General features: G+C 43.6%; 3 non-coding genes across 3 annotated transcripts; 2 read left to right on the forward strand and 1 right to left on the reverse strand.

The window, feature by feature from the left end:
• Positions 1 to 14658: 14658 nt before the first annotated feature.
• On the reverse strand, positions 14659 to 14731 carry Trnar-acg. The gene has a single exon. It is a non-coding gene; the product is annotated as a tRNA-Arg (tRNA).
• A 19363-nt stretch (positions 14732 to 34094) lies between these two features.
• Trnap-cgg lies at positions 34095 to 34166 on the forward strand. Its single transcript has one exon. It is a non-coding gene; the product is annotated as a tRNA-Pro (tRNA).
• Positions 34167 to 41757: 7591 nt separating this feature from the next.
• On the forward strand, positions 41758 to 41847 carry Trnay-gua. Its single transcript is given in 2 exon segments — positions 41758 to 41794; positions 41812 to 41847. It is a non-coding gene; the product is annotated as a tRNA-Tyr (tRNA).
• Positions 41848 to 72089: the final 30242 nt, after the last annotated feature.

A 72089-nucleotide genomic window follows, 5' to 3' on the forward strand; every position in this document is an offset into this window, starting at 1 on the left:
AGTGTTAACTCAGGTTTCGGCGTAGATAATTACACCTTCTTCAGAACAACAAGCGTACACAATTAAGTTAAGTAGTGGTTTTGACTGTACATATGTACTGTTTGTGTTTTCCTTTTCTTTTTCGTTTATAAATGTATAGCTATGGTGTTTAATCATTGACAAAGGTCTTCTTAGGCACTTGAGGGTTTTATTGTTGTTCTGAAGAAGGTGTAGTTATCTACGCCGAAAGCCGGGTTAACGCTTAACACTAGGTGCTTTTTTCGCAATCGAGGCTGGTTTTTAGTTTTTTAATAGTAGAGGGACCTCTTGTACTATTTGCAGTACTTGGATCGTTACTGTGTCTGCTCCATCTGTTAGCAGCAAGCGACACAACCAAGTAGGGTTTTTAAAATATGAAATTTCCTCCCCTCTTTGGAGTGCATTATGATAACATCACTTAGCGGTCGATTTGAACAGTGTCCTACGTCCCAAAGATCAGGGCCCCCCTCCCCTCTAAGGAGGCCCAAAGCTCTTTTATGGGTACGTGTGTGGCGAGCACAGAGCCCCGAGCTATTGCAGCCTCTCTTCTCTCCCACGCTGCATAACCTTCTCCATATCCCTGCATTCCTATCCTACCTCCTCCACATCTTGTCTACCTTGGTGTGTCCCTTTACGACGACCTGGCTATTCCTTCGGTTCCAATATTTCTCATGATTGTCTCACTTTTCCACTCTCCCCTCTTTTCTGCCTTTTTTTGGTCCTCCCTTTCTAAATTGCTTCCTTAGTGTGAGCGATTTGGGGAAGAACGCACTCCCTAGTGCCTCTGACGTGGGCTCCATTCCGTCCACCTCCTTCCCACCTTCCTTTCCTGTAGTGTCCCCCCTCTCTCCCTCACTATGTCACCAGCATGATATCCAGTCCGTGTGGTGGGACTGTTATGTATCCATCTGATGAGGCTCCTGACAACACAGGGATCATCTTATGTATGCCTAGGAGTGGTTGCTCATCTTTTTGGGGCGTCAGAACTCCTGCCAACGACCACTGTGCTGGGCACCCTTGCTGTGGTGGGGTAGCAGCTACTGGTCGAGTCCCTGATCGGAGTGGGTGGTACCAGTGCGAATGCTCTGGACATGAAGCCTGCTAAGCTCCATATTTCTGGCCACTCTTCTGCGGCTGTCGCTTCAGACAGGAATGGTTCTCTCTCTTCGTTCCTACTTTTGTTTCTTCGACCTACCCTTCCCTGGCCACCTTTGGGAGAAGGAACAGGCTCACTGGCTTGGAATGAAACTCTTTCCCCATTACTTGATTTGTTTCAGGACAGTTGGGGAGATCGTTGCCATTACCAAACCGCTCTTTTTTGTAGAACGTAATGAAGATAAGTTTGGTGAGGCTGACTCCCTTAGTAACATGCGATCTGATTCCCTACTGATAAAAACTCTTTTTGGCAGTATGTCAGCTTCCCTGTGTGATTGTGAGCATTATTCATTACTCGTCACCAGTCCTTAAATTTAACCAAGGGCATTATTTTCCGCAGCGATCTTCTTCTTAAATCTGATGAGAAACTCAAGACTTACTTGGCATGGCGTGGTGTTCATTTCGTCCAGTGAGTTCAGAGAGGTCCTAAGAACTGTCACGTTGATACTGGTATCTTCATCCTGGCTTTTGAGGGGATACCCTTCTGGAAAAAATCAAAGCTATGGTTTACCATTGCTCTATATCCCGCCCCCCATGTGTTGTTACTGGTGTCTTCATTTTGGTCACATGTCTTTACAGTGTGAGGCGACTCCTGTTTGCAGTGACTGCAGCCATGCACCCACCCTCTCCATGTAGGGAGTCCTTCCACTCCATCAAGCAAATGTGTGAAGTGTTCCAGATTGTCCGATCTATAAAAAGGAAAGGAAGATTCAGCAATTCAAAACAAAGCTCTCAGACTCTATGAGTCCCCCTCCCTGACATCTTCACGACAAGAAGCCTGTTACTTCGAGTTGGATTTGGGACACATGCTCTGTGAGCCTCAAGGCTGCTTGTTCTCTTTTGGATCCTGGCATTGCTGCAACTTACTCTCTTCCTGACCACATCTCGTCTCACCCTCCAGAGGAGACGAAGAAGATGCATAAGTCTTGTGAGGAGCCGCCTCTCGCACCCAACATCCTACAGAGTGTCACCACCTCCTTTACAGTCAGGGTCTGATCTTACGTTCAAGGATGTCACTCAATTCTTACTGGTAGCGAAATCTGACTCTCCACAATAATCTATCCTGCCCCACTTTATGTCCGCCCAGCTAGTTCTACTCCCCTCCAGTGGAACTGTAATAGATACTATCGTCACCTTCCAGAATTGGCAGTCTCTTCTTTCTCTCTATCCTGTAACTTGTATTGTATTGCAGGAATCTCGCTTCACTGATTCTCATTCGTGGTGCCCAAGTCTTCTGCTGTAACTGGGTTAGCTCTTTGTGAGCCTCCAGTGATGTCTGTACATTGGACCTCATGGACATTGTTAGTTCCTGTGTTCTTCTTCATACTGTGCTGGAAGCAGTGGCCATTTGGGTCCATTTAGAGTCTGCAGTAATGATATGCAATCTTTATCTTTCCTCAGACCAGTCTCCTAAGCTTCCTGTTCTTATACACCAGTTCCTTCCTCCCTTTCTTCTCCTAGGCGATTTTAACATACATAAACATCTTTGGGGTGGCACTGTGACCACTGTCTGGGGCAGGATTGTTGAAGACCTGCTGTCTGGGCTTGAACTCTGCCTCCTCAACACTGGAGCTCCATTGCACTTCAGTGTGGCATGCAGCACTTTCTCAGTCATTGAGCTTTCCATCTGTAGCCCTGGATTCCTCACTTCTGTTCAATGGGGAGTGTGACAGTAACCATTCTCCAATTGTTTTATCTTTTATCAGTATCACACAAATGGACACACTCCCAGATGAGCATTTACTAATGCCTACTGGGATGCTTTTTCCTCAGCTGTGATCCCAGTCACTCCTCCACACAATGGCATTGATGAGTCCATATGAAGTTTGACTGATGCTATCCTCTTGGCAGTGCTTCAGTAAATCCATCTTCTTTGGGTTCTCTCTGGTGGAAGATGGTCCCTTCAAAGACCCCTGAAAGTCTATTAAAGGTTGCTATCATGCCCTCCAATGCTACAAATGGCATCCATCTCTGAACCACTTCCTGGTGTTTAAATGGCTTCATGCCTGCACCTGTTATCTTCTTAAACACCAGAAATGGATATGTTGGGAACAATATGTCCCACTGTAGGGCCACACACTCCCACTTTGCAGGTATGGGCGATGATCAGGAGGATTTTTGGCCACATCTATCCTGGCAATTTCCATAAATGGTGCTATGCTGACTAGCTTGGATTCCATCACTGAGCGTTTTACTTGGCATTTCACCCAGGCCTCGGCATTAGTCTGTGTCCCATCTTCTCAAACACCGTCTAGAACGATTCCCTTTATCTTTCGTTCCCAGTCGCCTAGTCTTATAACACTCTATTTAGTGAATGGCGATTCGCCAACGCCCTTGCTTTCTGCCCTGATATGGATCCTGGACCAGACTGGGTGCACACCCAAATGCTTCATCACTTTATGGTGATTTTCCAACGTCATATACTTCCTCTTTTTAACCACCTCTGGAGCGAGCAAGACAATCCTTCCCAATGGCGAGAAAGTGTTCGTATTCCGCTTTTGAAAATCGGGTAAACCACTTTTCAGGTTTTGAAATTGGGTAAACCTCCTTTTCAGATGAGCAGCTATTGTCTGATCAGTTTAACCAAAGTCCTCTGCAAGTTACTTGAATGTATGGTTAGTCGAAGGCTGTATTGGAACCTTGAATCCAGGGATCTTTTGTCTTTGACCCAGGGTGGTTTTCACTGAGGCTGTTCTACTCCCAATAATTTAGTCTACCTGGAGTCTACTTTTCACACAGCTTTTTTTCCAACATCAATACCTTGTTGCAGTCTTCTTCAATCTACATAAAGCTTATGATAACACAATGGCTCCACGACATCCTTGCCACATTACATGACTGGGGCCTCTGTGATCTGTTCCCAATTTTTATCCAGAACTTTCTTTCATGTCACTCATTTCAGGTACGGGGTGGTAGCTCCAAAAGCACCCCCATCTTCATGGGAAGGGGTTTCTGCAGTGATCTGTTTTGAGTGTCCCTTTCTTTTTAGTGGCGTCTGTGGGACCTGTGGTGTCCCCATCTGTGTGTGCTAATGACTTTAGAATTTATTTTTGTTTGTCCATGTTGTGCGTAGCTATATGCAGACTGTAGAGAGCAATACGACAAGTGCAGTTCTGGGATCTCAATGAAGGCTTCCAGTTTTTGGCTGCCAAGATGTGCGTTAGGCATTTCTGTCACCATTGTACAGCCAATCTCCATCTGTACTTTTAACTTGAAGACCTGTCCCTCAATGTGGTGGACTCGTAATTTTATGTGACTGGTCTTTGATGCCCAGTTGACATGGCTTCCCCATCTTCGCCAACTAAAGCAGACATGTTGGGCACACCTCAATGCTCTTTGATGCCTCAGCAATACCAAATGGAGTATGGACCACTCTACTCTGCAAAGCTTTGATCCAGCCCTGTCTACATTATGGTAGTCTCAGATACAGCTCAGTATCACCTTCAGCATTACAGATGCTGGACCTGATACACCTTTGTGGGGTCTGACTGGCTACTGGTGCCTTTTCGACTGGCTTGATGATCAGCTTTTAGTGTAGGCAAGGGTTCAACTGCTGCAGGTTCTGTGCCAACAACAGTTGATTGCTTGTGTGTTATGCATTTACTGCATCCTGGAGCACCTGAACAATCGTCTCCTGTTTCCAGATATGGAGATACATCTCCCACAACAGTGGCCCAGGTGAGTTTACGATAACCAGCCGTATCTGGTCCCTTTTTTCAGAACTCCAGCTTTCCCCTCTACCACCTCTTTTCCAGGCCAGCTCACACACACCTCCATGGTTTATCCCCCCGTGCACAGCTCTTCCTTGACCTATCACAAGGCCTGAGGCCTCCCACCGCCATTTCTTCTCCATTCTTGGCGCGTTTTGGGGTTCGGAACTAATTTATACAGATGGCTCAATGGTCGCTATTCACACTGGCTTCAGTTTCATTCATGTGGGATATAATGAATTCTGCCCATATCAGATGGCTGCAGTGTTTACACTGTGGATTTGGCAGCCATCTATTGTGCTCTTGAACATATCTGTTCCTGCACCACTCAGCTGTAGAGGTTCTTTGAGCGGTTTACAAGCTCTTGACCAGTGTTACCCTCATCATTTCTTAGTCCTGACAGGGATTCTCCTTTTGTCCTAAAACGCTGTGGGCACTTTGTGATTTTTGTCTGGCCACTGTGTCACGTTGGGATCCTGGGGAATGAACTCGATGACAGTCTCCAGACCGGCTACCACCAAGCTGCCCCTTGAGATCAGTATTCTGAAACAGGATCTTCCATCAGTATTTATGCCGTGAAGTTCTAAGGATTTGGAATACAGAATGGCATACTCTGACTTCGCTCAAGAAACCAAAGGCAATAGAGAAGACCACAAATTTGTGGAGGTCCTCCATGCTGGCTTCTCACAAGGGCTCCATCATTGTTTGCCAGCTCCTCGTCAGCATACTTGGCTGACTCATAGTCGTTTCCTCCATTGTGAGGATCCAACGCACTGTCACTGTGGTGACTGACGGGAGTCCACAGTTTGCTGGGCTGTCCTAACCTAGCCACCCTGCAGTGGACTCTTAATCTTCCTGACTCGCTATTGCTGGTGTTAGTGGATGATGCCTCAGCGGCTGACCTAGTTTTACCGTTTATTTGTGGAGGGGTTTTTTATCACTCCATCTATGGGAGGGAGCTCAGCCTTTCCGACCCATTGAGTGATTGGCAGGACACTCAAACCAACCGACCAACATAATTTTATATTATCTGCTGAATTAAAATACGTAATTAAAGAGTTCGATTTAACTGGCACATGGGAGCATAAAAATGATGTATGCTCATCATTAATTGCTCGGCAAGTCGCTTGAATAGGATATACCTATCAAACAACTTGAAGACTAATAGTCTGGTCACAGCAGCGTGGCCCACCAGATTTACTGACCAAGTTCCATTTATATGCACAATTAACCTAGAGAAACAGGACACCTACCGCGCTAGAAGTTACGGGAAACCAAACCTCGCACACTTGCAAGATGCCGAATGGCGAAAATGTTTCCACAAAACTTGGCAGGAATGCGAATGTAAGTTCACATCCTTCAATTCTTTTTTGACATGGTGACTAAAATGCGTGAAACCTCAATTAAGGAAAATGTTAATCGACGATTCACGAGAAGAAAGTTTTTGATAGAGGAAAAAGAACTGAGTTTTATTCCAATGCCTGTACAAATTGGACGCATCTGTCATTGAAAATTATATTGTGATCAAGAGAATCAAATCCAAAGTTTTGGCTCTGATGTGAAAACAGAGGAATACCAAGTACGTGAGAGAATGCAGGATGCTGTTTTCCGTGAAGAAACTTGGATAGTTCATGAAATACGCGACAAGAAGAGAGGACATCGAAAATTATCACAGAAATTAAAAGAACTGACGCGACTATTCTCAAAACACAGAACGACTTTAAAAAGGAAATCTGTGGCCATCTTTCTGACTTTATGTCCGACAGTGCTGTTAACTATGAAGCACAAGAACACCTGTTACAAAGTCTTCAGGGCAGACTTAACAGAGCGGCATCTCGGAGTCTTCTAGCAGAGGCGACGATGATGATCTGGTAACCGCAGTTGCAGAGAGTCCCGAAAACAAAGCGCTGGGGCCTGATGGCTTTGCAACAGAGTTGTACAAGGTTTTCCAGGTGCAAATGAAATCTAAATTACTCCTTGTATGTAATGAACTAATGAGTTCTGACAGGGAATCTCAAAGGAATTTCTAGAAGGAAATGTAGAGCTAATTCCGAAACACACACACAGCGTGTCAATAAATAGCCTAAGTCCAATTGCTCATCTGAATAGTGATTACAAAATTATGGCGCTCATTCTTGCCCTAAGACTAAAAACGATAATTCATGAGAAATCGGCCCATATGGGACTTATGTGGGGAAAGATCTAAGCTGTTTGCGAATGTAGGGACATTATAGCAACGGCAGACTTCTCAGACTTCAATGCGCTGTCTCGTGATCACCAGTGAGAGTGACGTGGAAAAAACGTTGCAGGTCATCGGAATTTGCGAACTTGCGTCAGGTGCGAAGCTAAGCAAAACTAAATCATGCATGTAGGGCATGGAATATCTGGGCGAAACACGGAAGAACTAAATGTGGTCATCCATATGCAAATTCTAGGTATCCAATGCATGTCTAATGTAAAGTATGCTACAGCCGCAGACTCTAGGAAAATCCTTGCAAGCGTGCGAGCCAGCGTCAAAGAACATAGCGTGAGAGGATTTGATGACATCCAAAAGACCACCTTTTCAAATATGTGCATTGCCTCTAAAGTAAACTATGTGGCATAAGTTTTACCCATACCACGTGAAACAGCAGCAAGAATTCTCTTAGCTTTGGGTCATGTTGTAGCTAACGGTAACATTTTCAAAATGAAGTTTAACACATTGACCCTCTCAGCCGAAAACGGGGGACCAAACCCCTCTGACTTCGGTGAAAGTCACAAGCTTTATTCGTGTGTTCCACCTACAAGCTGTGGAAGAAGACACCCACACTTCCTAGACGAAATTACTCCCACAGTCTTGAATCCACCCATGTACTTATACGTGCGGCACGTCCCCAAAGGCTTTTATCATTTCCAACTATTTTAACTTGAAATCAGTTATATCGAAACCAGAGTCCGTCCATCGACTATGATAAAACTTAAGGGCATATACATGAAATTAGTGGAAGACAAAAGGAGAAATGTGATTGAGCAAAAGTACCCAAAATACAATTGGAAGGTCACTCGAAAAAATTTCAGCAGCCATCACCTACCAAGGAATGTGTAAACTACTTGGTACAAGGTAGTAAACAGGAAAGTAGCATCCAAAGCGAAACTTCATGCCCTTCATCTGGGTGATTCGCCCACGTGTGAGAACTGCGGCCTAATAGACATCAAAGAACATACATAGGTTTGTGTGCACTAAAGTCAAAGACCTCTGGCAAATTATCATACAAATATTAGCCACCATAACACGAATATCTAGCCTGCCGATTGTTTGAATCCTAGTGATGTGCCATATCCACCCATAAAAAGAAGTGCTGTAAACTGGCTAAAAGGCCAAACATTACATCTCGTAACCGAAGAAAATAAAACCGAAGATGATTTTCGAATATATCTTTTCCTTCAGCATCATAACCTAATGAAGACAACATATTACAAGAAAAACTTCACAACATTTTTAGTAAATATAATTATGTGAATCTTTGTGTACGAAGTGAATAGAAAACGACTTAAACTCAAGAAAAAAATAACGAATTCTTGGTTTTGACTTCTTTTTTTCATACGGTGTATTTTTTGGGAAAGAAAACAAAGTTTACTGCGAAGGATACAGGTCAAAAGCACCTTATTTTGTGTTGAAGCAATGGCAGAGGAAAACTTTATCCTTACGACAGAAGACGTCGTAATTTTTATGTTATTTCATTCCGTGTGTCAAAACCTCTTTTAACCAAAAGAATACCTTAATTTCTTCTGTTCTGCGATAAAACCATCGTCAACTGTAACATCCAAGATGGCAGCTCGTAGCTTCCAGCTTGTGGTGTGCTCGCAGGCGAAAGAGGGAGCAGGTCGTGCGGTTGGCTCCCTGCGTCTTAGCAACAGGTACGAGATGCTACCCAGTGATGATGATAACCCTGAGCCAGCAGGGATACCTCTCCTGTTGAGCCTGCGGCCGATTTTTCTGCCCAGTCCGGACAAGTACAGAGGGTGGGTATGCCAGTCATTGGGAGCTCCAATGTTAGGCGTGCGATGGAACTCCTCAGGGAGATAGCAGGCAAGGCGGGAAGGAATTCCAGTGTGCATTCGGTATGTTTGCTGGGAGGTCTCATCCGTGATATGGAGGAGGCCCTACCGGCGGCTATCGGGCGCACTGGGTGCAACCTGCTGCATGTAGTGGCACATGTCGGCACGAATGACGCCTGCCGCTTGGGTTCTGAGGCCATTCTCGGCTCCTTTTGGCGGCTGGCTGATTTGGTGAAGGCAACTAGCAATGCACGCGGGATGCAGGCTAAGCTATTTGTAGCATCGTATCCAGGGTTGATCTCGGTCCTCTGGTTTGGAGCAGAGTGGAAGGTCTAAACCAGAGGCTCAGACTACTCTGCGACGGTATCGGATGCGAATTTCTCGACCTCCGCTATCGGGTTCAGAATTTCAGGGTTGCCCTTAATAGGTCAGTCGTGTACTACACACAGGAAGCGGCTATTAAGGTAGCGGAGTACGTGAGGTTAGAGAACCCCTCCCTTGGGATCAAAGATGATTTGCCTGTTAAATCAGACGCAGTGACCTCAGAAAATCTTGGTCCTCTCAGATCAGAGATAGAAAAGATTAATATGATTTTAGTAAACTGCAGGAGCATCCAAGGAACGGTCCCACAATTAGTAGCTCTTACTGAAGGTTATAATGCACAGCATTATTGGGAACAGAAAGCTGGTTGAAACCAGACGTCAACGACAACGAAATAAAGTTCAGATTGGAATGTTTATCGTAGGGATAGGTTAGTCGCCAATGGTGGCGCCGTGTTTATTGCAGTTAAAACTTCGATAAAATCTAGCGATGTTATGAAGGATTCCGAATGTGAATTAATCTGGGTGAAACTGAGTATCAAAGAACGGCCAAAAATGGTGATCGGATGTTTTTGTAGACCACTTGGGTCAGGATCTGTAGTTGTCGAGCGCTTCAGGCAGAACATGCAGAATATCATTTGTAATTTTCCTCATCATGTCGTTGTAATAGGGGGTGACTTCAATTTGCCAGGTATAGACCGTCAAAACTAGTGCCAGAGACAGGGATTCGTGTGGCATTGTTCTGGATGTCTTGCCTGAAAATTACCTTGAACAGACTGCTTGGCAACAAACAGACCTGAACTTATCCAATCAGTTAACGTAGAGGACAGCATCTATGACGACGGGACCTACAAGAAATACTCAGCAAGGGTGACAGTATACAAATTTCAGAACATCTCAGCAGTCAGCATCAAATATTCAGTGATAAGGACGAAGATGTGGAGAACAACAGGAAAAAATTCAGAGGCATCGTCCAATATATCCTAGACAAGTATGTTCCGAATAAGGTTTTAACGGATGGGAAAGATCCACCATGGTTTAATAGCCGTCTTAGAAAAGCGCTACGTAATCAAAGAGCACTTCATCTCAGATGCAAGAGAACTAAAAACCTAGCTGATTAACAAAAGCTGAACAAAACGATAATGAGCGTAAGGAGAGCAATGAGAGAAGCGTTCAATGATTTTGAAAGTAATACGTTTTCAACCGAACTGAGTGAAAGCCCTATGAGATTTTGGTCGTATGTAAAATCGGTAAGTGGGTCAAAATCATCTATTCATTCCCTCAGTGACCACACCGGCACCGAAACGGAAGATAACATAGCGAATGCCGACATACTGAATTCGGCCTTCCGAAGTTGTTTCACCGCGGAAGATCGTAACACTGTCCCTCCTTTCAATCGTCGTACGAACGTCGAAATGGCAGGTATTGAAAAGCAGCTACAATCGCTTAGTAGTTGAAAGGCATCCAGATGAGATACCTACAAGATTCTATGAAGATTATGGGGAAGAACTTGCTCCTCTTCTAGCAATAATCTATCGTAGGTCCTTGAACAACGAAAGGTACCTAACGACTGGAAAAAAGTGCAGGTCATTCTTGTTTTTAAGAAAGGCTCTAAGATAGATCCACACAATTATAGACCTATATCGTTGACGCCAATCTGTTGTAGAATTATAGAACATGTTTTATGCTTAACAATTATGACATTTTTGTAAAATGAACGTCTTCTCTATAAAAATCAACATGTATTCCACAAACAGAGAACCTGCGAAACTCAGCTCGCTCTGTTCCTCCGTGAGATCCGCAGCGCAGTGGACAACGGCTCTCAGGCTGATGCCGCGTTCCTTGATTTCAGTAAGGCATCTGACACCGTCCCCCACTGCCGTCTAATGAGAAAAACGTGAGCTTGCGGAGTATCTGGGCAGACTTGCGATTGGATTCAAGACTTTCTTGCAGATAGAACTCAACACACCGCTCTTAACGGAACAAAATCGACAGATGTAATTTCCGGAGTACCAAAGGAAATGTGATAGGACCGTTGCCGTTAACAGTATATATAAGTGATCTAGTAGAAAGGCTATTCGCAGATGATGCAGTTGTCTATACCAAAGTAGCAACGCCAGAACGACCTGCAGAGAATTGATGAATGGTGCAGGCTCTGGCAGTTGACCCTTAACGTAAATAAATGTAACATATTGCACATACATAGGGAAATAAATCCACTACTGCACAGCTACACTGTTGATGACAAACAGCTGGAGACAGCGTCTGTCGTAAAATATCTGGGCGTAAATATCCAGAGCAACCTTAAGTGGGACGACCACATAAAACAGATAGTGGGAAAAGCAGACATCACACTCAGATTCATTGGAAGAACCTTAAGGAAATGTAACTCATCGACGAAAGAAGTGGCTTATAAGGCGCTTGTTCGCCCGATTCTTGAGTATTGTTCAGGTAGGACTGATAGAGGAAATAGAGAAGATCCAACGAAGAGCGGTGAGTTTCGACACGGGATCGTTTAGCTGGCGAGAGAGCGTTACGGAGATGCTAAACAAACTCCACTGGCAGACGTTACTAGAGAGGCGTTGTGCATCACAGAGAGATTTACTATTGAAATTTCGGCACAGCACTTTTCAGGAGTCGGACAACATATTACTTCCCCCCACATACATCTCGCGTATTGACCACGAGGAGAAAATGCGAGAAATTAGAGTCAATATAGAGGTTTACCGACAATCATTCTTCCCACGTTCTATTCGCGAGTGGTGGTACAGGGTTGGAGGGATGAGATAGTGGTACCGAAAGTACCCTCAGCCACACGCCATTAGGTAGCCTGCGGAGTATGATATAGATGTAGATGGGAAGGCCAATTCATCAAACAAATCTCGAGAAACCGATGCGTTGGATGACTCATAAAGATACTGCAGAATAAATTGGAAAACAAACCTTCGTGAAGTAGAACTTTGAAGTCGTCGCACTGCTGAGATAGTTCTTGTGCAGACATCCGTCTTTGGGTTAGGTAGAACAACATAGAGTGATTATTTATCTTACTATCAAAATATCAGTTTATCTCAACTTACACAAGTAGCATTGAAGCCAGGCCGAGAAGGCAAGTGCAATGAGGGGGGAAAAAGAAAAGAAAAAGAGGAAACAAAACAAAAAAAGGGGAGTTTGATTCTCAGTTAGGGTGCGAGAGGTTCCCAGTTCAAATCCCTAACGAGCCCTTATTTTTGCACAGTTATTGGATGTTCAGATGTGTGTTAATTCCTAAGGGACCAAACTGTTGAGGTCAACGGCCCCCAGACTTACACACTACTTAAACTAACTTGCACTAAGAACAACATACACACCCACGCCCGAGGGAGGACTCGAACTTCCGGCGGGAGGTGCCGCGCAATCCGTGACATGACGCCTGTAACCCCACGGCCACTCCGCGCGGCAGTTCTTGGAGGCAAGTGAAGTATACGCCTGTTGAAATAAAGTAGATATGCGGTGAGCTTTCCTTTCCGGAAAATTAATGTCTCTTCTCGATGACGTGGACTGTGAAAATCAACAGTCTGATTTAGCGAAACCGTAAGTAGATAACCTAAACACACTCAAATAACAAAATTTGCGATAGCGTAATGAATAATGTTAAACACGATATTTTCGTTCTGTCGTTGCAACAACAAGAAGACGCGTGTTTTTTTTTCACCAGACGCGTTTCACTTTTTTGATAAAAGCATCATCAGTGTTTAAATTAAAGATATTTATAATTTGATTTCTTTTTCAATCGAAAAACCAACATATTGTTAACGTACTGTTTTTCGATCATACAAAGAAATCAAATATAAATATCTTTAACTACAGACCACTGGATGCTTTACCTCAATAAAGCGAATCAAGTCTGATGAAGGGAAAAAAACAACACTCGCATCTTCTTGAAGTTGCAACGATAGAACGAAAATATCCTTAGGAATTGTAAAGCAGTATAGCCACACAAATGAAGAACGAATAATTTTTTTTTGTAGTTATCGTCACCTCGTTTCTGTCAATATCTCTGGCCGAGGGAGACGAGATATCTAGTTCGGCCACTTTTTGCGTAAATTTCTATCCGTCTTGTAGTAGATCTTTGTTCTGAGTGTACAACCATCTCTTATCTAACACAGCATCATATGATGTCAGACGACGACAGGCTGTGTACTGAGAATGGAGTAAGATATGCAACAAATTATGTCTTAGAAAATTTCCACTTAATAAAGGACCACAATAAACAAATATACAAAATCGGTATTTAACCATTGAGAGACTATGCAAATTTCTGGGTTGTGGTTATTTACTTTGTACTCAGCAGTTGTTTTGTCAGTAGTCTAAAGCAATTTCTTGCTGATAAAATCCCAAATGTAACACAACACTCTACATGTGAAAGTCTGCCACTTTATCCACACAGTGATCTATTTTGCCGACTGAACGAATAAGTAGTCTGCAGCAGTCAGCCCATCAATGCGCGAATGCTTCTTCATAACTTCTTAAACTAAGGGTTAATGTAAGCTATTACGTCTATTTACTTATGACACCGATGCTCTTCGTACAGAGGGACAATATCGAAGACTTTACAGAGATCAGTGTATAAGAAGTTACGTGAATAACTGAAAATATGTCGGGAACGCAAATGTATTTATGTACAGTTTACTTTTTTTTTATTTAGTCTAAGATGGAGACAACTTCTCAACCAAGATTTTAAAAATTCAGCATTCATTTTATCTTCTCCCATTTCTGCAAGAAGCAATGAAGTGACCAGCACGTTTACATGCTACCAGAATTTTCTGATATTTTTGATATTTCTGCATGTAAGACTTAAAATTCAGATTTGTTGAGTGGCACACATATAACCTATCTTATTATCTTTAATGTTCACTTGACTTTTCGTTTAAAAAGAGACTGGGATATTGCTCCCACCCTTCTTTTTCATTCAGAAGTTTCTGCCCTTGGTATTAAATTGAAACTCATCGTTGGCGACCATCGCAACCCTGGGTTCAAATCATCCCTAAATCGATGCAGGAACAACCTGGGAAACACTGGTAAAAAGATCCTACCCATTCTTCTACTATTAGTTGTTCAACAGATTGTCTGAAATACTCAGTCTTCAAGCAGTTCTCTCTCTCTGACTGCTCTCCTCACCAATCCATTTTCTTTTTGTCCTTGTTTTGTACAAGTGGGAGTTATTTGTTCCATACATTGAAAAGCCTTGCCCTTGCTGCAGCTAGAAAATCGCATTTCAATTAATGAAACGAATATTTATACACTTGCCGCAGAAAATTTAAGTTTGAATTACGAAGGAACATTAACGGCACTTCCAGGCAAACCACAGTTGCAGGTTGTAACGACCCATTTAAAAACTTTCGTAAAGAACAACACACCTATGCAGTTATTAAAATTTACGACCCTGCCAGGATTCGAACCTGGAATCTTCTGATCCGTAGTCAGACGCGTTATCCGTTGCGCCACAGGGCCTACGTGGTGGTGGAAATTGTTGGTTATATAGAATAGCCAGTACTGTGTGTGTGTGTGTGTGTGTGTGTGTGTGTGTGTGTGTGTGTGTAAGAGAGAGAGAGAGAGGGGGGGGTGAGAAGAGGGGGGTGGCAAAGCCCTAGGACTGGGAAAAAGTTCACCATTCATTCATTTTATTTCATCATCATCGTCTTCAAGGATTATGATTTTTTTGTCTGTAAAGCATCAAAGTTGTTCACACCATCATTTTATTTTACTTCACTTTATATATTTCATTTTATTTAACAAATATAATTACAACAAGTATTTTTACAGAAAGATTATTTACACAATTTAATTTGAAACGTGACAAGCCATTCATTTCACAATTGCTTTGATATTTGGTTCATTTTTTTGTCAATGTACAAGAACGAGCTTTGAGGGACGGGTCGCGGTCTGTGCATCGCTGACCTAGACCTATAATCATCTAGTGATTTCAGTGATACGCGGCTGAAGACAGTACGTAAGGACGCCGCAGTCCAGATACCTGCTGCGCAGCCTGTTTACCGGAATTGGGTGGTGTAAGCCGAGGAGGGGCAATTTAACATTTTATCAGGCCTGCTGCGCCTGATTTTTTCATTTGCAACTTCGTCTAATATTTGGGTACATTTCCAGCGTCCTCATCAATACGTGACATATATTGAGATTCGTATCTGGACCTGTAGACTTCTTTTCTTGTTGTTGAAAGTTTTGAAGAGTTGGTAAAACGCATTGTTTACTGTATGTTTTGAAAGGTTGGCAACCAGAACAGAAGATGACACCACTTATTAGAGAGTGTGCGTACTGTCTGCGTCTGTGGTCCATTGTTCTATGTAGAAGTCAATAAAAATTCATTTACTTAAAGACTGTATATCTTATAATGTTCGTTACAAAGTGAACACCTAAAAGTAAAAACACAATAGCTCTAAAATAAGAAAGGCCAAAGCAGTGGACGGAACAACGTTAAAAGATTGCGAAATCAATCAAAGAAACGTAAAAAATAGTCAAGAAACGTTGAAAGAAGAAGAAAAACACTGAAAAATGTCTCAAGAAAGCGATTAATTTTGTGATATACAAGTGCTCACGGACAGCAGTGCTTTTGCCATATAGGCCGTCAAAATCAGAAAATTGTTTACTGTGCAGATTCTATAGGATATTGTGGATGGAACTAAATCACTTGAAAAATGCGACAGAGAAGGGGGGAAAAGGGGGGCAGCAACGGAGTGCAAGGCGAAGGCGAAACATTATATTTAGTAGATAACTAACAAGAAGGTAAAGCCACATACGTTGTGTTGACAAACGTCCAAGTCTGTGAATTATAAACTAAGCTTACAGCAATATACAAAAGAGACACTTCCTCAAGAAATCAGCGATTGCTTGAAACTTACAAAACTTAATATTTGATAAAACTAAGGAATTGGCTAGTAACGTAAGTGCTCCATGCAATATAGCATTTGAAGTGAATCGTCTCAAATTAGAAATCATGTCAGATATTATGCTCATACCCAAGGTACTCTCGATTTTGCCAGATGAATTTAAGCCTTTTTCTCCGGCATGTGATTCAACACACAATGGTGAGACGACTATGAACATTTAATTGCAAGACTCATAAGTTAAGAGGAATGGTTGAGAGGTAATAACCAAGAACAGAATGCTGTCTTCGATGTTCATTTTAACCAAAATAAATTAAGGATCTATTCTGTAACAATTGTGGTTGACATGGTAATTTCGCAAGAGGACATTGTTATAGATACAAGAAAAATAATCACAGAGGAAAAGAGAAGAGTGCTACTTTAAAAATACAAATAAAATTCAATAACAAAAACTGAGGCCTTTCAAGCACTATCCTCTCTGCAAAATGACAAATCATAAAGAATAAGATTGTTATTTTAAGAACAAAGAAAGAAGGCACTGTACCTATTGAATATGAAAGCATCAAAAAAAGATTTCAGAAGCAGCTAATGACGAAGAAGATATGGTGACAGTTGTTGATAGTCCACGTGCAGGACATACATGTAATGAAGTGCACAAGGTAACAAATGTGAAAGATTGTGATAGTGTTATAAAAGTTACCAAACAAGGTGAATCAGTGAAAATAATTGGAACAGGAAACTTTGTAGGTGAATACTGTATTCTCAAGATGTTATGTATGTTCCTGAACTGAGTAGAAATCTGATGTCTGTGCATGCTACTACTGAAGCAGATTGCACAGTTGTGTATAATAAAAATTCTGTTCAAATTTATGAAGATAAAACACTGGTTCTAAAGGGACCCAAAACAAGAAATATGAAGTGAACGTTAAACCAGGAATGCAATCACTAACGTCGGAAAAAAAAAACAAGAATGGAATAAGGAGCTAGGTCATCCAAACACAAGATGTACTTCGAAGATCAAGAAAATGTGCAATGGAATTGCTAATAGTTTATTCCCAGCAAAAAAATTGTGTGGAGCTCGTGTGAGAACTAAGTTTACAAGAAACCAATTTTCTACTGAGGGAGAAAGAACAACAAGACAACTTGAAATAATACGTACTGATATCTGTGGAGAGACAGATCCCACAACATTTAATGGGTGCAGATGCTACATGACAGTATTAGATGATTTCACTCATTTTTGTGTAACCTGTTTTTAGGCTATAAGTTGGAGACTGTAAGATTCGTAAGAAATTATGTATTAGAAAGAGAAAATCTGTTCAGAATGAAAATGTCAAAAATAAGATAACATAAAGGTGATGAATGCACTAATCAGGAGTTTAAGAATTTGTGCGAATGAAAAGCAATTGGGCTAGACTGTTGTATTCCGTATAGTTCTCAACGCAATAGGAAAGCAGGAGCTAAATCTGACAATAACGAACGTGGCAAGACTGATGATCTTCAGTAACAAACTGAAGAAAGAGGAGAAACATTGCTTAAAGGTACAAATTTAATCGATAGAAACCCCCATTGTCAATAAAAGTGTTACACCTGCAGGTAAGTGGTTTGGTAGAAGCCCAGATCTGTCAAAACTTTCAGATTTCTAGATTATGAATTTTTGTAACGAATCTTGGCTACTTGATGAAGCTACATGAAACATGAAACATATATGTCGTTGGGTATGCTTCCAACGGCTACAGACCATTTGCTAAAGAAAGAAGAAATACAGGGTGATTATAACTAAACTTTCGCAACTTGAGCCAGTTTAGACGGAAAACCATGCACCACATGGGTACCATACATTATAGGAATGATGCTCAGACTGTGTGCTGTAGGAATTGCGTAGTGTTAGTAGTATTACCGCCACGATTTGCCGCTCGACACCTGTACTGGTATGCCGACGTAGTTTTATCGAAACAACAGCAGTAGTGCTCTGTTCTTCGCGAGTATCGACGCATTGAAGGAATGCGAAAAAATCCTCTTTCCGCACCAGGACTGAAGAACATGATTCGGAAGTTCGAATTAACTGGCGATTTGAGCATAGCTCATGGGACAGGCCGACGGCCAATTGGGCCATAAATTGTTGAAGAAGTTACTGTTGCCATGGCTGAGAATGCTGGACACAAAGTGCAATCTTCAAGCAGCGCAACAGCTGAATGTTCCATGGTCCACAGCTCGAAAAGTGCTGCGGGCAGTATTACGAAATGGAATCTGTAGTGCGTTTCCAGGCAGTCATGGATGCAGATGGCCGTCACACTGAGCAACGTTTGTAACCTGGAGTGTAAACATGGTACCACTAATTACCAATGGTATCCTCTAGTGTGGAAATTAAAATTTGTTTCTCCCAATGGTTTATTCATTATTTCTCTTTCACGTGTCCTTACAAATGTCTCTACTGAGTTTCGTTGTCTTACGATCATTCGTTTTTCCTGGGGTCCTTCTAAAGTAGCGAAAGTTTAAGAATCACTACTCAGTATCGATGTGTCAAGGGATGTTGTATTCGAGCAGAGAGACAGAAAAAACTGTATAGAAAAATATTGCTATTGGTGCGATACTGAGCGACTTTAATAATAAGGTAAACCAGCTTGAAAATCAAGAAAATTAAGGAGAAGAAAGTCATGAAGAAAGCAGAAATTTCAATTTAAGGGATGGAAACAATCTGAAGAGTCCTTTTAAATATGAAGGTTATGAAACAGCCTTACTTTCATATGAAGAACGAGTGTATCCATGGTCATGATAAAGAAAATTGGATAAAACCAATAGAGGAAGAAAATCAATCACTTTATCATAATGACACAAGGAAGTTCGTGAATCCAAAGGAAGGAACAGGAAAAGGGACCTTTACAAGCAAATAGAGCTTTAAAGTCGAGGATAATGGTCGATGTAAGACAAGGCTGTTTGTGAGAAGTTGTCAACAAGTAGACACAGATTTCAAGGAATTATTCAGCCCAGTAATAGATGTCTGTTCACTGAGCCTGTTGTTTGCCCTGGCAGCTGAGAAAAATTTCCGCATGAGAGCGTTTGATGTAAAAACAGCTTTTCCTCATTGGAAACTGGAGGAAGAGATTTTCATGAATATGCCTGAAGGATACGAAGAAGCCAGAGAATTTGTGTTTTGAAGAAAATTCTGTAAGAACGTAAACAACCTGCGTACAGATGGAACTAAACTGACAGATTTCCTAAATATAGGAGTAATTCAGCTGAAGTCGAATCAATAGATATTTAAATATGCAACTGAAGAAACGTACAAGGCTATAGATAATGTTGATGTAAGTATAATTGGAAAAAGTCATCGAAAAAAATTGATAATCTGTTGAAGAAACTTGAGAAAAATTTTGAAAGATCTGTAATAGAAAATCGAGAGACGTACCTAGGGATACAAATAAAGAAAACGGAGGATGGAATATTTCTACATAGAGAACAATATGTGAAGAAAGTACTGGAAAAATTCAGTATGACACTATTCATCGAAATTTGTATTATGATGCTGATTATGTTTTAAGAGAGAGGAATAGTAGAGGTGCATACATTCGTCTTCATAACGGTGCCCACATTAGTTGGTGTTCCAAGCAAAGAAGTTTAATAGCTACTTTATCAACTGAAGCGGAATACATTTCAGCAGGAGAATCCACCAAAGAAATTAAATACATCAGGGACATACTACAAGAGCTATACAGCAGAGAAGTGAAGACCATGCTTCATGTACACAATCTAAGCGCTATCCAAATGATCAGATGAGGACAGTTACATGAAACAAACATGTTTGATGTGAAGTTCCACATGTAATGAACAATACAGAGAAGGTTTTTATGAAGCAGAGTATTGTAGTACAGAAGAACAATTGGCAGACATACCTAGTAAACCTCTGCAAATGTTGACGTTTTAGAAATTTAGAAATACTGTTATGAAACGATTACCGTAACTTCTTTGCTTGAAAAAAAATTATGCAATAACTGTTTAATGTTTGTGTAACTAAAAATGTGAAACTTATGACTTTATAAAATACACTGTTTGCTGTGTGGTTTTGAAAAGGTTGACAACCAGCATAACAAGCAGAAAGCGATTTACCTGAGAATGCACGTACTATCTGTGCGTGTTGTCTCTTGTATGACGAATGCAATTAAAATTTCATTTGGTTAAAGAGAGTGTACCCTATAATATTCGTAATAAAGTGAAAACAAAAGTAGTTTTTAATGTCGTACAGCCATCTACAACATACGAAAAATGTTCGTGTTTACTTGCAAAATCACATTTACATGTCACGAGCATTATTCTGTTTACAAATCTGCTGGCCAGTTTGCCATTACACATTTGCACAACGCCGGCTAGGTTCATGACATCTCGTATAGATATGATATAACTTACAAATCATAAAAAATGTAAAATATAATTCAGGTAAACAATGAGTTAATAACGAAATAGTTCACGAGTGAATGGCCGGATGTCAGTGTCCAGTGGGCACAATACATTGGGAAGCAGCCACGTTGCCATCATCAGGTGCAGTGAGAAGTGACTGCTTAGCGGCCGTCACGGCGCTTTTAATCTCTTCGGTTCCTATCTCCGATCCGACCCTCTGTCCACTGCCTCAGCCAGCACCTCTTCCCCACTTCGTCACAGTGTGACAACGCTCCGTACTCCGTTCGTACCCAAGTACACAAGCTGATGGCTGCTCTGCTATTGCTGCAGCAACCGTAGTAAGGCCTGGGAACCCGCAGTTAATCTGAATAAGGAGGGGAAGGGGATATCCCACAACGAACTAACTTCGCGGGCAGGTGGAGGAACAGCAGGGATACCATCGGCATGTGTACCCGGAGTGTCGGTGGAAGGAGAGGCGTAGAAGACGCTGGCCGAAGACGATGGACAGAGTGGCAGATCAGAGGGAAGGGTGAGGGGGGAGGGGGCTGAGATAAAAGCGCCACGCTGGCCACTAAGCAATCATTTCGTCCGTTGCACGTGATGATGGCAACTGACATCCAGCCGTTCATCCGTGAACTATGTCGTCATGAACTACGACGGGAGAGGTTGAAGAATCACAACAAGTTACTAAAGTTCCATTAACATCTTGTCTACATAGTTCATTACATCACCAAGTCAGAGAAGCAGTTCTTCTGGTAAACATTAACTGCTGAAATTTACTGTATTCTTTGGATGAAATCCGAAATAAATGATTGTATGTGACTGACGTCTAGATTCCGCATATTTCTAATGTTATGATCGGTTTTGATTCCATGAAACCATCTTTTGATCTGTAGAGATAAGAAAAATAAAATGAGTGACCATCAGTAACCAACGATACGTGACACTGAAGCCAAACGCACCAAAACATACCCAAACATATGGACTGCAGGAGTAACCCATTAATTTCTAGAACTAATATACGTGACATGTCGTAGAACAATACAATACTATCGTAGCATTCGCGTAGTTAGTAGAAGCCTGCAACGGAAATGCCATTAGGCGGCGTGATTGCTTCAGATCAGACTCCCGCATTACGTCTGGTACATACGTTCAGTATAATTAAAAGTACTTGGAGACTTTACTGATAAACATTTCTTCGGAATAAATGAAAATGAAAATGTTGAAAATTTACTTTGAGGGAATCTATTATTACGATGGACACATAATATACATCTTAATGCAATAAAAGCTTCAAGAATACCGAAATGTGTGCCCATGATAAAAAAAATGGACACTCACAAAAACTACGACAGGAATGCCAGACGGTGTCCTAGATCACGATGTTACCGTAGGCTTGTCGCCGTGCTGGCATGCTCCCTCCCGTGGGCGCTTTTGGTCCCAGGTGTCGCGATCCCAACAGTCGCTTGCCAACTGCTGTCGTAGTCAGAGGGCAGTGCTGGAGACCTTTCCTCCCTAACTAATCCGAACATAGCACACACGTTTTCCCTATCCAACCACACAGTCCTTCCTCTCCACCCATCTCCTTCGAAACAAATGCTGTCTAGTCCAGCAATAAAATATGTTTCCTGCAGACTTCTTTCTTTGCTCGTTCCTTCTGCACACACACACACACACACACACACACACACACACACACACACAGACAGACAGGCGCGCGCGCGCGCGCGCACTGCCCTCTGACTACGACAGCAGTTGGCAGGCGACTGTTGGGATCGTGACACCTGGGACCAAAAGCGCCCACGGGAGGGAGCATGCCAGCACGGCGACAGGCCTACGGTAACATCGTGATCAAGGACACCGTCTGGCATATATACATTAAGTTTGCAGTTAGGCTCAGAGAACCACGTGATGCTGATTGCCTGCAGTGTCATCCTTTGAAAATGGCGTAATTTGGAAACAGTAGGGAGTGGCATGGCATCAACGCACGTATCTTTCACACATAATCATCTTCTTTCCAGACTCAGAAGCCACCTGTTACTTTTGATACAAGTAAGTCCTCAACTGGTCTCATGAGACTAACTGCACTCTGCTTCTAATCATTCCATATACATGATGTAACAAAGCAAATCTAACGTCGCCGTGGTGTTTTGTGGAAAAAAACTGAGAATGTCTAGGAATGCCCTCTACAATGCTACAGAGCTTCGAAGCTGTAGTTTGCAATTCCTGCTGCTAGCCCACTCCTTCGTCTGGAAATACGCTTTTATTTGCTGGCGGAGCACAAGCGAATCTTCTCAGAATGGGTCTGACAGCATTCAGGAAGTTAGATGATGTCGAATGCCTCTACATCCAAGGCCAGATCCAGGCTTCAGTCCCGGAGAGAGAGAGAGGGAGAGGGGGGGGGGTGGAGGAGAGGTCACAAATTATTCGTGGTTTTCTATATCTTTTACGACATCTCCTTTGGGGCATTGGGGGAGAAGAAAAGAGAACGAAAGTAACTTCTTCACCTCGTCAAATATTTTTCCTTATTGTAGATTGTCATTCATGCCCTTCCTCCCCCCACCTTCTCCAAAAATAAAACTTATCACAGCTGAATTGAATTATAATATTTAAAAAAATCAGTGGAATATATCAATTATTTTGTTACATTGTAATTTGGGCATGATGGTCTAGAGGCACTGGATATCCCCAGTTTAAGCCCAGACGGGGGCAGGGGTTTATCCTCGTTCCAGTCCCTCCAGGATGACCCCAGGCCCACCCGATCTGCTACCAGATGAGTGCTGGGGGTCTTCCCCAGGGTTAAAAGGCGGCCAGCCACCCTCCCCCTCCCAGTACCGCAGGGAAGAAACACTGCACCCCACACGCAGCCAGACCACAGTATTTGCCTTTTCTACATTAATATATACGAAAAACTCAAGTCATCCCTTCTTATTCTTTGCAAATCACATGATGACTGCATCAGTCAATATATCATAGCGTGATTGTGTATGTGTGTGTTTGCCGTCTAATTCTGACGAAGGCCTTACTGGCCGAAAGCTATATTTGGAACAGTCTTTTTGTTGTGCCTATCTGCGACTCATCATCTCCGCTGTATGGTGAGTAGCAACTTTCCTTTTCACAATATTGTTTGATTTAATATCAAAATCCCGGTGGATCTGAAAGAAAGCAAGACAGGTGAGTCGCTCTTCTCTTATGACTGCTCTAAACCAACTTTTGAGGAGACGAAGGGTTGAGAACGTATGTTCTGGTAACAGGAAGAGTGACTAGAATTTTTAGAATAGCACCAATATAAGGATTCAGTTGATTGTCGCACGTCTCGGTGATGTCGAGCAGAGACTCCAGAATTTTAACACCGGCCACAACGTGGAGGTTCCATCTAGCCACTAGGGCTGTTAACAAGATACCGATATATCGATACTTTTTCAAAACATATAGATATATGTAGCTATATTTTCTCCGAGGGTAACGCAAGACATATAGACACATATCGCTATACCTTTCCCGACGATATATTGATATCAAAATGGCAGTATCGAGTGTCGATACTTTTATTTTGTATTATGATTATTACAATTATTAGTAAATATTTGAAGTTGTTCTTTTGAAATTGTTATAGAAAATATTTTCACTTTCATTGTGTGAAGAAGTCTTACTACTTTTTGAGCTTCGACCGCGTCGAGTTTTTCTCTTTGACTGTGTGAAGTAAGTGTTGGTGGTACAAAAGAAGGAGTCCGATTGCACGGGGGCGGGGGGTTGGCGGTGTGATTGGAATACGATTTCCAACATGAAGAAATAGCACAGCATGTGAAGAAATAGCGTTAAAATAGTTTTTAACTCAAATAGTGTGCTATTTCTTCACATCGGCGTTCTTCAGAAATATTTGCTGAAAATGATAAACAAAAACCTAAATGACAACAAGATTGGTTTGCGGTGGACGGAGACATATGAGAGGAAATGCTGACGTAGCCGGCGCTCGGCGCTTCCAGCAGAAACTGTAACGTTTAACTTCGCCATGCAATTTTGACACTACAACTTTGGCGTTGACAGGAACGAAAAACCAGAGTAGTTGACGTGAAGTGTTCCGGACAAATCCGAAGAGTGACGAAACCGAACGACGGACCCATCGGATACCTTTTATTGTGCCACTTACATGCAGTTACCATTACTAGCAAAGTGATTATCGCCAATCGTGTAATTGCATCGTTATCCTTTCAGTCCTTACTCAAAGGGGGATAGGCAGACTACTAGCTTCTTAATGTACAGAGTATCTAATAATAAATCGACACTTAAATATACAGCTCTAAATGTGCAGCCGATATTTTTATTGGCCGGTACGTCGATATTTTTCCCGTCTATATACCGATACTTTTTTCAGCATACCGAAAGCCGATGATATTCTTTTGAACACCGATTTATCGGATTCCCGATTTTTTTAAATATCAACAGACCTACTAGTCAACCACAGTCTGGATTCCTGCACTATATAGGAGACAGGAATACCCAGAAACTGTTTGTAAGCCTGCGATCTTTGTTTCACACTTACAATACGTGGCAGAAAAAATCTTAAATTGAAAAGATTCATCACATTTCGGGAGAGCCCCTCCTTTAGATCAGATTTGACATTCTCTTACACGGAGGATGCGCAAGACCCTTTTCGGTGGACTGAGCAATCAAATCATTATCTGGGTGTATCTGTTGAGGAACATTACACTGTGCTTTTACTTCCACATTCAACCCGCAGTTTCTTAAGCTTCGTGGAGTAGCTGCCGGGAAGCAAAATCCACATTTTGTCTCTTCTGCTTTAGGACAGGTTTTGTGCCCTTGTTGTTTTAAAGTGTATAGTTGTTGGTTGATGAAAACGGCTAAGCGACGAAGTTACCCTTATATTACGAGGAAAAAAACTTGAAAAATGAATAAAATAAAAATATAATAATTTGTGCCCTAAACGTTAAGTAAAAGGAAAGATAAAATAGGTGAGTACATTTCATAATTTACCTAATACGTCCTCCAAGCAGACGGCCGAGGGAATGAATTCAAGGCCGTGTAAAGCCTGTCTAAGGCATTGTTCTTGGGACGTCATTGTACAGTCGCGCCACAGAGATATCTTTCAGAGGTTTTTTTTCGGTGGCTTGTCATCATGAAACTGCAGAATTCCGCTGCATTGCTACTCCACCGAAAGCGTCCTCAAAGACTCCATGTCTTTTTGCAGAGGTATTAGAAAATGCTACAATCTTCTTTAGAGTTGCGATACGTTGCGACAAACAGTGAACTTGGAAAGATTAGCAAAACTGCTGTTCAACAAACGATTGCTACAAGGGCAATGTTTTGCGTAATGGCTGTCTCGACAAGCTCTGAATGGCACCTTTGACTGACAAACCATACAGAACAGCTGTCAGTGCAAATCTCAACACACATTTCCAGAACGGTAATAAACTTCTCTCAGAGTTGTTTAGCTTTATGAGCAAGCGCGATTTCTGTTCAACAACGGTCTTCGTTTGTATCTTCGTGACGAATCTTCTAATATCCATTACGGTTCTCCCTTGTGAAGGTAAGGGGAAGATAAACACTACTGTTAAATCTGAGAAATGTTGGTGGTTTCATGAAACAGAATAGAAAAATATTTTGCTTTTCTAACCCTAGATTAAATCTTGTCTTTAAGTTCGTTTTTTGTGCGTACGTCGGCGAGATGACTTTGTGTGGCTTTGTTTATATGTCTTGCATTGGTAGATTTATGTCAAAATGGTGACGTGGATTTGAATCACCCGAATCAACTATGAAGCTTAAAAACGCTCTGAAAATCCCGTTATTGTCACTTACAAGATTATCTGTCCTATGAACAGAAGAATTAGTTTTTTTGAGTACCTCAGATGGTAGAGCACTTGCCCGCGAAAAGCAAAGGTCCCGAGTTCGAGTCTCGGTCCGGCACAAAGTTTTAATCTGCCAGGAAGTTTCATTAGTTTTTTTTGTTAGAATTGCGTTGGCACAAAACCCCGTCGTCTCTGTGGCCACGTAAAGAATCACATCAATGCGACCACCTGTCAAAAGTCTGAACAACGCAGTTTTTGCAACGGAAACGTGCAGACAGTGTGTCAGTGAGGTTCTGGAGTGTACCGACTGAAATCCATGGGGCTTGGTGACAAGGGGAGTACGATAAACACATCCTGGTGCTCTTCGGACTACGCATGTACCCTGCAACCGGTGTGGCACATTGCACTGTCCTGCTGGTAGATGCCTTCATGCAGAGGGAAAACGATCTGTAAACAGGGATGACCATCGTCGCCGAGGACAGATGCAAACTTGTGTTGATCCATCGTACGTTCCAAAATGATGAGATCACCCACGGAATGTCACGAAAACATTCTCCAGACCATAACGGTGCCAGGGCCCTAGCGACGATTGTTGAGCCGTACATACCAACGACCATCAGTCCGATGCTGTATAAAACGTGGTTCATCTGAAAAGGTTACCTATCGCCACTCGGTGAACGTCTTATTGCGGTGTTGGCGTGCAAATTCCAGCCCTCGTCGCCGATGGACAGCAGTCAGCATGGGTGTATGGACCAGGCGCCTGCTGCGGAGGTCCATATGCAACAACGTTCGCTGAACCCCCCCTTGGTTACTACTGAACGGTCACTTGCTCAGCAGTTGCAAATCTGTTTCCCCGCACACATCCCTGCAGTCATCGTTCACACCTGTCAGCTGTGACTGTCATGCGCAACAGTTCTCTCGGCGCCGGTTTTGGATAGCGCCCTTTTGCTAAGCGCGGTACAATGTAACCACGGCGGCGCGCAACAGTTTACAAAAATGGTCATTTCGGAAAATCTCCCACCCGTGGCGCGAAAGCCAATGATCGTGCCCTTTTGGAAGTCAGGTAATAACTCCGTTTCTGCATTATGACAACGACTGCACTCTTGTCTCCCATCCCCTTACCCGAACGCTTTATATTTCTTCCACTGCTAGTGATGCCACTAGCCGTCTGTGATTGGTTACTGCACGTTGACGGTGACCATAGGCGACGGTCAGATTACTGTGACTTGACAGTGGATTTTGATTTCCATAGGAGATAATATTGTTGATAACTGGACGAAATCTCTCTGGAGTCGTCTTAAGTTGAAAATATCTTGGAAAAAAAAAACTGGTTAGTGCCGTCAAATCGAGGACAGTGAAAATTAAGAAGAAATTTCTTGCCTGTTTCAAGAGCCCACTGACAGTTTTGTTCTGCTCATGAGGCAGAAGGATTTATTTATCTCCAGAGGAGTAAAAAGACTACCACAGCTTACGGTAAAAAGAGCGCAATATTTGAAGTAAGTTCTTTACCTTCGTGTAACAGTAATGGCCAGTGGGATTTTACGAAATGTGATTTCTGAGCATACTTTTTTGCTTTTTCCCCTTTTTTGGTAACGACACAGTAAGAGAATTAGTGATCTGCAGAATGTGAGAATTCATACTCTGTAGCATTAGCTATACAGGGTGAGTCACTAACTATTGCCACCTAGAATAATTCCGAAAGTATGATAGGAGCTGAAAAGTGTGTGGGACAAAAGTTGCATGGGACAACGGGGGCCATAATATGACTTTGGTTTTTTGTTGCTGGGTGGGTTCGCTTCAGAGATATGAAGGTCAACCTTTTTTTTTTTAATGGGATGCTATAGTTTGGTACTTATTTTCTGATAGCGTCTATCGAGACGAATCCAATGACGTGTTAACAGTAAGGTCTTTGAAGGTCAACGAAGAACAAAAAGGTGGCATGAACGTCCATTTACAGAAGTTGTTCGAAGTGATGATCATTATCACACCGGCACTTACCGAAGCACATGCTCTGACAATTCTCTCTCGTACATCGTGCAAATAGTAAATATTCCCGAATACGCCGTATCCATCTAACGTGCCATTGTCATGTAAACACCATTCGACGTTTTCGCAATACAACACTAATAGGAACGGTAAGACTAATATCGTCGAATCAAACGAATGTGAGTGATGTATACCTTCGAAGAACAAGTCGATATGCTGCTCATTTACGGAGAATGCCAACGAAATTCACTGAGAGCTAGAGACTTATGCGCTGACAGATATCGTCAGCGTACTCACCCTACACGTCGTACATTTAAATATGTGTATGATAAATAGAGAACAACTGGCTCTATAATGCATCGGAAACATATCCGACAAAGGAAAGTTACTAACGAGGAAACGGAAATTGTTACTCTTGCCACTGTGGTTCGAGATCCTTGTCTTAGTTCGCGTCAAATCGCAAGCGAATCTGCCATGAGCCAGAGCAGCGTTGTTCGTGTTCTGCATCGCCATAAATATCATCCTTACCATATCAGTCCCCACCAAGAATTAACTGGTACGGATTGTATGCGTCGCCTTGAATTCTGCCGATGAGCTCAACTTCAGATTCAGAGGGATGACACATTTATTAATTGGCATAACATGCAGTATTGGGCAACTGAAAATCCATGTTGGCTGCGGAAAGTTGCACACCAAAAAGCGAGGTCGCTGAATGTATGTGTGAGATCCTGGAGGACAGAATTATAGGCCCTTATTTCATCGAAGGAAAGCTTAATGGTAGGAACTACACCACATTCCTGCAAGAAACATGAGGTGGGTTATTGGAAGAAATACCGTTAGGAACAAGGAACAGAATGTGGTATCAACACGATGGGTATCCGGCACATTTCTCGCTGATGGCTAGAAATGAGTTGCAGAGACAATTCCCAAATGGTTGGATTTGACGCGGAGGAGATGTGTTGTGGCCGGCTCGTTCGCCAGACTTGACGCCTCTGGATTTTTCTTGTAGGGAGTCGTAAAAGACATTGTTTATAAAGACGTTCCAACTACACCTGAAGATATGCGAGAGAGAACTGTCAGAGCATGTGCTTCGATAAGTGCAGATGTGATAAGGAATACTACTCAATCCATGATAAGAAGACTGCACCCCTGCATTGATACCAATTATCATCACTTTGAACACCCTCTGTTAATGGACGTTCATGCCACTTTTGTGACCTTCCTTGATCTTCAAAGACCTTAATATTACACATCATTGGATACGTCTCGTAGCCGCTATCAGAAAATAAGTAGCAAACTATAGCACCCAATTAAAAAAAAAAAAAAAACAAAGTTGACCTTCATATCTCTGAAGCGAGCCCGCCTAGCAACAAAAAACCAAAGTCATATTATGGCCCCCGTTGTCCCATGCAACTTTTGTCCCACAAACTTTTAAGCTCTGTCATACTTTCAGGGTTATTCTTGGTGACAATAGTTAGTGACTCGCCCTGTATAGTCTTAGTGAAGCCACTTGTATCAGACTGACGCATCTGACGATACTGAAAAGAAACCGTTGTTGCAAAGGCTACCATCGCTGTTCACTTTTGACAAATGTGGAACACCCCCCCCCCCCCCCCCCCCCAATATTCGCTGCTGACAGCGATCCATTGTAATAAGAATTTACATACAATTAAAACAGTTTTTAAAATTGCATGTCACACATAAATAAACATTTTGTTATATTAACAGATGGCATGCCGTAGTTACAAAAAAAAAAAAGGTTTCTTTTTGTTAGTACAACATTGCACAACATTCATGGAAAACACTGGAAAAAAAATCACAAGCGCTTAGTACTTCACTTTAACATATCTTCCAAGAAACAGCGATTCAGAGCATTTTATCACTTGGAAACCATTCGTTCGAAAATTTGAGAAGTATGTTTGTCACGTAGTTAATAAAAGCGACAAACTCTCACAACTCTGACGTCGCCATAAATTACACAATATAATATGGAAATTTGCCCTGGGCATTATCAATGTTTCATTTCACACTACGATCGTGAACACGGATCAGCACACTACTGCTAATTGGGCGTGTGAACGCAGGCTCTTTCTCTCGTTCGTTTCCGCTTAAGTTCGGGAAAAGTCAATTTTTTTGTAATTTTTTGCTTAGCGATGGGTTTTTCCCTTCCCGTCTTGCGTAACTCAATTTCCCGCGATCAGCGGCTTTTGCCTGTGGACTTGGGAACAGTGCCGGGTGTGTTGTTTTGTCAGCAGGTAGGCCTGCACTGTGCCGCTGCATCCTGGCGTGTAGCCGGTCAGGTCGGGAGACCATCCACGTTAGCCAGAAGTCAGGCGGCCAACAGAGAAGTGTCCTGTGGTAAACACAATCCTCTGGTAGTCCTTGCTTTCGAGGTCACAGTTCTTTTACTACTTTATCATACGGAACTGGCTGGTAAATTTGCAAATTGGTAGGAGAACACGGGGTATAATAGGATAGTGGGGCACAACCGTATCGTGCTGTTTTCTAGACTGGAGATCGCTGCGGTCTATCGTAGTGACGTATTGCTATGTTTCTGAATGGAAGGAAAGGTGCGGCAGACAGTTTTACTCGGATTAGAGTGTGAATTGTAAGGGAGCGGTTGTCGTTCACTTTTCCAGCTGAGCTTTTATAACGTATGGTGACTTTCAACTAGAGGTAAGCCGTTAATTCTTTATTGTACTCCTCTGAATGATAAGTAATCTTAAAGTGCCTTCTGTCCCTATACGTTAGTTATATAATATGTTTAAATCCGTTGTTATTAGTCTCCATAGAAGTTGTTAACGTGAAATGTGCTCTTGAAGCTGAAGTGGACGGGGCGGAACTGTATAGTGTTCCGTTCTGCCCAGCCATTTTTGATGCAAGTGGATTTCGAACTACGTGTTTCTTGTTTTTCCCTAGCCTTTCCAGATGGTGTGTGTAGTGGCGTAGCAAGACAGCCACGCCACTCGGAAGTAGCCGAAATGCACGCTATAAGCTCACGCAGGATGGCGTGAGGTCTGAAACAGGATACGTAATGAATGCTATAGAGAAAAGTACGTAGCTTCTGGAATACTTAACTTTAATCCATCATTTGTATACATCGTTCTTGATGAGACATGCTTCATACGATAACTATCAATTGCTGTGGCGCCTTGCTAGGTCGTAGCCATTGACTTAGCTGAAGGCTATTCTAACTATCTTCTCTGCAAATAAACGAGGCTTCGTCAGTGTTGCATCGCTAGCTAAGTCGTCCGTACAACTGGGGCGAGTGCTAGTAAGTCTCTCTAGACCTGCCGTGTGGCGGCGCTCGGTCTGCAATTACTGACAGTGGAGACATGCGGGTCCGTCGTATACTACCGGACCGCGGCCGATTTAAAAGCTACCACCTACCAAGTGTGGTGTCTGGCGGTGACACCACAGTGTGAACTTACATTTAAAAGCTGATAGGCAGGAATGGGATACTAATTCAACGGAAATGGCAGTTTCAGCTGTTGTCTGAAATGGGAGTTTAAAAAAAAAGAATCAAAGGAGTCTAATGTACCCAAATCAACGGTGGAAAGATCAGGTTTAACAAAGAAAATCGTCTAACTGAGCGGGACTGTGTTACATGATTTATTACTAGGCAGCCTACGTTGTCTATTCGTAAGCCTGAAAAATACATTTGCAGCATGTTCAAAATGTTCAACTGTGTGTGAATCCCTAAGGGACCAACTGCTGAGGTAATCGGTCCCCAGACCTACACACTACTTAAACGAACTTACGGTAAGAACAACACAGACACACCCATGCCCGTGGGAGGGCTCAAACCTCCGGCGGGGGGGCCGCGCAATCCGTGACATGGTGCCTGAGACCGCTCGGCCATTCCGCGCGGCTTTGCTGCATGAGTAATGTCATTCAATGAAGTAACAGTAACTTGGTCTTAAGCGTTAAAAGTATTGAACATTTATTAAAATGACATTAATGATTTTTTTTGAAGATACCATATTCCTCAGCCCCAAATTGTTCATTAAACCATGTTATGTCTTAGTTTTGAAATTGTGTTCTTAATAATTTCAACGTTTATGAACGTGAATTTCATAAAAATTGCCTTATCCCATTCTGCCCCGTGTTGAAAAATTAAGTACTCCTTCTGCCCCGAGTTCCACTATGGCAAAAACAAGAATGCTTTGACCAGACTTTCACTCCGTGACTCCCTCCGTCGCCCCTCACCCGCCGCTCTGGATCCACGCCTTTACGTACAAACCGCTCTGGCAGCAGAGAGCAAGAGCGCCCATACACAGGGACAAGGCGAAAGGAAAAATGTAGTGTAGTGAGGTAGTTTCCTTTAAAGAAAATAATTTAAAAGCCGGTATAATCCAGGTTTTTAAGTGGGTTGGAACTAGATGTTTTTTATAGTTACTTATAACTCGTCATTCGTCTTCCAAAATATTAAAAATACCCCATACACACGGTCCAGCCACCCACTGTCTCCACCCCCCACAAACATCGTATGAGTGCCCTTGGCAGAGAAGTCAGTGTACAAAGCCATGTTCCCTATCGAAGGGGTTGCCTAGTAGCTGGCGCAGACCTCTTCAGCTTCAATGATCTGTAGCGGTGTTAGGTGACAGTTCTTACTCGAACCAAGATCGGTGTTAATATTCGTACAGTAGATTATTCTGTATTTCTCTGCTGTCATAAAAAAGTACTCATTAATTGAAAACAATCAATAAGAAGATACGTATTTAGTACTTCTATTTTTCTCATTTGGTATGGTACGACATTCTGACATTCCTAATTTTCATGCCTCAAAATATCGTTATCTGCAGGAAAACAAAGCATTTTAAAATTATTTGATGACTAAATTGGCGTCACAACTCGAAGCAAATTTGTTTAATATTGAGGTGGTCTAGGCGGAATTTCAGGTGAATGATGCGATGGAATATAAATGTCGTATTATGTTCATTTCTTAAAGAAACCTTAACTTTCTTAGTGTTTCGTATTTCTAAAGTAAATAAAATACAACTGTCACGCAAAAGGTAATTAAAAGCAGTGAGTTTGCTTGTGGTTGGTTGGTTGGTTGGTTTGTTTGTTTGGGGAAGGAGACCAGACAGCGAGATCATCGGTCTCATCGGATTAGGGGAAGGACGGTGAAGGAAGTCGGCCGTGCCCTTTGAAAGGAACCATCCCGGCATTTGCCTGGAGCGATTTAGGGAAATCACGGAAAACCTGAATCAGGATGGCCGGACGCGGGATTGAACCGTCGTCCTCCCGAATGCGAGTCCAGTGTCAGTTTGCTTGTGGATACTACATTATCCCTGCGTATCGACAGTATGAGTGCGATCATAAAGTGATATCCTTGAATGCCAGAATGTTGTAGTCCGATTGAGCAGAAGTACTAGAATCCCACAAACTTAACCTTCGACCGCGATACAAAAATTCCTCAAATACGGTAGAGAGTAGAGAGGAGAAATGATGCTTCCTTCCGAACAGAATTATATTGATTTACGCGGCTCCAAAGAGTCAATAGTAATTGAATCATTCGACAGCTGGTGTCTTTGAAAGTCATGTTTTGTTAAAGACCTCACTTGGCTGGAAACCAGACAACCTTATATCACAACAACTCGTTAGGAAAGGCAAGTTTACCAGGATCAACTAGTATGTGAGCGGACGTGAGCCGCCTATACGGAAAACAGTGCAAATCGTGCGGCATGAACTGATGCGATGGCTAAACTGGTCACGAGATAGCACTTTTTTGCACCGTGTGATCTACTTCTATCTGTTTATATCTTCGAGAAACTTTCACAGTGTGGCTCGTTGGTCTAGGGGTATGATTCTCGCTTCGGGTGCGAGAGGTCCCGGGTTCAAATCCCGGACGAGCCCACATGCTTTTTGCTTTGGTCCACCCCTTTCAAGACCTGAAGGGGACGCGCGAGTTGTGCGGGAAATTGGACCCTGTCTCGTCTCCCAGAGTCTGCGCAAGCACGAGAGTCCAAAGTGCTAGAAAGGAACGAGTGCTCCAATTTAAGGACAAAGCAACGTCGAAGTCACTAGAAATAAAACACAAACACACAATTCCATTTTGTTCTAGCTACAATCTTTAAAGACTTTTCGTATGGTAGGTGGCTCCAAATTAACTGTAGAAGGATGTTAGTTTTAATATTTGGGTGCTGCGCCATGCAGCCAGCGTAATTCATTAACGGAGAATAACATACTCAAAGTCACCCTAGCAGTATTTTTTTCTTTCTTTATAGCTTAATTACGTTAAAGCACCACATATAGCGTTAAAGCTGGATCTAGTATTCCGAAAGAATACTGGAATTACCCAGCTAATTAAATATCTACTTACATACATTAAAGATACCATTAACGTTAAATCTAACGAGATATCGCTGTTTTGCGAAGATATTTTAAAAAAAGGAATAAATGAAAAAATGGAAAGCAGATAGATCGTAAGTTAGATAAAGAGATAGCCAAAAAAATTACTTTTTGACTTGCAAGCAGAGGTGGACAAATTCTCCAGGCAGCCTGCCCCTATGTCCGCCGCAAACATTAAAGCAGTCAGCCATCCACAACAGAAAAAAGAGAGTGCCTGTGTACCGAGGTACAGTGGTTCAAGCAGGCCAGCTTGGACCCATTCAGTCTGCTGAATCTGACGACAGGTTGCAGAGTAGCCACGTATATGTTTGCGTAGGCAGTTTTACTACAGTTCAGCTATCATAATAGTGAGAGCAGCAAAATGAACGAACCAAACTTAAAGGAGTTTGAGGAGAAGTTAAGAATTGGGGAATATATACTAGTCGCGAAACAGAGCACACGTGCAGCAGAGAAAAAGTTGTCGCATGTTTACTAGGCAACTTCAAATAAATCGGTAGGTGTCTCGAATTGCAACCAGAGTAAAAAGTTACTAAAAGACATTCGGGAACCTCGAGTAAGTTGCGACATGTCTGTAAATTTTACAAGCATTTTCCTTACTCCATTAATATTTTGAAAGAGGACAGAGACTTAGTGGCTGACAAATATATGAAAATGTTTAATAGGGACTTCAGGCCTTTGGCGGTAAATAGGTTCTCTAAATTTAGAGCAAAGACCGATTGAAACAGGAAAAACAAATTCGCTGAGTCGATATTAAAGAGTGCGTACTGGTGGTATGCAACGTAGTACGAAGAAAGCTTTGTATGAATGAAAAGCTTCTTCCAGACATTTATTTTTTTAGGTTAACATAAAAAGAAAAATGAACTACGCGTTTGTTAAAATACATTTGGGGAATTTAGAATGAACAATGTTGGCCACTTAGAATCCATTCAGCGAACCCGAAATACACAACCTCTAAAAAAGTAACTAACATTGTTATAACTCTGTTAATATTTGGCTGAAACATGCTAAGGTTACAGAAACTGAACTATCATTGTATTGTATTATAATAGACATGTTCAGGCTTAAAGGTGCAAAGGACCTCGACTTCAAGAGATGTTTTTGCTTACTACGGGAGACAAGTATTAGGGGTAATGATGACGGTTCGAATCGAGAATAGCCAGTACTAGTCCAAATAAGATGAAATTGCAGAGAAAACCGTTCGTATCTAAAATAAATAAATAAGTGAACCCGAAAAACGCCGAAGAGAAAAAGAAAAGAGAACTAAAATCCATAATTTTCCAACCTACAATGACCCAAAATGGTTCAAATGGCTCTGAGCACCATGGGACTTAACATCTGACAAGGGAACCTCCCCATCGCACCCCCCTCAGATTTAGTTATAAGTTGGCACAGTGGATCGGCTTTGAAAAACTGAACACAAATCAATCGAGAAAACTGGAAGAAGTTGTGTGGAACTATGAAAAAAATAAGCAAAATATACAAACTGTGTAGTCCAAGCGTAAGATATGCAACATCAAGGGTATACTGAGGTCTGAAGCGCCGTGGTCCCGTGGTTAGCGTGAGGAGCTGCCGAAGGCAAGGTCCTTGGTTCAAGTCTTCCCTCGAGTGAATATTTTAATTTTTTATTTTCAGGTTATGTGACAATCTCTTATGTTTTCATCACTTTTTTGCGAGTGATTACCGCATCCACAAGAAAACCTAAATCGGGCAAGGTAGAAGAATCTTTTTACCCATTCGCCAAGTGTACAAGTTAGGTGGGTCGACAACATATTCCTGTCATGTGACGCACATGCCGTCACCAGTGTCGTATAGAATATATCAGACGTGTTTTCCTATGGAGGAATCGGATAACCTATGACCTTACGATCAAATGTTTTCGGTTCCCATTGGAGAGGCACGTCCTTTCGTCTACTAATCGCACGGTTTTGCGGTGCGGTCGCAAAACACAGACACTAAACTTATTACAGTGAACGGAGACGTCAATGAACGAACGGACAGATCATAATTTTGCCAAAATAAAGTAAGTAAACTTTTCATTCTAGGGAAGGCTTGAACCAAGAACCTCTCCTTCCGCAGCTCCTCAACGCTAACCACGGGACCACGGCGCTACGGTCCTCACATTACCCTTGATGTTGCCTATCTTACACATGGACTACTCAGCTTGTATATTTTGGTTATTTTTTTCATAGTTCCACACAACTTCTTCCTGTTTTCTCGATTGACCAGTGTTCAGTTTTTCAAGGCCTATCCACTGTGCCAACGTATAACTAAATTTGAGGGGGGGTGCGATGGGGAGGTTCCCTTGTGAGGTCATCAATCCCCTAGAACTTAGAACTACGTAAACCTAATTAACTTAAGGACAACACTCACATCGATGCCCGAGGCAGGATTCGAACCTGCGACCGTTGCAGTCGCGCGGTTCCAGAATGAAGCGCCTAGAACCGCTCGGCCACAGCGGCTGGCAATGACCCAAAAACATTGAGCGTCGTCTTGTAATACTCGGTTAAAAAAGACTTTTCATAAACTTCCGAATCCTGCTCGTAACACACATTGAAAGCGTACAGAATAAACTGCCACGTAGCGTACCACAGCGGGGAGATGGGCAGGCAAGCAACACTCCTTAGCTTGGCTTGGCTTGGATGGGAGTAGAACAGCTTGCCAGTTCAGCTGAGACAGTGCCTCCCCAGCTCCTGACAGGCAAGCGTGGGCAGGTTAATGGCGGTACGTGTACAGCTCTGCTTGTGAGTCACTGTTTAGTCTCTACGTCGGAACAAGCCCCAAAGCAACATACTGTGCCATTTCACATTCTACTTCCTTCGAAGGTCCATCTTCATTTAGTCAGGTTGCACCGTTCTGCTTCATACTGTAGTACTACACCATATGTGGTGGAATTAAATGACCACTCAGTTAGCACTCGACCACACTGTTATTGCGTCTGGTAGTAAAGATACCTCAGACGCCTAATCGTGAGTCAGCGGGTAATTGTGATTGATATCACATGCACAACACCGACTGTGCGATGCTTTTTCCTTGGCCAGCGTTATGCTTGTTTACTGTAACGGCAACGCGTGTATCCGATAACGGCCAAGTGCAATAATATCGTGGTTGAGTAATACTGACAGCTGCGACCGATACAGTCCTCGGCGAGGCAGGAGGAGGAAGAAACGGGTCACGCTGTGGTGTAAGTGTGAAGATCTCGGGTGTGGTTTTTGGAAAACGAGGTGTCCCAGGGCCGTCCCGTCTATGGTGGTTACCACTCTGTACAGCACAGCACGCACTGCGGCCGCCTGCACTGTCCTGTCTGTCTGACTCCGGGGATCACTAGTGCCAGTACCGGTACACTCTGCCGAAGTTTGTACGAGATGCTCTTCTAATTCTGAATGTCATCAGCGTAACGTCACATGTACAGGCATCAAAAACATTTGAGTATGATACTTCCAGGAGTATCAGCATCGGATTGGCATTGTTCGAACGATATTACTTCTATTCCGAAGAAAGCAGCGGGGCAAATGGAACATTATGACCGAACAAAGTTGTTCTTATAATGGAATCGAGGTGGAGTTCAGAGTTACCTTCTTTTGTTGATTCGCTTTGCATGCAGAAAGTTCTGGGTTATTAGCACAGTTCATCCAAAAGAACTTCTCAGTGTTGTTACAATAAGTTATTTACATTCTACTTTCAATTTTGATACAATATATTACCAAGCAATTATAACAGAAACAAAATTTTGCAATATAGATCCAGTAAAAGCTGTAGCTTCACGAGTATCAAAACGAATCAGAATGATGGTAAAATCACATACGATGAGTTGGTTGGTTTAGCGAGTACTTCAATCGAATTCGGACGCCATCAGATCTTCGCAAAAAGATGAGGCTTGCAAAACTCAAAGGAGGCGATAAGTGCCGTATAGGATCGTAGTTTGTGACTGGCGACGAGTTAAAGTTTTGCAGTCACGATACGTATCTGCGTGAAAGTTATTCAACTCGGGGAACTTTGTTTTCTGAGTTCGCATTAGCTTTAAACATTGAAACTAGAACTTCGTGCTCAATTTTATACTTTTTTATGATTTCATACATACCGAAACAATGGTCACAAGAGAGGAATGCAGACTCTGATTTTGTCTAGGTAGCAGTAACAGTCGCTCTTCGCCTTTGTTAGGTGCTCCAGCTGATGCATACACAGTTTTCTTCGCCGTTGTCCACTATTATACACACAATTACACTCTAAAACAAAACAAAAACCGCACCATGGAGCCGGCCGCGGTGGTCTAGCGGTTCTAGGCGCTCAGTCAGGAACCGCGCGACTGCTACGGTCGCAGGTTCGAATCCTGCCTCGGGCATGGATGTGTGTGATGTCCTTAGGTTAGTTAGGTTTAAGTAGTTCTAAGTTCTAGGGGACTTATGACCACAGATGTTGAGTCCCATAGTGCTCAGAGCCATTTGAACCATTTTTTGAACCGCACCATGGAGGAATTATCCGAATGGAACGGAAATCAGTGGATGCGATATACATGTACACACAAACAAATGATTACAATTTCAGAAAAATGGATAATTTATTTAAGAGATAGAGCGTCACAAAATTTAGCAAGTCAATAATGGGTTGGTCCACATCTGGCTTTTCTGCAAGCAGTTATTTGGCTTGGGGTAGATTGATACAGTTGGTGGATGTCTTCCTGAGGAATATCATGCCAAATTCTGTCCAATAGGCGCGTTAGATCAATAAAATTCCGAGATGGTAGGAGGGCCCTGCCCATAATGCTCTAAACGTTCTCAGCTGTAGAGAGAGCTGGCGACTACGCTGGCCGAGGTAGGGTTTGGCAAGCACGGAGACAAGCGGTAGAAACTCTCACCGGTAGTGCGGGCATCATCTTGCTGACATGTAATACCGGCGTAGCTTGCCATGAAGGGCAACAAAACGTGGCGTCGGATATCGTCGACATACCTCTGTGCTGTAATCGGCTGGGCGACAATGAGTGTTGTATCCCGCCGCTGTCTGGAGTCTATCCAGTCACGTCTTTGCTGGTCGTTGGAGCTCAGTTCGACGTGGGATTAATCACTGAAGACAATTCTACTCCAGTAAATGAGATTCCAGGCCGAAAAGGAGTCTGGAGACGCCCAGGACGGCGATGGGATACCAATAGTAAGCCATTCGGGTCTTACATTTCAGCAAGATAATGCCCAACCGAACACGGCGAGAGTTTCTACTGGTTGTGTTCGTGCTTGCTAAACCTTACCTTGGCCACCAAAGGCGCTGGACTTCTCCCCAATTGAGTCGTTTGGAGTATTATGGGCAGAGCCATTCAACCATCTCGGGCTTTTGACGATCTGACGCGCCAATTGGGCAGAATCTGGCAATATGTCCGTCAAGAGCGCATCCAACAACTCAGCCAATTAGCGCGAAGCTGAATGACTGCGTGGTTAATGGCCAGGGGTGAGACAACGCCTTATGACTTGCTCAATTTGTGCAGCTGTTTCTCTTGAATAAATCATCCATTTTTTCTGAAACTGTAATCATTTGTTTGTCTCTGCATGCACATCACATCTACCGATTTCCGTGCCATTCGGATAATTGCTTCGCACTGCGTCTTTTTTTTCCTGTTAGAGTGTATTTTGGCTCTAATTATTATTCGAATACGTTATTACAGGTTCCCCAACACTGCGATGTTACTTTAGGTTGTAGGTTTGGTGAATCACACTGATGGAGGAAATTTGTAGCGCTGACGTGTGAAAGTATTTGATTCTTTCTGCAAACTACTAGTTGCGGCAAGAAAATGGAAAGCGTATGTACCAAAAAAGGCACAACTTCACGCATATATAATCACATATTTTCATGAAATATCTTCTCCAGTAGTCATATTCGCCAACCATGATGATCTCTCTTTACGCCAAGGTGATGGCTGATACTCATAGTCTTCCAACTTTGTCGCATCTGCTGCATCTACAATCTCAAGAGTAAAAATAGTTGGCGTTTGTAATGTGCAAAGTTTTGTCCCATATTATTGAGAACTAAAGTTTCAAATGATAATATTTATGTTAGATATCATCTTGTTAATGACCTACATCATTATTACTTAATCGAGAGATATCAACTTGTTTTCGTTTAACTGCCAAATGATTTGAAGGAATGCAAATGTGCTGCCTGAAGATTTGATGGTAAAGCACTGGATGGCTAGTTTGCAAAGTAAATATTGATTTTTCTGAAATAATACATGATCTGGGCTTAATTAACAATTTGTTCGGAGTATAGTAGTGGCAGTTAGCATGTGATTGCTGTGCCAAATTCCGGTGATGCCTAACGGTTGTACCATCTAGTAAATACTTCTCTGTGTATCTAAAGTTAACCAAAGGAACTTTAGCTGTGATGAAAACAGTAAATGATGAAAATGACAAATGTTCTAACTTGTCGCTTCCCTTTTCGTCACACTACTAGGAAATCCCTCAATTTTTTGACAACATAAGAGATCTTCTTTCCGATGCGATTTCTCCGTTCCTTACGTGTCTTCCTTCACATCAACAATACGGGCTAAAGAAAGTAGGCTGTCCGCACAACTTAGTTGGCGAAGGGGTGGCGGACTCTTTGCTCCAAGAGGTAGACCTGTTGGCGAAGAGTGTAATATTCAGATAAACTAACGTATGTCAAATGTGATTTATTTCACGGATGACGTGAATAATACGCAAATTACGAAAAAAATACTAACTTGTTTTGCGACATACGCAGATAGTACTCCCGCAGTGATTGCACTGTAAGATCTCGCACCTCAGTCTCTGTTCCTCCACCATTTCCGTCAACACAACTAGGAAAAACCCGTTCCTTCTGACACTTGCGCTGCAGTGATAGAATGAATGTGCATATTTATAATACCAGGGCACTTGTTAGTGAGCGATCAGTAGTTTAACAACAACAACGACGGCCGGCGGCCGACCGTTGCTCCCCAGTGATGGAGAAAAGATATCGCCAGGACGTGTGACACTGCAAGAGCACTATATACGCACGCCGCTGACTCGCGCTCGCGCTCGGTCGAAGAACGGGCCACGTGATACTCTGCTGCGAGGCAGTTCTTATCTGGGTCAAAAGCGAATCCAGTCTGCACGCTCCTTCGGTAGCTCAGTTGGTAGAGCGGTGGACTGTAGTGGTCACTCTGGCAGATATCCATAGGTCGCTGGTTCAAATCCGGCCCGAAGGAATATTTTAAATTTTCTGTTTGCCAGACTTTTCCCTTGTGCGGATAGTTGGACTTGACTGTCGCAGCAGTTTTGAAGGCGCTGAAAAACGAAATGGGATGGAATGAGCTACACGTGTCGACATCCACATAATATGTAATCTGCAAGTCAATGTACTATGCATGACGGCGGAAACTGTCCCATTCCTGCGAGGGAAAATGACTGTCTCTATGTCTCTGCAGGCGTTCTAATCTCCCTTGCCTTATTCCCATCATCCCTACGCCAGGTATACAGCGCTAGCAGCAGAACTGTCAAACAGTTCTCTTCGAATATACCTTCTGTCAGTTTACCCAACACAGTTTCGTGACAACTATTTCGTCTTTCTTCCAAAGATTCCCATTTACTGTATAATTCCCCCCCCCCCCCCTCTATTCTAAGGCCCTGGTACTGCAGCCTTATTGATGTATTTTCAGTAACAAAAACAGTCTAGGTTCCAGAGACAGCAGAAACTTTACTGGCGTGTGGGTAGCGTATTAGTCATAAATAGCTAAAACTTTGGTATGGCTTCATCGAAGTCGCATCCTAAAGTTTTGGCTATTTATGAATAATACTGTACCAGCAGTTCCTGAGCAAATTCTGAAGATGTCTCAAAAATGCGAAACACTTCAGTAAACTTCCTGTCATAGCAATCCAGATTGTTTTTCTTACGGAAAAGATTCCCCGAGAATTTACATTCCACTTTCGTATGATCTATATCGACATGTTACCGTTCGAGCAGCGCGTCACTGAATTCTTTCGATGCCCGTTGTGATGCCTGCTTAATAAGGACTCCAGACGCTGGAACAATACTCTAGACTTCCAATATATCTAAGTCATCCATTCACCTTCCTAATAGTGATTTTACGCAATCATCCCGTTTCGAGGAAGCAAGGTTAGGGTTTAACGTCCCGTCAACAACGAGGTCATTACAAACGGAGCGCAGGCTAGGTTAAGGAAATGATGGGGAAGGAAACTGGCCATCCACTTTTAAAAAGAAGCATCCCGAAATTTGCCTGAGGCGATTTTAGAGAAATCGTAGGAAATGCAAATCTGGATGGTCGAACAGGGATTTGAACCGTCGTCCTCTCGAATGCAATCCAGAATGCTAACTACTCCGCCATCTCGCTCGGTCGTCCCATTTCGTATCGTATGTTAATAATACCACTAGATAGTTGCAAGACATGATGTACTCAATATGTCGACCACCGACCTTGTAATCGGATCCTATCGGCTTCTTTCTCTTTATTACGGGTATATAGCATGCATTTTCCCACGGCTGAGGAGACCTGCAATCCACTACATCAAGCGCCAATTTTGCCCAAGTATTTGCGCATTTCCAACGACGAAACCTTGGTGTAGACAACAACATTGCCAGCGAACAGTCGAATATTTATACCGATCCTATCAACCTCTTCGTGAGAGCCGCCTGTAGCAAAATCTCAACTGTTAATACTATAGCCATTTTTATGTATAACTACCACAATCTTTATTGTTGTTCTGCATATAATGTCGATAGGGCGTTATCGTCAGGCAGCTTATAAAATTTAGCAATAGTATATATCGCGTGTCTATAATTTTAACGTATATTATTCGTCTGTTTATCGCTGTGGAAGACGATGTGCTAAAACAGATGCACTGATGACCGTGTGACAGCTGCCCACTGCCAGACTGAATGCCGCATGGTGGTGATGCAGGCACGGAACACAGTGAGACGAATGTATAAGCGGGGCAGAGGTCACCCTAGCGACGATACGAGCCCCAAACGGAGAGACCAATTGACATCAGAGACATAAAGAGAAGATTTTTGTGGCCCGGCGTATTGGAACGAGCATCTCGTACACGGCATACTGCTTCACGTGCTACTGTCGGAAGCATCTATGAAAAGTGCTTGAAGGGCGGTGAGACCATACGTGGGCGACTAGATGTTTGACGTCCGCACCTCATCACAGAATGTGGATGTCGGAGACTTGCTCAGTTTATAGAGCAAGATAAGCGGTGATCTGTGGACAGAGTACAGAGCTAGGCAGGCACAGGTTTCGAACCGTACAGCTCAGCGCACATTGTTGAACACGGGGCTCTGCAGCAGACGACCTCTACTCGCTCCCATGTTGACCCAGTGACTTCGACTGTTCCGGTTGCAGTGGGTGGGGACTATCGAAATTATATCGTGGATCAATGGAATCATGCCGCTTGATCAGATGAATCACGTTTCTTGTCACATCAGGCCGATGGTCGTGTCCAGACACAACGTCATCCAGGTGAAGCTTTCAGAAACTGTTGAGAGTGAGAACCGCCAGTTTTCTCGCCAGCCACGCCACAGAAGAAAGTTCATTTAAAATCGTAGCAACAGGCTAAATAGCTCATAATATTCATTCTGTAGAGTGCGCGATTTCTCATATGTGACTGCTATTGATTCGTCAGCTTCAGAATCCTGCCAGGGAATGGGAGAGGTTTCCTGCCTTCCTCCCCATGCCACGGTATCAGTGCTGAATCATAAGTAAATCCGCAAGAGCAGAAGTTCAACTTATTTAAAAAACTATTTCTGAACAAAAAACGCAAGGTCTGCTGCAATTTGCGGGCGAGATTTCCACACTGGCAGAAGCAGCGAAGTTTCAGAGGCTTGACTCCGAGAATACTTGTTGTTATGCGACCGATGAGTAAACATTCGCTGCGGGGAGATGGAAGAGCAAAGACTTGTTGCTGATGAGACGAGCCTTGCTGTCATACAGGAGGACGTCTCCACTTCAGTATTGAATACAGAGGTCCATTACCGCTGCCACGTTTCGCATTCACGCTGTAAGAGAGTCGTAAGAATGAGTCGCCAGTACGCTCACCGGTTCGATAGGGACACAATGCTGATTAACTTTCTCCAGGGACTAATTACATAGTTTTAACATTCGGTGCTAGTTAGTTGCTTCATACATGTATTCATACTTATTTTTTCGTGTTCTTCCTGTAAACCAATAACCTCTTTGGCATTCATAAACCATATCCACGATTTATTCTCATGATTATGCTTTTATTGTGCTCACCCAATTGTGTCAAGGCTAGAGTTGATAATTAAAATCCGTTTTCCATTTATTAAATGCTCACTTACTTTTCTCAGTGGGTAATTAATATGTTGATGCCTTACGGTAATAAACCTGATAATTACAGTGAGTGCTTGTCTTGTTTCTTTTACAGATTAATGATCCATCCTCTCACTAATACATTCATGTGTGTTGTACCCACATTTTCACGGTGGTTGACAAGCCCTGTTATCTTTCAATAAGATGTTTCCATTGCGTGACACCATTGTTTCCTTAAAATCTGAGTGATCTTAGGGGAAGTTCTCTTCCCTGTAGGTCACCAGGGATCGGGCTTGTAGCAACTTAGCGGTATGCTACACAGCTCAACCAGCACCCCACAATGTGATAAATTTTCGAAATGCGACTGATTAACAAAAATAAAGAACTGAATGATAAGTAACTTGTAACAAAAATTATGTATCCTTTGTGACAAATGACCTTACCCGTGAGTAAATTCAACAAGGTGTGTTCTTGACAACTTCTGGAGTGGCGCGATGTACCACCAGCATATAAAATCTACACTGAAGAGTCAAAGAAACTGGTACACCTGCCTAATATCGGGGGATCGGTGGTGGGGGGAGGGGGGAACTCCGCAAACACGCGAAAGTGCCGCAACACGACTTGGAGTGGATTCAGTGGATTCGAATAATGTCTCAATTAGTACTGGAGGGAATTGACACTATGAATCCTCCAGCACTGCCCATAAATTCGTAAGAGTACGAGGGGCTGGAGATCTTTTTTGAACAGCACGTAGCAAGACATCCCAGATATGCTCAATAATGTTCGTGTCTGGGGAGTTTGGTAACCAGTGGTAGTGTTAAAAGCAAGAAGAGTGTTCCTGGAGCCACTCTGTAGCAATCCTGGACGTATGGGGTGTCGTATTGTCCTGCTGGAGTTGCCCAGGTCCGTCGGAATTCACAGTGGACATGAATGGATGTAGGTGATCAGGCAGGATGCTTACGTACGTCGGAGTCGTATCTAGACGTATCAGGGGTCCCACATCACTCCAACTGCACACTCCCCACACCACTACAGAGCCCCCACCAGCTTGAAGAGTCCCCCACTGACATGCGGGGTCCATGGATTATGAGGTTGTCTCCATACCTATACACGTCCATCCGCTCGATATAATTTGATACGCGACTTGTCCGACCAGGCAACATGTTTCCAGTCATGAACAGTCTGATGTCGGTGTTGAGCGGCCTTGGTGAGGCTTAACGCTTTGTGTCGTGCATTCATTAAGGGTACACGAGTGAGCCTTCGGCTCCGAAAGCTCACACCGATGATGTTTCGTAGAATGCTTCGCACGCTGACACTTTTTGATGGACCAGCACTGAAATCTGCAGCAATTTGCGGAAGGTTTGTACGCCGCACGGGGTAGCCGCGTGGTCTTGGCGCCTTGCCACGGATCGCGCGGCTCGCCTCATCGTAGGTTCAAGACCTCCCTCGAGCATGGGTGTGTGTGTTGTCCTTAGCGTAAGTTAATTTAAGTCAGATTAAATAGTGTATAAGCCTAGGGACCGATGACCTCAGCAGTTTGGTCCCATAGGAACTTACCACAAATTTCCAAAAAAAGGGTTGCACTTATGTTCGTTGAACGATTTTCTTCAGTCGTTGTTGGTGCCGTTCTTGCAGGACCTTTTTCGGCCGTGGCGATGTTTCACCGGATTCCTGATATTCGGGGTACGTTCGTGAAATGGTCGTACGGGAAAATCCTCACTTCATCGCTGCCTCGGAGATACTGTGTACCATCGCTCGTACTGTTTCTCATCCATATTTCACTTCCATACATGGCAACGCTCCATACAAATACTTTCATAAAAGACTTTGTGACACTTAAATCTATATTCGAAGTTAAAAAATGTATCTTATTCAGAAGTGCTTTTCTTCCCATTGTCAGGCTACATTTTATATCCTCTCTACTTCTCCTTCATTAGTTCAAATGGTTCAAATGGCTCTGAGCACTATGGGACTCAACTTCTGAGGTCATTAGTCCCCTAGAACTTAGAACTAGTTAAACCTAACTAACCTAAGGACATCACAAACATCCATGCCCGAGGCAGGATTCGAACCTGCGACCGTAGCGGTCTTGCGGTTCCAGACTGCAGCGCCTTTAACCGCACGGCCACTTCGGCCGGCCCTTCATTAGTTATTTTGCTGCCCGGATAGTAAAACTCATCTACAGTACCGGCCATTAAAATTGCTACACCAAGAAGAAACGCAGATGATAAACGGGTATTCATTGGACAAATATATTATACTGGAGCTGACATGTGATTATATTTTCACGCAATCTGGGTGCATAGATCCTGAGAAATCAGTACCCAGAACAACCATCTCTGGCCGTAATAACGGCCTTGATACGCCTGGGCTTTGAGTCAAACAGAGCCTGGATGGCGTGTACAGGTACAGCTGCCCATGCAGCTTCAACACGATACCACAGTTCATCAAGAGTAGTGACTGGTGTATTGTGACGAGCCATTTGCTCGGCCACCATTGACCAGACGTTTTCAATTGGTGAGAGATCTGGAGAATGTGCTGGCCAAGGCAGCAGTCGAACATTTCCTGTAGCCAGAAATGCCAGGACCTGCAACATGCGGTCGTGCATTATCCTGCTGAAATGTAGGGTTTCGCAGGGATCGAATCAAGGGTAGAGCCACGGGTCGTAACACATCTGATATGTAACGTCCACTGTTCAAAGTGCCGTCAATGCGAAAAAGAGGTGACCGAGACGTGTAACTAGTGGCACCCTATACTATCACGCCGGGTGATACGCCAGTATGGCGATGACGAATACACGCTTCCAATGTGCGTTCACCGCGATGTCGCCAAACACGGATGCGACCATCGTGATGCTGTAAACAGAACCTGGATTCATCCGAAAAAATTACGTTTTGCCATTCGTGCACCCAGGTTTGTCGTTGAGTACACCATCGCAGGCGCTCCTGTCTGTGATGCAGCGTCAAGGGTAACCGCAGCCATGGTCTCCGAGCTGATAGTCCATGCTGCTGCAAACGTCGTCGAACTGTTCGTGCAGATGGTTGTTGTCTTGCAAACGTCCCCATCTGTTGACTCAGGGATCGAGATGTGGCTGCACGATCCGTTACAGCCATGCAGATAAGATGCCTGTCATCTCGACTGCTAGTGATACAAGACCGTTGGGATCCAGTACGGCGTTCCGTATTACCCTCCTGAACCCACCGATTCCATATTCTGCTAACAGTCATTGGATTTCGACCAACGCGAGCAGCAATGTCGCGATACGATAAACTGCAATCGCGATAGGCTACAATCCAACCTTTATCAAAGTCGGAAACGTGATGGTACGCATTTCTGCTCCTTACACGAAGCATCACAATAACGTTACACCAGGCAACGCCGGTCAACTGCTGTTTGTGTATGAGAAATGGGTTGGAAACTTTCCTCATGTCAGCACGTTGCAGGTGTCGCCACCGGCGCCAACCTTGTGTGAATGCTCTGAAAAGCTAATAATTTGCATATCACAGCATCTTCTTCCTGTCGGTTAAATTTTGCGTCTGTAGCACGTCATCTTCGTGGTGTAGCAATTTTAATGTCCAATAGTGTACTACGTTAAGTGTCTCATTTCCTAATGTAATTCCCTCCGCATCGTTTGATTTAATTCGATTACATTGCATTATCGTCGTTTTGCTTTTGTTGATGTTCATCTTATATCCTACTTTCAAGACACTGTCCATTCCATTGAACTGTTCTTCCAAGGCCTTTACTATCTCTGACATAATTAGAAGTCGTCGGCAAACCTCAAGGTTTTTGTTTCTTCTCCCTGGATTTTAATTCCTAATCCAAATTTTTCTTTAGTTTTCTTTGCTGCTTGTTCAGTATACAGATTGAATAACATCGGGGATAGGCTAAAACCCTGTCTCATTCCCTTATCAACTGATGCATCCCTCTCGTACCCTGCGACTCTTATAACTGCCTTCTGGTTTCTGTATAAATTGTAAATAACCTATCGCTCCCTGTATTTTACCCCTGCCACCTTCAGAATTTGAAAGAGTGTATTCCAGCCAACACTGTCAAAAGCTTTCGCTAAGTCTACAAATGCTATAAACATTTTTCCAGTCTTCAGTATAGAATTTCTTTTAGTATTTTGCAACCATTACTTATTAAACCGATAGTTCGGTAATATCCGCACCTGTCAGCACCTGGTTTCTTCGGAATTGGAATTATTATATTTTTCTTGAAGTCTGAGGGCCTGTCTCATAATTCTTGACCACCAGATGGATGAGTTTTGTCACGGTTGCTCTCCCAAGGCTATCGATAGTTCTTATGGAATGTCGTCTAATCTGGGGGCCTTGTTTCGACTTCAGTCTTTCAGTGCTCTGTCAAATTCTTCTCTTAGTATCATGTCTCCCTCTCATCTTCATCTACGCCCTCTTCCGTTTCTGTAATGTTGCCTGCAAGTTCATCTGCCTTTTACAGATCCTCTAGGTGAGCTCCTTCCACCTTTCAGCTTTCCCTTCTTTACTTAGGACTGGTTTTTCATCTGAGCTCTTGATGTTCATACAGCTGTTTCTCTTTCTCCAAAGGCCTCTTTAATTTTCCTGTAGTCGGTACCTATCTTTCCCATTGTGATATACGCTTCTAAATCATTACGTGTGTTATCTAGCTATTCCTGCTTCTATCTGATCAAAAATGAAGGAGGCTCCTATTAAATTGTTTAGCTATGCCGAAGATATCAACGGGAAAAATAGTTATAAATATTTGTTAGTTTAGAGGCATAAGAAGAAAGAATACGATTCTTGACAGTACTAATTCATGCTTTTTTGTGTGCTCGGCAAAACAATGAAAAAATTAACAACAAATTACTAGCTGAGAGTGTGTGGTACTTTGTGCCGCATTTAGTGCATGCTTATGAGTGCTGACTGAATTCAGAGTATTAAGAAAATTAAAATAACATTTTTGTGAAGTTTCCTACTCCACACTACACTGCCGCTATAGTATTCCACTAGTCCTTTCTCTCGTTTAAATGGTGATTATAGGCCGTGTTCAGAGGTGAGAGGGTGTAGTCTGTGGTAGCGGAGCTTCATGTCAATTCTGCGAGAATGGTTTTTCTTGAAGTCTTTTGCAGGGGAATAGGCAGATATTTTCTGACACCTATAGGAAGGCTGAATGTTCTTATGCAACTATGAGAGGTACTGTATTTTGTCTTTCAGCCTTCTACCTACTACTGCATGTACTGTTTGTCCTAATTTGCACAGCAATGTCTGTCTTTCCTAACGTGGGTACGTCTTTAGATCCGGCACAGTCAGCGAATCGACATTCATCGCACATCCATTCTGTTTATTAACTTCATTGTTTCTTTGCAGTTACGTCAGACTTTCGGTCTCCCTCAGCATTTGAACCGGTATTCACTGAGTACATAGCATTGCAGCTGCTGCAGTTTGTCAGAAACGATATGGCAATAAGTCCGGTTGGCACGGCATCGTTTATCGCTTTGTAGTACGTCGGTTGCGCCTTGGTTGGAATCGCGGAATCTGTGACGTTTTACCACACCTGCCTCTAGCAGAGATCCAGGAACTACGGTTCCATCTTGTTTTCGACGTTCCCTGTACAGCGTACATGCAGTACTGTCGACGATGTTGTTCATTAGATTTATCAGATAGCTTCTTTTGATGAGATGTTATTTCAGGTATTTCGTCTTGGGTGTCTACAGATGCTTCTTCTGACGTCGCGTGATCGCAGTCGCCGTGATACTGTTATGATTCATTCTGCCGACGCCAGTGAACATGTGTGCTCGCAAAGCATCTCATCTCCGCCGCTCGCGGACTACACCCAGCCCTTCTTCTATTTCTTCCAGCGAGAAAAGATGCCCTCTATTTTGGAGATCTCGTGTCTCCGTGTGAGCCGGTCCACTCTGCCATCCACTGCCCGTTCCATTAGGCACGTTGATGAGTTGCGTCAGGAACTGTACACCCTCTGGTATAGGGTCTGTTCTGTCTTCATAGAACAAATTTATATTTTTATTAAAATCCATGGATGGTGAGTTACGGTAACCCTATTGTCAGAACACAAAGAAGTATATTCTGGGAGAAATAGGCATACAATATCTCGTCAGCTGTGTGCTTCCTTGGACAAACCTAAATGCCAAAGTAGTTTGCCAGTTACTTTCCTACAGGAAATTTTTCCCTGGAAGAAACAGGTTTACATCTACAATTTTTTAGTTATTTATTTGTTCGGTCCAAGTTTCGATGTCATCTGAGAACGCGGCTGCGTCCCCTAAATTAGTAGTGAACAGAGAAATAATAAAAAGAGCGCAGATATAGAACTGTTATTTCCGGGCAAAAATACTCTATCAGCAGCAGACCCACAAATCAAAATTCTCTTTCTAAAATGCTTTCAATATAATTTCGAAGTGGACCTCCTGAACGAAAAGTAATCAGGACAACTTTAGGTTCAAATTATATTGAAGAAAAATATAGTTTACAAAGAGCAAATAAAGAAATTCAAAAGTATGCCGCCATTAATTCGGATGCGAAAAAAAGTAGGCTAAAAGTACTATGGGCATCTTGAAAGAATTAACCATCGGGGCACAGGTTATGGAATTATACGAAAGTCGCAGTAAAGCTAAGCTTCAAAAAATAAAGTGTAAGAGAACAATAAAAGAAGACCTAATGGAAACAGGACTAACACAATTAGATATGTTAGACGGAAAAAATAGACAGAAAATTCACAACTCGGTCGTTGGACAAGCAGAAAAATTGAAGAGTACAGCAAACAACTTGGAATGACAAGTGGAAAAGATCCCACTGTGAGAGAATGAAAGTACACTCCTGGAAATTGAAATAAGAACACCGTGAATTCATTGTCCCAGGAAGGGGAAACTTTATTGACACATTCCTGGGGTCAGATACATCACATGATCACACTGACAGAACCACAGGCACATAGACACAGGCAACAGAGCATGCACAATGTCGGCACTAGCACAGTGTATATCCACCTTTCGCAGCAATGCAGGCTGCTATTCTCCCATGGAGACGATCGTAGAGATGCTGGGTGTAGTCCTGTGGAACGGCTTGCCATGCCATTTCCACCTGGCGCCTCAGTTGGACCAGCGTTCGTGCTGGACGTGCAGACCGCGTGAGACGACGCTTCATCCAGTCCCAAACATGCTCAATGGGGGGACAGATCCGGAGATCTTGCTGGCCAGGGTAGTTGACTTACACCTTCTAGAGCACGTTGGGTGGCACGGGATACATGCGGACGTGCATTGTCCTGTTGGAACAGCAAGTTCCCTTGCCGGTCTAGGAATGGTAGAACGATGGGTTCGATGACGGTTTGGATGTACCGTGCACTATTCAGTGTCCCCTCGACGATCACCAGTGGTGTACGGCCAGTGTAGGAGATCGCTCCCCACACCATGATGCCGGGTGTTGGCCCTGTGTGCCTCGGTCGTATGCAGTCCTGATTGTGGCGCTCACCTGCACGGCGCCAAACACGCATACGACCCTCATTGGCACCAAGGCAGAAGCGACTCTCATCGCTGAAGACGACACGTCTCCATTCGTCCCTCCATTCACGCCTGTCGCGACACAACTGGAGGCGGGCTGCACGATGTTGGGGTGTGAGCAGAAGACGGCCTAACGGTGTGCGGGACCGTAGCCCAGCTTCATGGAGACGGTTGCGAATGGTCCTCGCCGATACCCCAGGAGCAACAGTGTCCCTAATTTGCTGGGAAGTGGCGATGCGGTCCCCTACGGCACTGCGTAGGATCCTACGGTCTTGGCGTGCATCCGTGCGTCGCTGCGGTCCGGTCCCTGGTCGATGGGCACGTGCACCTTCCGCCGACCACTGGCGACAACATCGATGTACTGTGGAGACCTCACGCCCCACGTGTTGAGCAATTCGGCGGTACGTCCACCCGGCCTCCCGCATGCCCACTATACGCCCTCGCTCAAAGTCCGTCAACTGCACATACGGTTCACGTCCACGCTGTCGCGGCATGCTACCAGTGTTAAAGACTGCGATGGAGCTCCGTATGCCACGGCAAACTGGCTGACACTGACGGCGGCGGTGCACAAATGCTGCGCAGCTAGCGCCATTCGACGGCCAACACCGCGGTTCCTAGTGTGTCCGCTGTGCCGTGCGTGTGATCATTGCTTGTACAGCCCTCTCGCAGTGTCCGGAACAAGTATGGTGGGTCCGACACACCGGTGTCAATGTGTTTTTTTTCCATTTCCAGGAGTGTACTATGGCCACAAAGAAAAAGTAAAACAAAGAACAAAGTTCTGAAAATGCCCCCTTTCCTACATCTCGTGTACCAGAAGGGCTCAAATAATAATGATAATAATTATAACAGTAGGAATAGTAATAATGGAGATAATGAAAAACAGGGAAAGTCCGACGAGTTACTATGTATCTCGGAGAAAATCTGCTTGTTTTTTATGATCCGGCAACGCGTCGTATATGCGCTTCAATCAGTATAAAAAGTTGCGCGATCTACCCCAACAACACGGTCGCGAACTCCATCGCCGCAGATCGAGTATGCCAGTGGTACTTGCGTGCAGAAGCCGTCTTATCCTTTGCACTGTGTGTCGCCTGTTTTGTGCAGAGATTTTCGTCAAGTCTAGTTGTATCCTGTGCTGCACGACGTGTGTTCTTCTGTTATGTTTTATACCTCGCAACTCCACCGGCTGACTCTTACAGCAATAACGCTCCTCCCTTTGCTTTTTAAGTTCAGAAGCTTCGACATTAAACGTCTGAATCGTGAGTAGACGCTTTCGGTAGCCGCAACAGGAGCAGTGAGCGCGTCCTTCAGACTGTAAAAGAGCAGAAGTCGATACGACATGCCTCTTTTATACCGCCACGGCGCGCTGCATCTCTAGGCTCCGCGTACAAGATCCATCACCGTGGAGGTCAATGATGTGTTCTACACTCCAAACAGTCTGCAACGTTTTATTGATCACGAAATACTGCGACCGACGTATGGCTGGTGTTTAGCTTCCAGGATCCTCTGGATTTGGACGATTTCACTAGCGGCGAAGTTTCGTGACAGAGCTGGCTAGCTATGGTTCCGATAAAAATACTGAGACCCATCAACAGTCTCTAGTCATATACGCTATGTAATCGAGTTCTTCTGGCGTTATAGTAAGTGATATCTGTGGTGGTCGAGTACGAGACCTATCATACGATGGTGAGCTTCAATTTCTTAATTAGCTCGTGTAGCTAGGCATATTTGTTTGGAACTGTTAGTTTATCTTCGTTCTCAACGATGCAGTTCAAGTCGTCTGTAATGAAAGGATTTACGTTCCGTTTGTCCAAAAAACCACCGATTTCTTGGTTAAAGTCTCTAAGTCTTGCATCTATATTTTCACAGTCGGTCTGTACATGTATAAATAGCTTGTTAGGTAATTCTGAGATGCTACGGCGGCTGTGTAACTTTTGCACATTCATGGCTTTTGTCTCGCTCATTATCATTGTTACGGCGCCACGTTTTGAATCGTGATCATCTTAATAAAGAGCTTCCTGTAATTTGGTATCTGTTGGGTGCCGTCCATTTCGACTTCTTTTGACCCCCGCTGCTCTACGCATGGGATTATCCTCTCTCCCTGGATTGTTATTATTATTATTATTATTATTATTATTTTCTTATTGTTACTACTAAAATTTTCTTTTGTTGAAGGTTCTTAAATTCTGCCAAAGTTATTGCTATGAAACATTGTCCATGGTTTGTAATGAAACATATTTCCAATTTTGATTTGCTTTATAGATCTAAAATCTGTTCTTTGTAAGAGATATGGAGATGTGATTGTTTAGTTGCGGCATTTTATGTCCAATTTTTGCTTATATGAGGAAGTGCCACCTTCTTCCGCATTTTTGAGATAGTAATTCGTTTAACACTAATGTTGTGCTTGCCTGCTGTCATTTGCATTTGCAGAACTACCCATCTATTAATTGAAATATGAGACAAGATAGCATCAATAGTGTCTGTTTGCATACTCCTCGGTAAACGAACCTAATCGTGTTGCCAACAGGAACGATAGTTTTGGGTTTTACTTGATCTACTTTCAACAATTATACTGTGATACTCTTTCACATAATTAGCTAGAATAATACCCCAACTACAGTCAATATGACAAAAAACCGGAAAAATTAATGATACTGCAGACTACTAAAAACTAGAAGTCTTTAATATAGCTAAATCAAGACTCCACTATCAATAAACGAAAATAAGAGCAAAAAAGGTGAAAACTATTGCAAATTGGAAAATTAATAAGACTGGTGTTCATTTATTGATAGTGGAGTGTTGATTTAGTTATATTAAAGATTTTTAGTTTTTAGTAGTCTGCAGTATCATAAATTTTTCTGGTTTTTTGTCATAGTGACTGTAGTATTATTTTAGCTAATTATGGGAAAGAGTATCACAATAGTGATAAAAGACAAAAAATTGAAACAATTTAAAACAAGTTTAAAAAAGGAATATGAAAGGACATGTATATGAATAGTTAAGGAGAAAACGTTTCATTATGTAAGACAATAAAACATCCATGTGAAACATAAGCTGAAAACATACTACATTTTGGCACACGAAACATATGTAATGGGTGTCAATGACATATATAATGTGACATATTAATAAGAGAGAGAGAGAGAGAGAGAGAGAGAGAAGTAGTAACATTTTCACTCGGAGGATCGTTGCGAGCTTAGTTGTCTGAACGGATATTGAAATTTACAAAATTTTCCTTCGGGCCGGATTTGAACCAGCGACCTATGGATATCTATGTACGAGCCCACTACAGTCTTTTTTTTTTTTTTTTAACGTATTTAGACTTTTATTTACAAAGTAACAATTTCGTTTTACAAAATACAGTTTACATTTTACTTGTAAAGACGAGACAATCCATTCTTTATTTTTATTTTTCTGTTACTGTACTGTCCAGGTAATGATTTCATTTTGTATCTTTTTTTTAATATTTTTCGAAAGTCTGTCAGTCTGAGGTTTTTTTAGTTGTTTCTTGCACCGTTTATTGTTGTAGTTTAGCAATTTAGCTTTTTTGAACCTTTGTACGCTACATTTATACGTATGGCAGAGTGAATATGGAGTAAGCATTGATTGTACGATCTAGTTATTTACAGAGAATAATTAGTATATAAGAAAACAAAGTTATTTTATGGAATTTTACTTATTACTAGTTATGGTATTATTATTGATATTATTTTTGTAGATGTTTTGAGTTGAGGATGTGCTCTATTCATTTTAAAATAATGTGTTATTACTATCCTCTTTTTAAATCTTGTGTTAGAAACAAGGGGGAGGCATTTTACGTTGGGTCTTGAAAAACGAGACCTTAGTGGGACATGCACTAGGCATGAAATCAGTTTGATAGAAATATTAACGAGTGTATCAGTTGTCAGCTCTTGTTTGATGGGTAAAGTGGTATCCAAAGGGGAAACCCTCATGAAAAACTATCTTAACATATTAAACAATCCATGACAAAAGAAAAAGGACATTACTATTTTAGCGAATTTTTAAACCTATTTTTTTTTTTTCGATTGAGGAAGGAGCAATTCACTAGGAAGCATTATATAGTGCAATTTTAGAGCTAGTTTACTATCGGTGGTGCGAGAGAGTGAGGAAGACTGAAAGGAGGAAACTATTCGTGGTGGCAAGACAGACATATATAAGCATGTAGATCACTAGTTTGTTGTACTGATAGGCCTGTAATAGTTTTGTGGTACTCACAGTTTCGCACACCTCTCGATTGCACACGATGGAAGGCAGAAAAAAAAAGCACAAAAACACAAAAGACAAAAGGAAACTGGGAGCTACGGTTATATTGACACTATATTGTACACTTTTACGCGTTCGATCACTTTTCACTGTCACTTTTTTTTTTTTTTTTTTTAATAAAAAGCACTGTAGCACTTTAACACACGCATCACTGTTGGTGCTTTTGGGATGTGGGAGGACATCTGCGACTGCGGCAAGGGCGTGGGGGGGGGGGGGGGGGGGTTGTGGCGGTGGACGGCGGCGATGGCAGCGGCGGCGGCGGCGGCGGCAACGGCGGTGGCGGGCACGTCACGTGGCGGCAGACAGGGCATCCCTGAAGGCGGCGGTCAGCGGGATCTCCAGGAAGTTGTGGAAAGTCTGACGATATGTAGCGCGTTGTTTTGCCCTCTTGTGCTCTTCCCACAAGTCCGTGAGGAACTGCACGCTGTCTGACTGCTTTTTGGCAATGACTGCGTGTGCAGTCATGGCGAGTATCCACATCGTGGCCGTTCGTTTTGGCCTAGGGAACGGTTTCGCGTCAGGGACAGTGAGAGCCGTGACTTGGATGTTTCTTGGGTCGCTTCTGCTCATGTGGGCTATTATCTTCTTGCTTGTCTCCCATATGTTGCTGGTTGCCCTGCATAGGAAACGGTGCTCTACAGTGTCCTTTTCGTTGCACGTTTCACAATTGGGCGATTCTTTTATCCGGATTCGCGCCAGTCTCTCGTTGGTCGGTACGGTGTTGTGCACTGCTTTGTACCACGTAGATCTGGCGTGCTCCGGTACTGCTTTCTCTGAGATATTTCTCCAGACGACTGGCCAGTCGTGGTCTGGAGATTTTATCTCGATTCTTGTTCTGTGGGTTTGCCCTCTTAGTGCGCCGTAGATGTTTTTCGCCGTCCTTAGCTGCGGGTTTGTTACGGTGGGCAGTGCGTAACTTTTATCGAGGATCAGTTGCCTGATGTGTCGCATCTTAAACGGTATGTGACTGGTGTCTACCGGCGCTTCTTCTGATCGTGGCCTGTAGATGTTTATTAGGCAGGCCGTGATGCTGTCTTTGTTTTTGCCCTCCATTTGGATTGCTCTGTGGAGCAGCAGCGCAGCACACTTTGTCCTGACGTCCACCAGCCCCAGCCCTCCTTCCTCCTTCTTCAGTGAGCACGTCGCCTGCGATACTTTGAATATTTCCCGTCTCCACAGCAGGTAGTAGACGGCTCCTTGTATCGCTCGGGCGATTTCTGTTGGTGCACTCAATATCTGTGCCACGTACCAGGCTTTCGACAGGATCGTTGTGTTGATCAATTCTGCTTTTTGTCCTAATGTTAGATGTCTACTCGAGTGAGTCCTGGCGAGCCCTCGTATTGTATGTAGGGTTGTTCGCCAGTTCTGTGTCGCCATCTTTAGTGGGCATTTTTGGATGAGTATCCCTAGTGTTTTGTGGGTCTCGGTTACTCGATACCACTCCCTGTTGATGGTCAGACTTCCGTTGCCAATGGGGAGCAGCACGGTTTTTCTGGGATTGACCCTTGCTCCCGATGCGTTTTGAAATGTTTTGATTATCGGTTCTATTTCGTCTATCTCCTGCTCGTTGTTGACAAAGATTCCCACATCGTCGGCGTAGGCCATGCATGTGACCTTCTGCTGCCCGATTTGGTAACCGTGCAGGCTTGCAGCCAGTTTACGTAGCAGTGGATCAAGCGCTGCCGCGAAGAGGGCCATGGACAACGGGCAGCCTTGCCTTACTGACTTGCCTAGTTTTAACCTTTTTGTTGTCCATCCATTTACAGTTATTATCGATGAGGCGTTCTTTAGAAAGTTTCTTATAATGTCGGTGAATTTTTGTCCGAATCCGAGTTTGGTTAACGTTTGCAGGAGATATCGGTGGCTGATCCTGTCGAAAGCCTTGTGGAAGTCAACAGAAATTATTGCTGCGGTCGTTCTGCTGGTGGCGGCGTGCGCAATTACGTCTCTGTATGCGCAGGCGGCGTCGAATATGCTCCTGCCGAGCACTGCACACGTTTGCCACGGGCTGATCGCCTTCATTAACGCAGTCTTGATGTTATTTGCGAGGCATTTCGCGGCAATCTTGTAATCTGCATTCAGCAAAGTTATGGGCCTGAACTCTTCGATGTGTTTCGCTGCCTTTGTTTTTGGGAGAAGGATAACCGTCCCTTCCAGAAAGGAGGCCGGTACTGCTGTCCCGTTTAGGATTTCGTTCACCATTTCTGTCAGATGTCTTCCTACTTGGTCCCAGAGCTGGCTGTAGAATTCCTTGGGGATGCCGTCGGCTCCTGGTGCTCTGCCGTTTGCGCTGTCTTTGAGGATGGCTCCCACCTCATCCTCTGTCACGTTTTCGGTCAGTAGCGCCCGATCTTGATCGGTCAAGAGCCGACGTGTCTCCAGCAGGATGTCTGCCGTTTTGGCATCGTCCGTCTCTTCGCTTCTGAAGAGCTTTTCGAAGTGGTTTTCCACGTGGTCCACAATTTCCCGCTTTGTGGACAGCTTGTTTCCGTCCTTATCGAGGAGTTCGGAGATAACCTTGCTGTTTGCCCTTTGCCTTTCCCTGACTAAGTGGTGCAGTGTGGCGGGCTCATCCTCGATGACGCCGTGCGTTTGACTGCGAGCGATGACGCCTTCCATTCGCTGCCGTTTCATGTTGAGCAGACGTGCTTTTAATCTTCTCACGCGCGTCAGGTACTGTAGGTCGTCAGCAGGGGCGTTAAGCGCGTCCTTAAGACAGAGTGCGTAGAAGTCTGCTGTGCTTTTCTTCCAGTATGCTTTTTCCGCGCTGTATCTGATCAGTGCTCTTCTGATCGCTGGCTTGGCAAGTTCTGTCCACCACTCTATAGTGGAGTTGTATGCGTGACGTCTTTCTGAGCATTTCCCTACTGTGTCGGAGATTTCCGACCGTAGTTTCTCGTCTTTGAGGTGTTTGACGTTTAGTTTCCATCTCGCCTTTTGTCCAGCGATCTTTCTTCTCGGCAGGTGGATTTTGGTTTCGTATGCGCAGTGATCAGAGAAAATCACTGGGCAGACCTCTACGTGCGATACAGAGGCGGCCAACTCTCTGCTCACGTACACCCTGTCTAATCTGCTTTTCCCCGTGTTGTAATGAAAAGTGAACTCTGTGTTCTGTTTGTTGAGCAGACGCCACGAGTCGTCGAGTTTTAGACGCCTTATGAGCTCTTGCAGCTCCATGCATAAATTCGGTACCGGGATCTGATCTTCTGGTGCAGCTACGCAGTTAAAATCTCCTCCTAGCACAATTTTGGTGTCATTCTGCGGGAGGAGTTCGCAAATGCGTTCGTTGAAATATTGTCCTCTTGCCCTCTTCTTTTCTGAGCCCGACGGTGCGTATATGTTTATGAACACCGTTCCTGATATTTCTAATGCGATCCCGCTTCCATCTACCATCAGTTTTGGCTCCCCTGTCTCTATTCCTTCTCTTATCATAATCGCTGTCCCTCGTCGGGTTTCGGGGTCTATGTTACTGATAACTCTGTATCCGGGTACCTCTTCTATTTGTGTCGTTACCACCTCCTGCAGGAGAACTACGTCTGCGGTTCTATGCTGCAAGAATTCTGATAGGGCGTCTAATTTAACTGAAGAGCTCATTCTATTGACATTGCATGAGATGATCGTGTGCGTTGTTTTACTGTGCATTTATAACGAGGGTCGTCGGGCGCTTTGCTGGGGCGGGTCGGGTGTGTGCTGTGGCCGGTCAGGCCGTAGGACGACGTCCTCGGGTTTGCTGGTGTGCGTTACGGTTTTTGCAGGTGGTGCGTCTGATGATTCTGCATCAGATGTCTCCATCCGTTCTGCGTTATCGTGGCTCCTCCTGGCGCCTTTCCTTTTCGGTTTTGTCGGCTTTTGCCGCTCTGTGTTGGTGTCCTTCCTCTCGTTGTCCGACTCTTTGAGCATGCGCGCAATTTTGTTAACAGATTTCTTGATGTTGGCCTCGCGCATCTCACTAAACGTTTGTGGCGTGTTGCTGCTGGGTCCGGCCGTCTGACTGGCCACAGCTGCTTCCTGGACGGGGGCGTCGACCTCCGCTACCTTCTGCCGTCGGATGGCAGGTGAAGGGGCGGGGGCTGCGGCCACCTCGCACTCCATTGTGCCTTCGCCCTCCGAGTCGGAGCTGAGCTGCCGTTTCTCTCCCGCGCTACCTGCGCTGGCCACGGCCGGGGCCGGGACGGCGGCAGGGGTTGGGGGAGCCGCTGGGCTTTCCGTCGCGGCGGTCGGGGCTGCCGCTTCCGCTGTCGCTTCTGTGGCTGCTACGGCTACGACCGGCTCTTCGTTTAAACGTGGCGCTTCTCCAGCTACAGCTCCGGCGTAGTTGCCGGTAATGTCCTGTTGCCCGGCATTCGTATTCGGTTGCCGTGGCAGTTGCGCCGGTCGTTTGTTTCTTGGGCAGTTTGCGCGCATATGCTCTGTGGAGTTGCATATGGAGCACGTCTGGGGCTGGCCATTGTACTGCACCACTCCCCTGTGCCCTCCAATCATCACGAATGATGGCACGTGTTTCTTTAATACCATCGTCACCGCCCTGACGCCCGAGTCGACCTTGTATCTGTGTCCCGTTCCCCAGAACTCGCGGTTCACCGACAGAACTTCTCCGTACAGTCTGATACATCGTGCAACTTCCTCGTCCGGCACTTCGAAAGGCAGATTGTAGACCTTCAAGTGCCTCACACCGTAGCCAGCGTACGAGATCTTTACGTCACTCACGGCACCGTCCCCGTGCGTGAATTTCCGTATACCACCGCGGGTGGTCACCAAGGTTTCACATCGTACGAGCGTTTTTAATTTAATGAAAAGACTGTATACTGTGAAGTCCAGCATCAGTCCCTCAAGTTCATCCTCCTCTATCCTCAGTCCACTAAACATCCAATCCTCAATTTCAAAGGACGTTGGCCTAACGAATTCCCGGTCAAATTGCAACTGCAGCGTCGTATTAGATCGGTTGTAAGTAGTCATTTTGACTCACCAAATCGTTGAAGCTCACGTTAAGGCGACGAAACAGCTACGGCTGGCGCGGCGCGGGAGCCGGCAGGCGACGGGCGCGGGCGCGGTAGGATGTCGGGCGGCGACGGCTCGGCGGCCGGTAATCCTCGGCTACCTGGGACGCACAATGGCGAGCGGCACACGTGTTGCCAGGCGGGCAGCCAGCCAAGTCCACCGCTCTACCAACTGAGCTACCGAAGGAATGTGCCGCTTTTGCCGCCTCGTGGACCAGTTACGTGAAAGTGACGACGCGGTCCGTGGCTGACCGCCAATGACGCTCTCCCGTTATCTGCAGCTCTCGTGGAGAGGAGCACAAGAGGTAATGACGTCACTTAACGATCTGAGAGTGAATAGCTGTGATACAACTCTGCGTGCCGGCCTCTTTCTTGGTAGGACATACATGTTCTCGTCAAATTACCGGCTGACAGTGTCAACACTCAGTCTTACACAGGGTTAGATGAGTGATAAGAATCTAGAAAATGAGAGAAATAGACCGTACAATCGCGATGCGCATTTTTTATGATGCTTCGAAGTTCGTAGGGTTCCTACGAAAGGTAAATGTAAACACTTCCGGAAGCGAGACAGCAACTCGTGGGTATTTTGAATATAAATTAAAACACTGTAAGTTGAAATGATTCAGTAACTGTGTAGAAACCCACAAAATACTAGTTGTTTCGTGAGAATGAAAATTACAGCTGTTCCTCCCAGTATTCCACAAATAGCCACTTTTTTCAGGAAGACACACGTAAAAAGTATTAATCAATCATCACGTCGCGATAATTTAAGAAAACACTTGGATAATCAGAGCTAAAAATTTTTATTTAACTTCAAATATGCAACAGACCCACTTTTCACTTAACCGAACTATTCATCCGTAATGTTAGTGTGTGATACGACTATCAGATCCCCTGACACTGTAAGGCTATATTGAACTTGTAAAAATAAGCTAGAAATACTTATACAGAGAAAGGTATGGCGTCGTTAATATCCCACACCCTATGCCAGGGGAGCACACTCGTGTATAAGTGACCCACGACTCTGCACGCGCCTAGGATACAGACGTCACTTCCGGCACACGTCCGTCGCCGCCGCTGTTGTGTTCCTGCCGTTGCCCCGCATTTCAGGGCGCAAACTGCTGCCACTGTCAGGGTAACACAAGTAATTCCAACGTCTATATTTAAGCAATCAACCCATAATGTAGTGTCCTCTTAGCGCTGCGAAGAGTACTGCTGCGATGTGCTGCTTACATCTTCTGCCAAGCGCCTAAACGGCCCGGGATATCTTACCACGACGCACTGGTCACGCCTGAAATTCGAGAACTAAAAACCGTCCCCTCCGCCGATCATACAGGTATGTGCACCGTGTGGAACACGGTCTTCTGCAAATACGCGGCTCCCACCTGCCCCCACGCACTCACTCCCCCACCCACCCACACACCCACCCACTCACAGAAGTGCCGCTGCAAGCCACCTGCAGCGTTCAGGGACGTATCAAGCTGTTGCGTGTCTTTAAATGAACTGTGAGATGGCGGCCTATATTATAAAACCTCTTTTATTCATGGAACTAATTCGTGCGTATCGTGAATATGCGTTATAGTGGTGTCACCCACTAATAGTGTGGATGAACAGTTCGTGTAAGTGAAACGCCGACCTGGCACCTATCTGTTGTTAAATAAAAATTGTTTAGCACTGAATAGCCGTGTAATACGTTAAGGTATCGTGATGTAATGATTGATTGACCCATACTTATTACGTGTCTCTTCTTGGAGAAAGTGGCCATTTGACGAGTATTGGGAACAAAATCGGTAAAACCGTACATAGCAGTGGTGTGTTTACAGAAGGTATGTAGCGGGAGTTTCTTTGTTGTTAAATAACGCACTGTGGAAATTTTTATACATTCCCATTCCAGTATTTACGTGCGTGTTCTTGAAAAATCCGCAAAATTTCCCCAAAACCGTAAGTAGCGTCATGTGCTGCAGAAAATAGCCCGAAATTTGCGAAAACTAAGTCAGACCCACAGGGTGCAATACTATGCTGCAAATTTCTGAACATCACCCGAATTTATTGCTGCTGCTGCAGCAGATGCTCGACGGAGGTACAGACTGGGAATGCCACTCCCCTCTCATGATGCTGAGGACATTAAGGGGGTGGTGGTGGGGGCTGGACAAATAGGAGCGCACTGCACTAGTGGCGGAGGAGAGACACAATTTTCGAGTCATAAATTACCATTTTTATCATAACAGTTATCACAGACTAAAATATTTGATCATTAGCTAACACCTCAGTAAACATGAGGGCAAGTACACTATTCGGTCGCCATGTTGCCTATTAATAATGACAATTATAATGAGAGTCATAGACCAGTAATCGTAATTATAAATCCCGTGGCCAGGGAACTATACTTTTCACCTTTCTGGCCCTTTCTCCGAGATACATGTCGTCCCGGATATCACCGCAAAGTCACTTGGGTTACTGGTTCCTCTCATCTGGGTCTTGTTTCTTGTACTAGCTAGGCAGCACAAGCTGTAGGATGATGTTGAAATGCATCGGCAATCATTGTGCATTTAATGATTTTTTTGTGAAGGTCAGTGTGAAGCTGTCAGTGGTCTTTCCATGTACAAAATGAAGCCCATTACTCACATTTAATGGCTTTTATGTCTTGCCCATTTGTGGACTAAATGTTTGTCCGCCTTCGTGTCTATGACGGATGTGGTGATCATCGAACAATATAATATGTTTGATTAATGTGAGCCTTCAGCTGCTGATAGGTAATATTAGACACATTCTGAATAATGTTCGCCTGTGAGCAGAACTCCATACATGTTAGTGAATTTCATCTACATCTACATACATACTCCGCAATCCACCATACGGTACGTGGCGGAGGGTACATCGTACCACAACTAGCATCTTCTCTCCCTGTTCCACTCTCAAACAGAACGAGGGAAAAATGCCTATATGCCTCTGAACGAGCTCTAATCTCTCTTATCTTATCTTCGTGGTCTTTCCGCGAAATATAAGTTGGCGGCAGTAAAATTGTACTGCAGTCAGCCTCAAATGCTGGTTCTCTAAATTTCCTCAGTAGCGATTCACGAAAAGAACGCCTCCTTTCCTCCAGAGACTCCCACCCGAGTTCCTGAAGCATTCCCGCAACACTCGCGTGATGATCCCTACCAGTAACAAATCTAGCAGTCCGCCTCTGAATTGCTTCTATGTCCTCCCTCAATCCGACCTGAAAGGGATCCCAAACGCTCGAGCAGTACTCAAGAATAGGTCGTATTAGTGTTTTATAAGCGGTCTCCTTTACAGATGAACCACATCTTCCCAAAATGCTATCAATGAACCGAAGACGACTATCCGCCTTCCCCGCAACTGCCATTACATGCTTGTCCCACTTCATATCGCTCTGCAATGTTACGCCCAAATATTTAATCGACGTGACTGTGTCAAGCGCTACACTACTAATGGAGTATTCAAACATTACGGGATTCTTTTTCCTATTCATTTGCATTAATTTACATTTATCTATATTTAGAATTAGCTGCCATTCTTTACACCAATCACAAATTCTGTCCATCTTGTATCCTCCTACAGTCACTCAACGACGACACCTTCCCGTACACCACAGCATCATCAGCAAACAGCCGCACATTGCTATCCACCCGATCCAAAAGATCATTTATGTAGATAGAAAACAACAGCGGACCTACCACACTTCCCTGGGGCACTCCAGATGATACCCTCACCTCCGATGAACACTCACCATCGAGAACAACGTACTGGGTTCTATTACTTTAGAAGTCTTCGAGCCACTCGCATACTTGGGAACCAGTCCCATATGCTCATACCTAGTCTGCAGTGGGGCACCGAGTCAAACGCTTTCCGGAAGTCAAGGAATATGGCATTCATCCATGGTTCGCAAGATATCATGTGAAAAAAGGACGCGTTGCGTTTCGCAGGAGCGATGCTTTCTAAAGCCGTGCTGATACATGGACAGCAACTTCTCTGTCTCAAGGAAATTCATTATATTCGAACTGAGAATATGTTAGAGAATCCTGCAACAAACCGATGTTAAGGATATTGGTCTGTAATTTTGAGGATCCGTTCTTCTACCCTTATTATGTACAGGTGTCACCTGCGCTTTTTTCCAGTCGCTCGAGACTTTGCGTTGGGCAAGAGATTCGCAATAAATGCAAGCTAAATAATGAGCCAATGCAGTAGAGTACTCTCTGTAAAACCGAATTGGAATCCCATCAGGATCTGGCGATTTATTTATTTTCAACCCATTCAGCTGCTTCACAACCACAGGAATGTCTATCGCTATGTCCTCCATACGGGAATCTGTACGAGACTCAAACGGCGGTGTGTTTATACGATCCTCCTTCGTGAAAGATTGCTCAAATGCTAAATTTAAAATTTCAGCTTTCGTTTTGCTGTCTTCCCTTGCCAGGCCAGATTGATCAGTGAGTGACTGGATGGAAGCCTTCGACCCGCTTACCGATTTTACCTAAGACCAGAATTTCCTTGGGTTTTCAGCAAGATCTTTTGCTAAGGTATGACGGTGGTAGTGGTTGTATGCTTCGCGCAACGCTCTTTTTACAGCAGCACGAATCTCTAACTTTTGCCTGTCCTCATTCTCCCGATCTTTCTTGTACTGCGAGTGCAACTGTCTTTGCTTCCTGAGCACGGTCCGAATTGCGCTGTTAAACCACGGTGGGTCTTTTCCGTCCGTAACCCACTTTTTCGGCACATACTTGTCCAATGCGTGATTTACAATGTGTTTAAAATTTGTCCATAATTCTTCCACGTCCATCGTACCGGAAGTAAATGAAGTCGATTCATTTACTAAGTGGGATGCTAACAACTGCTTATCTGCTCTTTCTAGTAAGAATACTCTCCTAGCCTTCTTGACCGACTTTTTAACTTTCGTAACCATAGTCGTAATGACAACATCATGATCACTAATCCCTGTCTCAACACTGACACCGTCGATGAGGTCTGGTCTGTTCGTGGCTACCAGATCTAAAATATTTCCATTACGCGTTGGCTGTCGATTTAGCTGCTCAAGACAGTTTTCGGATAATGTGTTCAAAAGTAATTCACACGACGGCTTGTCTGTACCACCTGTAATGAATCCATAAACATGCCAGTCTATACTAGGTAGGTTGAAGTCGCCTCCGACTAATATAGCATGATCCGGGTACTTCTGCGATACAGAGTGTAGACTCCCTTTGAATGATTCTAGAACTGTCACGGTGGAACCTGGTGGTCGGTAATAACACCCAACAATTAACTTTATTTCTCCTAGCCCTGTTAAACGTGTCCAGATAACTTCACAATCACACTCTACTTCGACCTCAGTAGACACAATATTTTTGTCAACTGCAATGAAGACACCACCACCTAAGGTGACTAATCTGTCTTTCCGATACACGTTCCAACCCTCACTAAATATTTCAGAACTTCCTGTCTCAGGGTGCCGCCAGGTCTCAGTCCCGAGAATAATTTGCGCGCAACACGCTTCCTGGAGGGCAGTAAATTCATGAACTTTATTCCGAAAACTCTGAAAATTTACTGATGATACCTTGATAGCTTAAGTGTCTTTAAATACAGGGTGTAAAAAAACTATTTCTTCATCTCCAGTTCCATATATGCTCAGCAAGTCACCATACGGTGCATGGCAGACAGTTCCCTGTACTACCAGTAGTTATTCCCTTTCCAGATCCACTCGTAAATGGAGCGAGAGGAAATAACTGTCTACATACCCCCGAGTGGGCACACGCTTCCATATGGCCCTGCTTCGTGAAAGTAATTTCTTCCACCCTCCATGGATACCGATTTAAGATCACAGAGCTTTATCGTAATACTCATGTGCTGATCGAACGTACTGATAATAAATCTAACAGTACGCCTCTCAATTGCTTCGATCTCTCCTTTAATCCAAACCAGTGGGGTCACAAAAATTGTGTGTGCATGTCGACATTCACCTTCCCTCCAGCAAACATAATGTGCTCATTTCATTTCACGTCACTTTGCAACGCCGCCCCTAGATATTTAGTAGCCGTAATTATGTCAAGTAACACATCACTAGACATACAAAATTTTAGAATTTACAACAGATAAAAAGAAACATATTTTTATGTGACAAAAACGTCACAGGTCTACCGTGTCCCCACTAAGAGTGCATGAGGATTTTTGTGCTAGTTATGTTCAGAGACTATGTTCAAACTGCCGTGTGGTGAATATTGTTTTAATAATGTTGTTGACCTACTATGAATTATTTTATGGCGGGAGACGAAGCGTTTGGTGTTCGATACTCCGATAGACACCCCAGAAGAGCTGGTTGAAGATTTGGCTGAAGCTGCCATTATTAGTAAAACACCTGGTTATTTTGAGGGTGTTAGACGATCATTAGAACACAGTTCGCAGCTGTGGATTAATGTAAACGGACAATTTTAGCAACATCTTTAAAATAATATTCATCACGCAGCATTTAGAACACCATCTGTCAACGTGACTAGCATCATTATTCTGTACTATACTTGCTTTCAGAGGTTTCAAAAAATTATGAACAAGTTAATTCTTGAATAGTGTGTAAGTAATTCAGTGCCTTCACTGAGTCTTCACTTAAGCTGTGTTTTTCATTTGTTCACTGGGTCGATATTGACAGAAAAGACACTTACACTCGTGCATTATGCGCTAGAATTGCGAAATACTACAGATTCACGCTGGACAACATTGAACAGAATAAAATTGTGATTCACTTTCCCGTTCAGTATCCTTTCGTGCTACATAAATGTACATCGCTGCTGGGCACACTTCGAACTTGTTTGATAAAATACAATGTAATTCACACTTCCTGTTTGCCGTTTTAGTATATGTGTGTTACCACACGAGATGCGTCAATACTGCAGTCTCCGAGAAACACTCCATAAGTGTACGCTTGCAGTAAACTACCCCTCTCCTTTACCTCCGAACAACGCTCTGTCATAAGGTTGTCAACCTTCAACAGTGAAACCTACTCTGCTAACTGTGACTATGGAACCAAGGTCATTCTTACTGCTGCCATCTTAGTGGAAGATATGTAGTAGTAAGTAGTGGGACTAAGTATGTGTCAGTGCACTCAGCATTGTTGCCAAATTTATTCAAGATGGCGGCATGTAGACTTGGCAACAGCACATGACGTCATGCAAGATGGCCGATTTTGGCGGGAAGATAGACCAATTGTGCTATGTCCACTAACCTAACCCCAGAAAAAATGGCGGGAATTTTGAATTTTGGCGGAAAAATAGGTCAATTGGGCTTTGTCGACTAACCTAAGCCTCCAGAAAAAATAGGCTCGAAATTCAAATTCCAACAGGATAATGCATGCAGGATCGTACTTGTCTTTATTATAACTGATTATTATTCATTATGATTTATCATTTATTATTATTTATTATTATTATTATTGGCCTACCTCCACTAGAAAATTGCGCCAAATTCAAATTCCAACACGATAATGTTTCGAAAACTGTACTTCTGTTTATTATTATCATTTATTATTTATTCAAGATGTCTGATTTCGGTGGGAAGAAAGCCATTTGCGTTACATCCATAGTAAAAAATATGTCACAATTTCAAATTCCAACACCATAATCTATCACACATACGAACTTTCGCCGTCACTTATCTTTTTTCACTGGTAACCTATCAAAATCGCGTCAAATAATGAAGTGCACTTATAGAACCTAAGTCTCGTCCTTTGATTTTGCAGGGGGGAAGAAACTGAAGACTTTATTTCAAGCAGTACGGTCATCACCTGTTCTCCAACACAATTAGTACACATCTTCGATATCGCAGTGCAGTCGCTACGACGTCCGCGCTCCAACTGAATTATTAGTTCAAGTCGTCGCCACCCCCTGACCCCGCTGGCCAGCGCCCGGACCCACTGCTGACTAGAGAGCCTGTATAGGGAGAGAGTGGACAACCGGACGATACGGCGGCCATTTTTCTGCCAAACTGCGGGCGGGACTTTTGAATGGCCAGTAGTGGAGTAGTGGAGTACACACTCACCGAATCAAAAGCACAAGACAATATGGCGAAATCATTCGTTAAATGCCTTTTTTTATAAGAATAATGTGTTATAATAATTTTCACACAGCCAATTTACAGGTCTGTTTTCAAATTTAACTATGCATATTGCAAGTTGTTTTATCTACATCTACATTTATACTCCGCAAGCCACCCAACGGTGTGTGGCGGAGGGCACTTTACGTACCACTGTCATTACCTCCCTTTCCTGTTCCAGTCGCGTATGGTTCGCGGAAAGAACGACTGTCTGAAAGCCTCCGTGCGCGCTCTAATCTCTCTAATTTTACACTCGTGATCTCCTCGGGTGGTATAAGTAGGGGGAAGCAATATATTCGATACCTCATCCAGAAACGCACCCTCTCGAAACCTGGCGAGCAAGCTACACCGCGATGCAGAGCGCTTCTCTTGCGGAGTCTGCCACTAGAGTTTGTTAAACATCTCCGTAACGCTATCACCGTTACCAAATAACCCTGTGACGAAACGCGCCGCTCTTCTTTGGATCTTCTCTATCTCCTCCGTCAACCCGATCTGTACGGATCCCACACTGATGAGCAGTACTCAAGTATAGGTCGAACGAGTGTTTTGTAAGCCACCTCCTTTGTTGATGGACTACATTTTCTAAGGACTCACCCAATGAATCTCAACCTGGTACCCGCCTTACCAACAATTAATTTTATATGATCATTCCACTTCAAATCGTTCCGCACGCATACTCCCAGATATTTTACAGAAGTAACTGCTACCAGTGTTTGTTCCGCTATCATATAATCATACAATAAAGGATCCTTCTTTCTATGTATTCGCAATACATTACATTTGTCTATGTTAAGGGTCAGTTCCCACTCCCTGCACAAAGTGCCTATCCGCTGCAGATCTTCCTGCATTTCGCTACAATTTTCTAATGATGCAACTTCTCTGTATACTACAGCATCATCCCTGAAAAGCCGCATGGAACTTCCGACACTATCTACTAGGTCATTTATATATATTGTGAAAAGCAATGGTCCCATAACACTCCCCTGTGGCACGCCAGAGGTTACTTTAACGTCTGTAGACGTCTCTCCATTGATAACAACATGCTGTGTTCTGTTTGCTAAAAACTCTTCAATCCAGCCACACAGCTGGTCTGATATTCCGTAGGCTCTTACTTTGTTTATCAGGCGACAGTGCGGAACTGTATCGAACGCCTTCCGGAAGCCAAGAAAAATAGCATCTACCTGGGAGCCTGTATCTAATATTTTCTGGGTCTCATGAACAAATAAAGCGAGATGGGTCTCACACGATCGCTGTTTCCGGAATCCATGTTGATTCCTACATAGTAGATTCTGGGTTTCCAAAAACGACATGATACTCGAGCAAAAAACATGTTCTAAAATTCTACAACAGATCGACGTCAGAGACATAGGTCTATAGTTTTGCGCATCTGCTCGATGACCCTTCTTGAAGACTGGGACTACCTGTGCTCTTTTCCAACCATTTGGAACCTTCCGTTCCTCTAGAGACTTGCGGTACACGGCTGTTAGAAGGGGGGCAAGTTCTTTCGCGTACTCTGTGTAGAATCGAATTGGTATCCCCTCAGGTCCAGTGGACTTTCCTCTGTTGAGTGATTCCAGTTGCTTTTCTATTCCTTGGACACTTATTTAGATGTCAGCCATTTTTTCGTTTGTGCGAGGATTTAGAGAAGGAACTGCAGTGCGGTCTTCCTCTGTGAAACAGCTTTGGAAAAAGGTGTTTAGTATTTCAGCTTTACGCGTGTCATCCTCTGTTTCAATGCCATCATCATCCCGTAGTGTCTGGATATGCTGTTTCGAGCCACTTACTGACTTAACGTAAGACCAGAACTTCCGAGGATTTTCTATCAAGTCGGTACATAGAATTTTACTTTCGAATTCACTGAACGCTTCACGCATAGCCCTCCTTACGCTAACTTTGACATCGTTTAGCTTCTGTTTGTCTGAGAGGTTTTGGCTGCGTATAAACTTGCAGTGAAGCTCTCTTTGCTTTCGCAGTAGTTTCCTAACTTTGTTGTTGTACCACGGTGGGTTTTTCCCGTCCCTCACAGTTTTACTCGGCACGTACCTGTCTAAAACGCATTTTACGATTGCCTTGAACTTTTTCCATAAACACTCAACATTGTCAGTGTCGGAACAGAAATTTTCGTTTTGATCTGTTAGGTAGTCTGAAATCTGCCTTCTATTACTCTTGCTAAACAGATAAACCTTCCTCCCATTTTTTATATTCCTATTAACTTCCATATTCAGGGATGCTGCAACGGCCTTATGATCACTGATTCCCTGTTCTGCACATACAGAGTCGAAAAGTTCGGGTCTGTT

This window comes from Schistocerca piceifrons, chromosome 2 (assembly GCF_021461385.2).
Source record: "Schistocerca piceifrons isolate TAMUIC-IGC-003096 chromosome 2, iqSchPice1.1, whole genome shotgun sequence".
NCBI lineage: Eukaryota > Metazoa > Arthropoda > Insecta > Orthoptera > Acrididae > Schistocerca > Schistocerca piceifrons.